This window comes from Prionailurus bengalensis, chromosome E4 (genome assembly GCF_016509475.1).
Source record: "Prionailurus bengalensis isolate Pbe53 chromosome E4, Fcat_Pben_1.1_paternal_pri, whole genome shotgun sequence".
NCBI classification, from domain to species: Eukaryota; Metazoa; Chordata; class Mammalia; order Carnivora; family Felidae; genus Prionailurus; species Prionailurus bengalensis.
In genome coordinates, this window is record NC_057360.1 from 61935149 (window position 1) to 62007237 (window position 72089).

At 44.7% G+C, this 72089-nt stretch overlaps 1 protein-coding gene and 1 pseudogene across 1 annotated transcript; one reads left to right on the top strand and one right to left on the bottom strand.

Annotated features, from left to right (window-relative positions):
* Positions 1-2419: 2419 nt before the first annotated feature.
* RGS5 (regulator of G protein signaling 5) lies at positions 2420-50763 on the top strand. The gene is made up of 5 exons (XM_043567548.1): positions 2420-2560; positions 29541-29651; positions 36794-36855; positions 46297-46463; positions 49161-50763. The coding sequence occupies exons 1-5, from the start codon at positions 2517-2519 to the stop codon at positions 49320-49322; spliced, it is 546 nt and encodes a 181-aa protein (XP_043423483.1). The 5' UTR covers positions 2420-2516; the 3' UTR covers positions 49323-50763.
* Positions 50764-68978: 18215 nt separating this feature from the next.
* LOC122475603 lies at positions 68979-69643 on the bottom strand (annotated as a pseudogene).
* Positions 69644-72089: the final 2446 nt, after the last annotated feature.

The window sequence follows — 72089 nt, forward strand, 5'->3', positions numbered from 1 at the left end:
ACAGGCTCTGCGTTGTAAGAACAGAGCCCGCCTCGGATCCTCTGGCTCCCTCTCTTCTCTGCCTCTCCCCTGCACACTCTCTGTCTCTCAAAAATAAATAAATGTTTTTTAAAAATTAAAAAAAAAAAGACTTCTCAATAAATGTGTTATCAATAATAGTTACACAGGAGCACCTGGGTGGCTCAAACCATTGAGCGTCAGACTCTTGATTTCGGCTGGAGTCAGGATCCCGGGGTCACGGAATCCTGCCCTGAAGAGGGCTCTGTGCTGAGCGTGGAGTCTGCTTAAGATGCTCTCTCTCTCTCTCTCTCTCTCTCTTTTTCTCTCTCTCTTTTTCCCTCCACCCCTCTCCTTCATTCACCCACTCTCTTTGGAAAATAAAAAAAAGATGCACCTCTAAAAAATAATAATCATAATAGTTCAATAGCCAGATGCATGATTTAGTTAAGAAAATGAATCACGGCCGTTCTGTGGGGTGGGCGGGAAAACTTTCCATTATCCCCACTACTTCCGGTTCCGTAGCCAATTCCTCCCTCTGTAGTACCTAGCGCTTTGCGGTCTGTACCTCTGTGGCATCCTGCAAAACACACGGATACCTTTTGGAGTTGTTCTCTGAATTCTATTCCCTGCTTCTTTAGTAACCACTTCTAACCGCCCCTTTTGGCCTTTTACAAAGACATCAAAACCACTCCGAATGTGACCCCCTGTTTCCCTTTCCCTGTGGTATTATATAGCTTTATATATTTACTACATTTACTACATTTACTATCATTTTGAGGGATGTTCAGGAGGGAGAGGAGAAAAACATTGTTTTATTTGTTTTACAAGGAACTCCAAACTTATTTTACATGAGTGTAATGGTTAATTTTAAGACATCACCCTCCATTGCTCTACATCGCTTGTTTTTCGTATTATGCTCTCCTCGAGGATCCTTAAATAGCAAGCGGTAACTTAAGCTCTTGCCCCAAAGAGTCTCCTCTGCTAGTCTAGATACTCCCAACCTGAGACTCAAGGTCAACAGCACTGTTCATAATCTCTACGAACACTGCGTTCCATCGCGCACATGAGTTGACCTGCAGGTGTTTGGGCAGCCAGGAAATGGCAGAATCCGGACAGTTGCATTTAGCGGAAGCAATATCTGTAAATGCCGACGTGCCTGATGTTGTGCTAAGTGCTGGGGTTACAAAGGTGAAGGTGACAGGGTTCCTCGCTAATAAAATATATGGTGTAGAGCTGTGGTCCTCAAGCCTTTTTGATTACAAAGTATAGTCAGAAACACAGCTCATCTAACGACCTTGTTCATACACCCACATTGATAATTAAAGCAAAAATTTCAGGAAACAATGTTTAAGTTTCTTCATGCAATGTACTTGCATATGGGTCTGCTATAATCTATTTATTTAATTTAGAACGTTAGATCACAATACGCTTATGTTGATTTTACAAGCCAACAACGGGCCCTGACCAACAGTGTAAAACAAATGATTTCAGACAACAGGGAACACTGTGAGAATCATCTTGAGCTCTAAATGTAGAGCTTTTCTTCCAGATGCTAATGGTGCTGTTTATTTTTAGCTTGGACGCCTGCCCACCCCTCAGGGCATTGTGTTCATTTATCAACCCCCTGGGTCCTGACAGGACGAAACACAAGTAAGGTAACTTTTGGTGGAAATAATCCTGGACTGAAAGGAGGCAGGGAAAGGTTGAAGGGCAAGGGAAGGCAGCCGCTCGGGACGGGTAGTGGGGGCTGGGTCCACGGAATTACCTGAAGACGTTATCAAAGTAAAGAACAATCAGAAGACCAACTACAGAATCAGGGGGACTTGGGGGTAACACCTGGCGGATAGAACGGCGTGGGGTGTTTTATCTCTTATGTCACTAAACTCGAGGCTCATTTCCTCCCCCACATCTTGTCTGGCTGCCCTGGAGAGCTTGCACATTTTGGTCGTTCCTCCATGGCTCGCTTACGTTGCATTGATGTGATGTTTTGGGGTCTCGAGAGCAGGGGGGGGCCTTTCTTTGAACCCCTAGCATCCCGCTAAGCGCCTGGCAGCCTGGCACACGGAGATACTCAGGACGCGTCCCCTGGGCTTTTCGAAGTCTCGCCTTCTGCACCGTGACGCGGAGTTGGGCGAACTGCTCTCCAGGGCCCTTGCAGTCCGAACAGGCTATGATTTGGGCAGATCTGGGGTGGCCCCTGGCACTCTGCTCCGAGGTGGGCTCACATTCACGTGTTAAAACCTGAATGACCAGTGCACAGGGGAGGCCCCTGCTGGAGCAGCCGGAGGCTAATGCTGCAGAGACGGGATTCCAGCCTCCTCCTCCAACGGCTGTGCCCCAGCCAGCGATTTCCTCTGAGGTCTGGATTGGTCCAGGGAGCAGCAGAGGGCTGGCAAAGAGCCTCTATATATTCCTCGGAGGGAAAGGCAGTCCCAGACAGTTAAGGAGTTCTCAAAGACTCGCTCTGCTGTGCAGAATCTCGTGTTCAAAACAGAGACGCTGAGCCGCTTGCCACAATGTGCAAAGGACTCGCGGCTTTGCCCCATTCGTGCCTGGAAAGGTGAGAACCAAGTTATCTGGGCTTAAGAGATGGAGATACGGAGAATCTTTGCGCAGGGGTGGATATCCAGAGGCGAGAGAGAGCTGTTGTTGTTTGTGCGGAAACAGGTGTGGGATTAGAGATTGGGGCTCGCCTCCTCTCTGCTAGCAGCAGAGAGGCTTGTAAGATCTGAGCAATAGGAGACAGATAGATGCACCATGGGGTATTTCGTGCACCATTTAAGATCTCGAACTTCATTTCCTCCAAGGAGATGCCTTGTCCATAGGGTGCTTGCTCAGAGTCAGAAGTGTATGGTTAAGAGCAAGAAATACAATATCGAATCGCCTGTGTTTGAATCCCGGTCCTACTGTTTTGTGGGGTCGGGCAATTTATTTACTCTCCGTATCTCAGTTTCCTTCTCTGAAACGGAGATGCCAGTAACCTACCTCGGGGGCTGCTTACGAGGACTGAATGAGTTACTGTATACTAAACCCTCAGCCCACTCCTGGCACCTAGGGGAACTGTGTAAATGTTAACCTTCATTGATTAATGTGCGTGGACAGAGAGAGAGGCAGGTTTGCCAGGAGGAAGAGGGGATTTCTCATTGTGCTGTGTATCTTGATCCCACTGGATAAAGTTAGCCGGAACCCTGGCGAGAAGAAGGCGGTTGGGACACAGAGGTTATTTATTAGCTAGCCTTCCTTTTTAGATAAATGGGAAAATACCTTTGAGGTTCTCTGGTTATCCTTAAGGTAGACAATATTCTGGAGGGAACCCTAAGCATCTGGGCCAAGTAAATAGAAGAAAACAAATATCGGACTTGTTAGAAAAGTTAACCCAACAACGCTACCTGACGCACAGAAGTAGGGATGTGTATTTTCCTCTTATTTCTTAAGCATGGATTTGATCACCTTTGGTGCGAGGCTTCATTATTTAAAGGAAATAAAGTGATCTGTGTGCAACCTAACTCCATCTCTAAAGGCTCTGGCAGTGTTTGCCTAAGAAGGTTGTGTTCCATGGGCTATTTATGATTTCTCTCGTCTCTTACAAGCTCAGGTCTGACCCCTATTACTGTTTTATATCTGATTCATGATCAACCTTAATATTGAATCCCTTTTTGTATCTTTGAGTGCACAGTGACATCCTATGCTCCAGGATATAACTAATGTGCACGTGGGATGCTTGAGGGTGGCCAAGGAGCAAGCATGTTTTCCTGGATTGCCTGCACCTTTTCATTCACTGGCATGTGGTAGAATCTTCGAATTGTGTCCTACTCATTCTTGTTTTTCGTGGTCCATTTCCATTGCAAATAGAGTCTGATTTCCAAGGACAATGCTGAGAGGAGTTTTTAGAGGAATGGGATTGTGCAACTGTTAGCACACGTTTGTGGAAAGAGTCTGAGACTATTGGGGCTCCTGGGTGGCTCAGCCGGTGAAGCGTCCGACTTCAGCTCAGGTCATGATCTTGCGGTCCATGGGTTCGAGCCCCGCGTCGGGCTCTGTGCTGACAGCTCAGAGCCTGGAGCCTGTTTCAGATTCTGTGTGTGTGTGTGTGTCTCTCTCTCTCTGACCCGCCCTGGCTCATGCTCTGTCTCTCTCTGTCTCTCTCTCAAAAATAAATAAATGTCAAAAAAAAAAAAAAAGAGCCTGAGACTATTCTAAGGGAAGCATGTTGCTTGAATGAATGCATCCAAACCCATCATCTTTGCTCTCCTCTGTCTCTCACCTCCCTCTTCACCAGATGCCCACCCCCCCCCATTTCTCTCCACATTACAAGAGGAACGTGGGTAGGTCTCAATGCTTAGATAAAGATATCTGAAGACTCATACATAAGCAATTAGGACAACATACATGCATACAAAACTAATCTGTTTATAATGCAAAGCTCTGCTGAAGAGTGAAATTGCAACTTTCAGTTGCTTTGGAAATAAAATTCAGTTTACCGAAACCAGATTAGCGTGTTGTGACTTATCCTGGCGGAAAGAGGACCCGTGAAGGAGTTAGGAGCAGATTCAGTCTTGTCATTATCTACATTTGCACCCATGAGCAAGTTCTTTCACTGCCCGGGGATTCTATCTTCTTATTGAATCAAGGAGACTTGGATTTGCCATTCTCTCACATCCTTTTCCATTCTAACATAGTTTCAATATGTTCAAAGCACAGTTGAATTCTGTGGCTAGCAAGAGATGCAATTAAAGGGAAATTTATCAAATTGATTTCTCTCTAAACATTTGGGAGCCCAAAAGACTCAATTAATGAAAAATCATCAAGAACCGAACCCTGTGCTGAAATCATGGCTGTGGCAGAAGCCACCTGCTCATAAGAAAGCAAACTTTACTTCGTGTACCGGGAGATTTAATCCCAGAACATATTTCTTTTTTCAACGTGGAGGGAAGCATTACACCAGAGTCAACTTCTACATAATGATAGAAGCTATTCTTTCTTTCTTTAGATCTTTAAGATCACTGCTTATTAAAACTCAAAGTTGACCTCACGTATTTTTATATATTTAACGAGACCAGTGGGGCGCCTGGGTGGCTCAGTAGGTTAAGCGTCTGACTTCAGCTCAGGTCATGATCTCATAGTTCGTGAGTTTGAGCCCTGCATCAGGCTCCATGCTGGCCATGCATACGTTGTTTCTGTCTCTCCCTCCCCGTCCCCTGCTCCCACTCTCTTTCTCTGTCAAAATAAATAAACTTAAAAAAATTTTTTTTTAAAAATATGGCTCTTTGGGAGAAGACAAAAATATTCTAAAATGAAAGGTGTTATGATGATTCCCAAAAAGTTGTTAGTGTAATATAAGCAGCCGGTGTGATTATTATAATTGTTCTCCCCCAGTGCTGACTAGTCCTGTCACCACGTTCACGGTTCACACCAACCCAAGAGGGGAGGAACCAAATAATGAAGACTTGGCTTCTGACAGAGAGTTTTTCCCTGGGATATTAGTGAAGTGTCATGAACTCCTTACCTCTGCCAGTGTCTGCTGTAGATCTGATTTCTTTTTTTATTTCTTTTTTTCTTTTTTAATGTTTATATTTGAGAGAGAGACAGAGAGACTGAGATACTGAGTGCAAGCAGGGGAGGGGCAGAGAGAGAGAGGGAGACACAGAATCCAAAGCAGGCACTAGGCTCCGAGCCATCAGCACAGAGGCCGATGCAGGGCTCAAACTCACGAAACGGGAGATCATGACCTGAGCTGAAGTTAGACGCTTGACCAACTGAGCCACCTGGGCGCCCCTGATTTCTGTTTAAGGTGGTGAAAATATTTTCAATCCACAGTTCACAGGGAAGCTTCTGGTCATCTCCAGTTTGTGGGAATTTCAGGAGCTGTGCAGGGTTAATAACAAAGGTGATATTTTGGTACTTTCCGTTTATATTTATTTTTACTACACATTCCATTTTTTCCTCCTCTTTGATTTATATGGGTCTAGGTGTGGATAATTTAGAATAGAAAGGCATCTAATAAGCAGGGCCATTAATCAACTAATCTTTTAAGGTTGTTAAACCACGTGGAAACACCTTGCTGAGTGGGCCAAGGCTCCTGGGTCTGCAGGATTAAGTAAACCCAGCTTTTTCAAAGGCATGAACACACCCTTGGGCCAACCGTGGAAAGAACACTGTAGCAGTGAAATTGAACAAGTCATAGAACCAGTAAGAGATCACCAAAGAAGCCTACAGAGATAGGGGTGGAGCCTCCAGTTGATGTTAGGATCATGCTTTCTGCAAATAAGTATGAATTTGAACCCTGTTGTAGCTCATCGTCTTGTGATATAATCACCAATATCAATCGCCAATTGAAACACTATAATGTTACAGAAGTAAATGAACTAAATTGTTCATAAATTTCAATAAACTAAATAGTTCAATAAAGTTGAGGGGTGGGGAATCACTAAGAATAACTTTGTTTTGATTCTTATTGATGCCACAGTATTGATCAGTTCTCTGGATTGCCTTTCAAACCTCCATACTTGCCTTAGGCGTAAGGACAGAGGACCCAGACCCTGCTCTCAAGGAAACTGCAGCCCAGTTAGGGAAAGAAACAAGAAAGCGTATGGAAATTAGCTGAGATCCACTATGAAGGAGTAACTGCACGGAGTTTCCCTGACCACCAAAAGCTCTCTGAGCACCCCCCTAGCCCTTCCCCCCCCAACCCCACAACAGCTTTCGGTGGTCAGGGAAAATTTGCAGGAAGTTGCCAGAAACGATACTTAGGCCAGGCTCATGAACTGAGTCTCAGGAAGGAGTTAGCCAGGCCTATATGGGAAGAGCCCAGAGGAAGAAGGTGTTCCAAGGCCATCTGCGGAACCTACCTGGGCAAAGTCAAGGAGGGGAGAGGGCCCAGGGAGTGTGACTGCTGTTCAGACTCCTTTGTACTCTTGGTGTTATCCCCCTGAGACAAGCACAGAGGGAACTTTGAATTTCTAATCAGTTACCCTCCTGTGCAGCATGTCCTTTTTTACTGTCTCCTGGGGACCTGTCAATTTCCCATCCCCTCCTGTCTGTGAAGATTGAAGAGATCTGCTCAGGAGGAAAGATATCCCCACCCCTTTGCCTAAAGAGTTTATTTACAAAAAAGACAATCTGCCATTGGCATATAGTAGGTACTTAATAAATATTTTTGTCTAGAGAACGCATGAATAAATTTACAAGTGGAGACAGACTTGCTCCCAGGGTGGCCTGGTGCTTCCTCTGCTTCCAAAGGGGTCGGGAAGAACAACAGTGATATTCGGGGGCTGCCAGGGGACAGAGTGTGCATGTTCCAAAACAAAGAGGGATTTCCGGGGTGACGGAGAGCTGGGGGGAGCGGGAGGGGAGGAGTAGGAGAGGGAGGAGGGTGGGGAGGAGACTCCCTCCAGCATTTCTGCAACTTCCATAGGAAAACTGTGTTAAAGAGGTGAGTGTTCTTGTTTCTAGTGAGGGTAGGTGCAGCTGTTGGTGAAGCTTCTAACACCCTATGACTTCAGCTCTTTCTCGAGCAGTTACTACGCCAGCTTTTCTGATGAAAAGCTTCCTTCCCTAAAGGAGGCACCTCTTCCTCGTCTTTCGGTCAGCCTGGCCTATGTTGAAACACCAGATATCAACTCAAAACACGCTTGGATCCCGGAACCTTCAGTGTGGAAGGATCCTTGAAAGGTCATCTAATTTTTCTGGGGCACCTGGGTGGCTCAGCTGGTTAAGCATCCAACATCAGCTCAGGTCATGATCTCACAGTTTGTGGGTTCGAGCCCCGTATTGGGGTCTCTGCTGACAGCTCGGAGCCTGGAGCCTGCTTCGGATTCTGTGTCTCCTTGTCTCTCTGCCCCTCTCCTGCTCATGCTCTGTCTCTCTTTCTTAAAAGTAAACAAACATTAAAAAATTTTTAAAAATTATCTAATTTTTCCTTCTTTCGCAAACACCACCCACTGTTATGGGATAGCTGATATCTAGGGATGGGGTTAATGTTTCTCCGGCTCTCTGTTCATGGCTTTTGTCTGTCCTGCTGGCCAGAAAGCAAAGGAACTAAACTTTAATTAGTTCCGTCAGAACCAATCCTTAGTAACAGGAACCAGACTCTGGCTGGAGGCCAGAAGATAGCAGGTTCCTATCTCTTTCTTTAAAGTTCCAATCAGTTCTCAGATAACACTGAGCCTGCACTGTATTTTAAAGGCTGAGTCACCCAGAGGATAAAGACAGTGAGAGCCTGTTTTTGACTGCCTGAGATTACACATTTTAGGAACGCTGAAAAAAACCCAGAGTCAAGTAAACCCAGAGAAGGACACAAGCTCACAGTCTGTTCCCTGCCTCCACATTAGTGGTGAGGTGGACTAAAAAGAACACCACGCTCGCAACTCTGCCTCTGTTATTTCCTAGCTGTGTGAACTCGAGAAAGTCGCTAAACCTCTCCGAGCTTCATTTCCTCATCTGTAAATGAGGCTACTTTTCTTGTTGGGGAGAGATGAGACTTCATTGCCTTCCATCCTTCTTCCCCTCTTCGTGGGTGATCGGGAGTTAAGTCTCAATTATGGGCCAACGCTTTTGACAAAACTTATTGACTTTCATCCTTCCTCATCGTAACCTCATCTCTTTTTTGTTTTAATAGTAAAGACGAATTTGTCAGTTAGTACGGTATTTTTACCATTCCATCTACAATTCCTTCAGCAGGTGTCTCCTTTAAGAACAGACCGGCTCTCCATAGAACATTAAAAGACATTAAAAACCAGGAGCATACTTAAACATGAACAACTCTTGAATATTTGTAAATATCCAGTAAGCATCCAAATATCCTCAACGGTCTTTTTGCAGTTGGGTTGTGTGAATCCGGATCAAACAAAGATCATACTTTTGTATCGCTATTACTGAATTATATTATTAGGTGGATAAGCACTAGCCATGGATCTAGTGTTCTTTCTGCAATTAACCAGGCTCAGTTATGTAAAAGCACTTCTCACAGAAGCACCTAGAGACTGAGAGGCCAGCGCTTTTATCTGGTGGAGAGACATTAGCAATTGTTGGGCGGGCTGGTGGGGATTAATGTTTTATTTTTGAGAGAGAGCGCGCGCGCACGAGCATGAGCAGGGGAGGGGCAGAGAGAGGGGAGGGACAGAGGATCCAAAATGGGATCCGCGCTAAAGGCAGTGAGCCCGATGTGGGGCTCGAACTCGCAAACCATGAGATCGTGTCCTGAGCTGAAGTCCGACGTCAACCGACTGAGCCACCGAGGCGCCCCAGAAATCCTATTTTGAAGCGATCTGACAGAGCAGGTGTGGCGAGGTGGGGTGCACGGTTCACAAACAACGTTGACGTGAGGGGTTTGTGTCCGGAGCCCTTTCGCCCACCCTTCCTGTCCCTTCACGGACTGCAGAAACCTTGTCACAGAGCCTGCCGGGCTCAGATCACGTTAACTAAGCGCCTACTGCGCGCAGCACACCATGCCAAGACCTGGAAGCTAGATCTTTTTTCTACTCTTTTACTTGTCAGTTGCGGGGGGTGGGGGGCGGGGTGAGGAGCCCTCTCCCCCATGGGCTGCTCCAGTAGCTCACGTGCAGTTGCCCCAAGACGGAACAGATACCCCTAAATCTCCCCCCAGGCACGGATGACACATAAACCCCAGGCTCACACGTTGGGATGGATTGAGAGACCCTTACCTCACTCCTTAGTCATAGGAGTCATAGGAATAGGCTTCCTGTCTTTTACTTCTCTTTTTCTTGCAATTATTTGTGGAACACAAGAATTTTTAGATGCACGTGCAAAAGGCTCTACACCTCCCGGAGAGGGTACCGGGTGGGGAATACAGGGGTCCTGAGCTGTAACCTTCACTTCCAATAAGTAGCAGAGGGTGAGTTGTGAGTCAGGTGCCTCTTGGAATGGTGATGAGGCAATTAACATGACCCTCTTCCTTTCTTCCAGCTTTATCACTTTGTTGTGCTTAATTTGGACACCATGTATTTTGAGGAAAGAGTGTACTTTTATTCTAATTTTGCATCTCCTCCCAAGTCCTGCAGGAAGGCCAGGGAAGTAACTTCGGGATGTAGCTTGAAAGCAGCAATCAATTAAAATGTGAGTTTTCTTCCACCCACTCTGGATCTCAATGGACTAAATTAAGAACCCCATATTTCTTAAAAATACTCGTGACACATCCAGAATAAACTTTCGGTTTGTGAAAAATCTGTATTTATGTGCAGTGGAATGTGATTCTTTTATTTTGGTGAATTCCATGAAAGGAAAAGATGGTTTCAGTCTCTTGTCAGATCCAGGGGTAATGTAGGTTCAAAGGTCACGGATTCTAACAGTCTGTGATTTCGGTACTTTGTTTACAGCTAACCTAAGGAGTGTAAGCTCCCGGAGGGCAGGGAGGGGAATGTGATGTGAAGTCACAGACCCACCAGGCCTTGGGGGTGTGGTTCCGTCGATTGCTTTCACACAGTGTCATGTTTTTCTCCAGTCAGTGGAGAGAGTGGCCCTACCCATGCCCTTCCAAATGCCGCCCAGAGCAAGACTCATCCTTTGCCTTAACAGTGAAATAGGTGCCATCCTTGAGGCTAGAACGAGAAGGGTTGAATCGGGATTTCTAGGCCTTTATATCTGTAACCAGTTCTCATCTACCAGCCGAGTAGATCCTGGAGTCCTCACAGTTCTTGGGGACTGCTTTGGACCCCAAGAATCCATGCCAGGCATACAGTGCATGATGGCTGCAATTTCTGCCTCCATGAGGACATACAGCTTGCCTCTACCCCAGGCATTAGAAATTGGGTCTTTCCTGGAAAATCTGAAGGTGCAGTCAACCTAATCATAGGATGCCTGTGTCATCAGCACAGCTGATGCACATGGGACTGGGTTTATTGGCTCTGACCAGAGGGCTCCTGGAAAGCTCAGACAGGCTGTTTCTTTGCAAAGCATTCTATCCAGTTCCCAGGTCAGGATAAAAGAACTTGGCCTGACATTCTTTTTTTTCTCCTTCAACAAGGAAATAGTGCAGGGTTGAAAGGATTCAGCCAAGCAGTCTCTAAATGCTTTGGGCAGTCAACATCTGATCATCCCAATGGCTCTCTGAATAGTAAGAGAGGCCAAGGCCATCGGTCTATATTCTACCCGTTCTTCTCTCTCCTATCGGACTGCTTCCCGGGACACTTCTCAAACGACACCTAGCCCGTCTGGACAGAATCTCACTCAGATCCTCAAACTCTGCCTTCCAGAAAGATGTTGGAACCACCACACTCAAGTCAGATGAGGAGCCGCAGCATGAAGTAAAATACTTGAAAAATGTAAAGTGCTCTCTCCTCTGTAAGTGCTTATTATTGGTAGCAAAGTGGAGCTGTTTTGGTCAAGCTGCTACTTTTTGACATCTTCTTGTGCAGAACATCTGTTTCGGGAGGAGGCCCTTGTCTATGGGGATTCGGGAAGGTTGGAAAGGATCAAGATGTTCCACTAACAAAGTCATTTGTTGTGTTTGGCAACGTATTTGAAGTGACAGTTAGCAAGAGATACCTGAGTCAAGACCGTGGGACCGAATGACCTATGCACTTTGGGACAAGGTCAACGGTGCAGGTCACACTGAAGACTTTCTCCAAAGAGCCCACCGTCTAAGATCTGGTGCTGGTGCTTTCTGAATGACAAGCTTCCAGAAGCTTAGACTTAGTTTCCCAATCCCCCCAATCTAAAAACACATATGTCAATTTGAACATGCACATTTATACGTGTGCACCTGTGTGCGCACACACACACACACACACACACCTCTGATATTTTCTACAACTTGGCAAAGAGACGGATTGTTTGTTCAAATCAGAGATCCACACAGATAAATCAAAAGCAAAGCTGTTCGCCAAGATGGGTGTAGATTGATGGGGACTTTTTCCTTTTCCAGCAAACATGTCTCCTACCTTCATAGTTAGAGTTTACACTTCCTCCTTTAGCTGGCAGTATTGAAGGGAAAACACCTCTGTAAGTTGGGATTTCCTCCAAATTCTCAACAGAGGGTTCGAAAGCCTTTAGATTTTTTTTTTGAATTGCCCTCTAACTTTTATTTTCCAGATTCACTGAGAATAGCTTAACCTTTGTCTCTCTTCCTGAGCCACACAGGGCCCTTCGTAATTAAGCCAGAATGAGTACCAAAGGCTGGAAGGGTAGGGAGGGAAGGAATACGTGACTTTCGTCGGCCACTCATAGAACACGTTTTAGTAAATGCATACTGGCTTAAGAGCAAGAAAAAGGCAAGAATAGCAGAGACAACAGATGGTTATGACCGTCTAGAAATGAGTGCCTTGTACAATCTTCATTGCTCAGATGCACGCAGTAAAGCCAAGTGCCCAGAATTGATGGATTCTTCTCCTTGAGGGGAGTGTGGTATGTTTTTCTCTCTCCTCTATTACCACCAACTCAGAATCAGAGGCTGAGAATAGGAGCAGAGTCACAGACAAACCCCTTCTTTTATAGATGAGAAGACAGGTCCAGACCTTGTGACGACTTGTCCAAGATCACAGAGCTGGTTGGAGTTGGAGCTAATTCAAGGTCTGAAGCTTGACTTTTCACCTTTGTTTTATCTGATGGACTTTAATGTATGAGTTTTGTATGCCTCCACTTTTAAAATACTTCTTCTTCCCTAGACACCATCCTTCAAAAGATTTTGGCTACCAAATAAACTGTCGTCTTTAAGAAAAAAAAAAAAGTGTCTCCCCATGTCAACTTGCCAGATGCCTATAGCTGCCAACGAGAATAACCGAACAGGACAAGTCAGGCTTATCACATAGTGATTAAGGGCCCAGGGGCTGTAAGGAGATTGAGTTTGACTCCTACCATTGTCATTGATCGGGTGATTTTGGACAAGCTTCTCTGTAACTCAGTTTTCTCGTCTGTAAGGTGGCGATAATATCGATACTTCCTTCGCGGGGTTGTTATAAGCGCTAGGCAAGGTTATGCATTAGATGCGTTGAGTCAACCCATTTAATTAGTGGACATGCACGTGCTTTGTCTTAGTGCGTGATTTTTCTTAGTCACCTTCACTTTGGGAAAGCTTTGCCTCCAAGTATCAGGATGGGGCTACGACAGGGAACCACGAAGCATCCAAAGTTAAACGAGACAACTCCCCGTGCCAGTTCCCCTTCTCCGTCTGTGCCTCTTTCGTTGCATTGCAGAATGTTCTGCCATCTTCAGTGAACATTTCTCAGGCCATATCTCAAGGGTTTAACTAGATACTCGACCACTTAGAAGACACTGTCCTTCCCATCTACTTTCTGTGGCATGGCCCTAGCCCCTCTCTGGCCCCGCTTCCTCGGGTCTTTTGTCCCTTGCTGTGTTTTATATCCGACGGTCTCCTATCAGCCGTGACTTGCATTTGTGATACGTGAAATGACAGGTGCATTTGTCTAAGATCCCTTGTGCCTTCTGTCTAGAGGAGGGTGCTCAGCCCAGGGGCGCCCGCTTTGCCTCTCGCTGGTGACCATCTGCTCGGTTCCCGGACCTTGTGTCTATCCTGAGCCCAGGTCTCCAACTTAGTCACTCCCATCCAGTCCCAGCAACCACACAATGTGGGGCATCCCATTCTTCGGTTCCCGGTGTGTGGGCCCCACAAGGCAGACTGCGTGGCTCCTTGAAGGAAAATGAAGGAGCGCCATAAGCACGCTGGAGAGAAGTTTCCAGCATCGCGACCCCACAACACACCCTATACGCTTCGAAAGCTTCTTTGGAATTTTTGGAAAACGTCTTAGGAAGACGAGGACGTCTGTAGTAAACTTGGGGAAGGATCCCTGGGGAGCTGGAGGAAGCACAGGGAGTGAGTATCTGTTTGGGGACGCAAAGCAATACTGTCACAGGGTCTATCACAGACCCCCTATCACACAGGGTCACAGCCAAATCATACACCTCCGCCCCCCCCCCAACCATCAACCCCTTGGGGAGACTTTCTCTGTTTCTCCCTCAGGGGGAGGGTGGCCCTCCAGCCTCTGAGCTCTCACGGAACTTTCGCATCTTCCTTGTTGCTCATGCCATTTTTTACCCCACTTTGGGGTATTTAACGTTTATTTATTTTTGGGACAGAGAGAGACAGAGCATGAACGGGGGAAGGGCAGAGAGAGAGGGAGACACAGAATCGGAAACAGGCTCCAGGCTCTGAGCCATCAGCCCAGAGCCCGACGCGGGGCTCGAACTCACAGACCGCGAGATCGTGACCTGGCTGAAGTCGGCCGCTTAACCGACTGCGCCACCCAGGCGCCCCCCCACTTTGGGGTATTTAACAGCACCTACTTTAATTCTCATCCCAACCCTGCAAGGGAGGTGTTATCAACATCACTGTTTTACCAATGAAGAGGCATGGCAATTTAGGTGTCGGGCCCAAGGGCAGACAATACACTCTGCATGCGTGAGTCCCAACGTGCTAATTTCACATCTAGAGCTTATCCCAGCTTATCACAGCCGCATCCTACAGACACATCTGCTCCATCAGATGAAAGGTGAGGAACAATCTCTTAGCAATTGCGTGGAACATTCCCCTGTGCTCTAGTACAGTGCCCGACAGACTGGGGTTAACTCTATTAGAGTCTGAGAAGTGAATGAATATAGAAACGAATGTGGGAATCCATGAGCAGACCGTTCCTGAAAACAGAAATCTTGAGAAGATTAAGGGGCTGTTAGCAGGATGTTGGCGGCAGGAGAGAAGAAATGGCGTGAAATCAAATTCCGGGCCTCAGACAAAGAAATAGTCCTGTTCCTCACAGTTATGTTATTATTTTGCTCAACGAACCCTCCTAATAATTTGCCAAAGATAAATGTTAACCAACTGGTTTTGATTATTTGAGGTAATGCATTTGGATCCAATACATAAATCCACGGGGAGAAGACACGTTACATTGTGGGAACCATAATTTTATTAAGTGATGTGACACATGTTACTGTTGAGTAAGGTCTCAATAAATAGAATTTCACTCTGTTTCCTTTCTTCCTTATTCAATATTCTTTACGACTCATCTTATGTCCTTCTTTTGTAATATATAAAACAAGTTAAATAAGGCAGGGGCCATGTGCACCTAGAAACGTTCAGTCTGTAAAGTCCCTTAAATTATAAAAGTTTAAAGCAGAATGGCACGGAGATGTTCGAAGGCTACGGCTCACACTAGTGTTCAGAGAAGCTCTCGTGGGAAGGTCGCTGGCCCTTCTACTTGGGGAATTAAAATAAACCATAAATTTCTGTCGTCCTCAACTTGAAGACAATGTTCCCACTACTTATTATCTGGCTTCCCAACTGAATTACCAAAAGTCCAGAAATCCTGCCAACAATATTTCGAATAAGACAGGGAATTGAAGGTCAAAGGGAAATAATCTGCTTCTATCTTGTCTGTCTCGTCCCCCCACGGCCTCTTTCATCACCCCCAATAACCTGCTCCGCATGATGGATGTGTCAGGCACAGGGCATGAAAGCATGGGAAATGTCTCAATTTCCACGGGAACCCTTGGTACGGAATAGCCAGTGCTTGGGAAAAACAATATATTTTTTTTGATGCTTATTTATTTTTGAGAGACAGAGAGACACAGGCTGCGAGCAGGGGAGGGGCAGAGAGACAGAGAGGGAGACACAGAATCCAAAGCAGGCTCCGGGCTCTGAGCTATCAGCACAGAGCCCGGTGCAGGGCTCGAACCCACGAACCGTGAGATCATGACCTGAGCTGAAGTCGGACGCTCAACCGACTGAGCCACCCAGGCACCCCTCTTCCATTTTTAAATAGCACAAGGGAGGTGATATTGCCACGTAGCTCTGAGCCTCACCAGGCAGCAGCAGACGTCTCTGGATTGGCTTTCCTTGTTACCCCATAGAAGTGTCCTCCAGCTGTGTGCCTTTGCTGTACCCTCAGAATTAGCTGCACTATTCCAAGGTAGAAGCCTTCTGAAAGGGGCTCATCTGGCATATTAGTCACCCAGATCTTTGTTGAACATATTTTATTCTGTTCCATTCCATTCCATTCATCCATTCAATAAACATTTAGTAACATGTGCAAGATGCTGTGATAGAGATAGGAGGGCAAATATAATTAGGCAGCAATAAGAATAGGTAACACTTACAGAATATTTGCTATGCTCCAAGTGCTATTCTAAACATTTCAATGCATTAATTTATTTAGCTTCGTATCATAGATATGAGATTGAGGCTATATTATCACCATTTTACATCGAAAAATGGAGGCTCAGAAATTAAGCAACGTGCCCAAAGTCACCCAGCTGGTGAGAAAGAGTTGGAACATAAACCCAAGCAACGTGGGCTTGTGCGCTTAGGAGGTAAAGCAACTTTAAAGTACTCAGTTAATTTCAAGGTGCTCTGGGAGACCAAGGACACAAGATTCGGTACTCACCCGCGAGAAACCGGCTATCTCGCTGGAAGTACATACATATGGAGCTAAGACGTACATTCGTGAGGGACTAGAGTGAGTGAAAATGGGCCGCCTGCAACTTTGCAGAAAACAATGTGTTCTGGGGTGCCTGGGTGGCTCAGGTCAAGATCTCATGGTTTGTGAGTTCGAGGCCTGTATCTGGCTCTGTGCTGACAGCTCGGAGCCTGGAGCTTGCTTCAGATTCTGTGTCTCCCTCTCTCTCTGCCCCTTCCTCTCTCTCTCTCTCTCTCTCTCTTTCTCTCTCTCAAAAATAAATAAAACATTTAAAAAATTTAAAAAACAAAACAAAACTACAATGTGTTCTATCCCTTGCTCCAGAACTTCTTAGAGATCTTGGGATAAGTTCTTGTGAGATCTTATAAAATACCTTTTAATTTCCATAAGCCTTGGTGTTTTGTGTTTTCTTTTAAAATAAGAGGAGGGTGATGTGCCTGGGTGGCTTAGTCAGTTAAGCAACCAACTCTTGATTTCGACTCGGGTCACGATCTCCTGGTTCATGAAGTCGAGCCCCACATCGAACTCTGCACTGACCGCTCAGAGCCTGCTTTGCTCTCTCTCTCTCTCTCTCTCTCTCTCTCTCTGTGTGTGTCTCTCTCTGCCCCTCCCACCCTCTCTTAAAATAAATAAACAAACAAAAAAGTAAGGGGGGGTAAATTAAAAGCCCTCTAAGGCCCCTTAACTATGCCTCGATTTTGTGACTTGTTACCAGAGAAGGCAGAAAGAAGTGTAGGCTGGGGTAGTTACTTTTCAGGAAAGGAGTGAGATTCGTTTGCCTCTTCAAGTAGTAGAACAGCTGTAAATTGCCATTTCGACAGTGGGAGAGCAAGACCATGTGCGTGGGAGATAATGGGGAGACCAGCAGGAATAAGATAGACATTTTTCGTCACTGGCATAGGAGTGGTAGCAAATCATCATCATGGTCACTGTCCTCATCCCTGCCATGTGCAGAGTGCGTGGTAAATATTTCAGGCATTAATCCAAGTGCTTCATATGGAGTAACTCAGTTTATCAGCATAAGAACCTTTTGAGGTAGGTGCCATTATTGTCTCCATTTTCCATCTTACAGATGAGAAAACGGAGGAGAAGTAAGGTTTAAAAACTTGCCAAAAGTCACAGAGGTGGTTGGGTAAATCTGGATGGTTTGGCTCCAACATCCATGCCCCTAACCACCATGCTATTCTGTCTCCTGCCTTTTAGTTCTGGTATTAATTTGATTCTATGGGTAAGGGCTCAACGTTCCGCTTTGCTCTGCAAACTCTTGGCAGTTATATAACCTGAGACGGGCTTTTACCACAGTTGGGAGGCGGACATTTTCTTTGCCAAGGGCAGAGAAGAGATTTAACACAATTCAACATGCTATTTGTCACTGTAATCATGGAATTGAGATCTGGAAAGTGTCTTCTGAGATCCTCTGGACAGACCCAGGTGGTTATATATGACTTAAGTTATCCAAAACAACTGGTTGCTTTTCTTTTCTTGATGATTCTTATTTTTTTTTTCCAGCAATGGAAACTTTGCCACATATAGTTCACTATTCCCATGGTTTCATCACCATATGGTTACTGAGTTCTCCCGAACATTTACTGTTTTAATTTAAGCAATCCCGTGTTTGTGTGGGGGGTACTTTTTCACACTTACAGGTGACTGGTTTTGAACAATTTTAAAATGGATACATCATTATTTATATTTCTTATTTGAAGCTTCATAATGCTTTGGAGCTCTTGCTTGGGTCTGGATACCATTTTGGATAAGCTAGGAGCTCTGGTGCTAAGGGCAAGTCTCATGGGCACCTTATTTCTTTGCCCTTCTATGGTCCTACCAACCCCCCTGGAGTCCTGCGGTGTGGGCTGGACAAGGGTGGTGGTTTGATGAGTTGGAGAACACTGGACAACCGTCCTCTGACTTGCTTCAGGAATGCCCTCTTGTCCCTCTGTTTTTCGGTCTCTTCCTTTACTATTCATTGAAAGCAATTCTCTTCTCTGAGAAGATGCCACCCTATTTCCCTGGTGAGTTTAGGGTCTTGGAAAACAAAGGCCAGAAATGGAGTGCTGCCTTCAATTAATATCTGCTTTTGGCCTTACAGCACAGCTTTGTCAGAGGTAAGAATGCACAAATGCCTGAGTACCTCAAGCATTGTCTCAGAACTATGATTGAGGGAATACAGATTCTTAAAAGTAAGAGGAAAAACTCTATGGAGAGGAAAACATGAACTAACACCTCAGTAAATTAATATTTTGTGTAAATCACTGTTATTATCTTTAAAACTTGCTATAGATCAGTTGCTTTCTGCCCGTTTGCTGTGGGGAGGAGTGAGCTCTCGACCAGGTAGAGCGCTTACACCTAGATTGCGTGATTATAAGGAAAGTCCGGTGACCTCGCGTGGTCTTCCACACCCATATGTATCAGGGATCTGGGGAGACAGAGTGTCTCTCCCCCATGTGACTGAGGAAGAAGATGCATCACCAGATAGGGCCGGACTCTATCAACCTGCCCACGTCCAGTCTGCTTTTGATCAGTAGGAAGCAAACGAGGGTGCCACAAAGATAGAGCCTTCCACACCACCTGTAGGTGAGTCAGGCCCTCCCTTCTGTTTTTGGTCACTGCTAAGACCCTCCTGTCTTCCCCAGAGTAGGGCCACCAGAAATTGCTTCTAACTTTTCCTAATTCTCTCAGTTCGGTATCTTTGTCATCTCGCCAAGAAAGTCATGTTGAAGGTACCAAGAAAAGAGGCAGAGCTAAAATAAAACGAAAGCATCTATTTGGGGTCTCAGAATTGCGGCTCAGAAGGTAAAGATTCAGGTAGCAACTCAGATCGTCATTTCCTCCTCCCCCCCCCCCCCCCCACCTTCTGCCAGGGAACAAAAGTCAGGGGTTTTTAAGGACAAAAGGGAAGGCAATGCTTGTATATGTTGTTTACAAAGAATTTCCATTGGTGTTGGTGGCAGGAAACAAATCTTGGCCAAATATAATTGGTTGCTAAGGCAATCACTAAGCAAAACCTCTTACTATCGCAAGTAGCAGGTGTTCAGGCTGAGTCCTTGGAATATTTGCAGCTAGTTCAAGGTTTATGATTTCACCCTGTGTGAACGTGCATAAGGCCCAATACTTTAATGGCGTCCACCGCTCCATTTTCAAAGCCCTGGACAGAAGTAACTCTTTTCCATTTCACCTTTCACGGCATGAAGTTCATTCGTCCGACCAAGAGAAAATGAGCTTAATGTGATCAAATACTAATATCCCCGAAGTTAAAGGAAACTGCTACAAACCATAATCCTAGGTGGTATAAGGTGAAGTTTCCTGAGTAGAGGTAATGAAGGCCGTGGTGATGATGGTGGCGACGATGATGGTAATGATCGTTACAGGAGGGTGGGAGAGGCACTGGTCCTCGTCTCACGGAGTCCAAGAAGGAAGCTCGTGGACAACAGAGGGTGAGCCAAGCGAGAGAGTTTGTCGAGGGCAAGTACAAAGCTCTCGAGCATGAGAGGGATCCCGACTGGGTTGCCGCCAAAGATTTTTGTCTCTGACTTTTTAGCCGGACCTTACCAGAAGGCCTGTGAGACTCCACTCACGGTGCTTAGCCCAGGCAGGTCTGGGATGTATCTCTCCTTTTTTTCTCCCCAAACCCCTGCCGGCAGCTTCAGCCTCCCACTTGCAGCTGCAGCCTGCTTCCCCGAGGTCCCTTATCTATCCCTGCCTAATGTTAACCCTTTCCCTACTCAGGATGGTGGTGATGATGGCGATGATGAAGGTGATGGTGATGGTGATGGTGGTGATGATGGTGGTAGTGGTGATGAGGAGAAGGATGACCACCACCACCATGTATTGGATGACATTTATGTTCCAGGCACTATGCCAACTTTCACATACATTATCTCATGCACTCTTCGCAGAAGGCTTTGCACGGGCAGCACTAACGTTGTCCTTTTTTTTTTTTTTAAATTTTTTTTTTTAACATTTATTTATTTTTGAGACAGAGAGAGACAGAGCATGAATGGGGGAGGGGCAGAGAGAGAGGGAGACACAGAATCGGAAGCAGGCTCCAGGCTCTGAGCCGTCAGCCCAGAGCCCGACGCGGGGCTCGAACTCATGGACCGTGAGATCGTGACCTGAGCCGAAGTCGGACGCTCAACCGACTGAGCCACCCAGGTGCCCCTAACGTTGTCCTTTTTTAACAGACGATGGAACCGAGGCCGGGAGATGTCACAGAACTTGTATAAGGTCACACAGAGAGTAAGCGACTGTTGAAAACTAGCCTAAATCAGTTTATTCATATCCAACTCTCAGGTTCGTTTTGGGAGCTAAACATAGCCACTAATGGTGAGCCATGGGTGACGGCCACCTGCTTCCCTACGACTTTGCTACCAGCTTATGAAATCAAGACCACCATACGTAACGTGAAACCCAAACGGGCCATACTTATTTGTGCGAATACATATTAACGAGCTGGTGCGAAAAAGTTTCTATAACTTGTTCTCCAGTCTCAGTAAAGTCCTCATTCTTTGCGCTCTGACCACAACTGTCGGGAAAGATTCAGCCAGACAATATCCTGAGGCCCTTGTGGGTGATATCAGGCAACAAGAAATCTCCAAATCAAGGCTTGAACGCAAGACTATTTTAGGGATCAAGCTATGGGTGCCGTCTCTAAGAGTGAAGAGATCATTACATTTGTATAACCTTTCTATGAAATGGGTGCGGGTTCCCACAATGAGTCACCTGTCCAAATGACTTGAACGCCATTATTGTGCCCGGGAGAGCCAATTATCTACTGAACGAACCTGCATGTAAAAACGCATTGCTAACATATTCTGCTAACTGGCAAAGCAGCTGATGTTGATCTCAGGAAACACAGCTGAAACACTTACAGAGGTCACTTCTGCAGCACGGTCTTGGTACAAAGCTTGCTGACCGCCAGGATAATGTGAGTTCCTTATTGGGGCATGCAGCTGAGGCGAAAGCCTACACACACAATGTCACATCGTAGCAATTACAACCGGCTGGGATTTTTAATTTCATTGTTTTGATTCCTTGTTTTGTGTTTGTCCTATTCAACTAACATACAGACTCCATGAGAGGACCTTGTCTTTTTGTTTCACTGGGGATTTCAAAAGCGGTAATAGTGTATGGCATAGGACAAGCATTTAATAATCTGTTGAATAAATAAGTGAGCAAAAGGCGAATTCTACGGAGGCCTGTCTTTTCTATCTCAACTATGATCCTCGGAAATAAGGTCAGCTTATTTGAATAAGCACCCGTGTCGACTCCCTAGCCTTTACTGTGCGTTGCCTGTGCGAGACCCGAAAGCAACAAGTCAGTCCGGGGTAGTTGAGGTAGGAGCTTGAACACAAGCAAGGCATGAACTGTCTGTAGTTCATATCAAAGTAGGTTAATTCAGGAAAATGGTAGATTCCAAACTGATACATTTTCTCTCTACTGGAATGACCCGGCACCGTGGATCTTGATTTTAAGAGGCCATGTTCCGAGCATCCTGGGGAGTTCAGAATTTTAGTTCCTGCACTGGCCTGATTTTCCACTGTATTTCTTTCTATTCCGCTAAGGGTTTTCAAGGTCATTTACTAACCCCTGCCTCTCATGAGCCATCGATGAGTAACAAACTCCATTCATCTCAAGCTCTACAAGAGCCGCCAACAGGAAGGCTTTTCCAGCTAGATGAGGCTTTCCAGATGGGTCTTGCCTCGTGAACACACACCCTCCGGGCTCCCTTTTCTCTGTCAGCCTCAGCTTGGGTTCTGTCTGTGTGATTCCCACCTTGACCACAGGAGCTCAGAGGACCCCACTTCTTCCCCTGCATCTCAGATTAGCTGATGGCTCTGGAGGCAGTACTCTCAGGCTGTGGAGACTGGCTGCGAACAAGTGTTTTCGAAACTGTTGCTTATCTTTTCTGGGTATTTACGACACTTTCAGGAGGCAAGAAAACGCATGTCCTTTTTACTTCTGTGCCACCAAGCTCTGTGGTGTTTCTTCAGCAAGCAGCAGCCTGGAACACTGCCTTCTGATCTTCCGATCATCTACAGGTCTGCTCTCTAGAGGATTCTCCACTGATGCGCACGCTTTCCCACAGCCAGCAGGGGGCATCTACGACACAGATTTAAACTGAATTGACTTTACATTGGATTGTCCCTGAGAGGGCACGGTTTGGGGACACCTCTTTCGGAAATGTAAAATCCCTGTTCTATGCTTCCCCATCTTGGCTTTCCTCTTGACCGTTCCCAACATACGTCTGGAGTCTGGAATGAAAGCTGTGGTTACCACATGTCTTCCAACCGCAAGACTGGTCTTTGCCTCCGGGCTACTTCTGTTTTTAAGTCCTGATAAATTCCGGCCTCACAATAGATTCTGGTCAGACCCTTAGGGGTTGTGATTGCCTCCCCCACCTCTTCTCCCAGGAGTAGGCCCTACCTGGCTTAAGAACTGACTGAGCATGCTTAGTTTGAGCCTTACTTGCCTTTCATCCTCTTTAACAGCTAGAAACGGAATTTCGTTCCTTGTAGTCATTCAGTGGCTTTTCACCTCTCCCCGTTAACCAAATTAAAAAACACCCGAGTCTTGGGCACCTGAGGTGGTTTAGTCGGTTAAGCGACCACCCCTGGATTTTGGCTCAAGTCATGATCTCACGGTTTTGTGGGCTCGAGCCCCAGGTCAGGCTCTGTGTGCTGACCACACGGAGCCCGCTTAGGATTCTCCCTGTCTCTCTGCCCCGCCCCCGCTCGTAGTCTCTCTTTTTCAAAATAAATAAATAAGCAAATAAAAAAAAAAATTCTAGTTTCAGGGATATATTCTACGCCACAGCCCGGTATTTCACTCGCCCTACCCCAAAATGCAGTTTTACTCTAAGTGAGCAATTCATGAATTCATTTACTGGGTCTTCAATTTTCAAAGCAGATTTTTTTTTTTTGAGCACCTATTTGTTTTAATTTTATTTTTAATTTTACTTTAATTTAATTTGTTTGAATTTTGTTTACTTTTGAGAGAGAGAGACAGAGAGAGAGAGAGCGCGAGAGAGAGAGGGAGACCTGGAATCTGAAGCAGGCTCCAGGCTCTGAGCTGTCAGCACAGAGCCCAGAGTGGGGGCTTGAACTTGGGAACCACGAGGTCGTGGCCAGAGCCAGAGTCTGACGCTTAACCGTCTGAGCCACCCAGGCACCTCTTTTTTGAGCACCTATTAAGTGCCAGGCCCTGAGCAATGACGTGCTGGCATTGGAATCGTGAACAAAACAGATATTGACCCTGCTCTTGGAGACCTGTCACTCCAGGGGGAGATGGAGACAAGACCCAAATAAACATACAGAAATGTATGTGCAAATTGATAAGGGCCAAGAAGGAAAAATACAGAAGGCTCTACAAATACAATAGGGGCAGCTGTTAGAGTTTCGTCTCCCTTTGCACTGTCTTCATGTTGTCACATGAGTAGCCATTTGAGCTCCTTGAAGTTAGGGCCTGTGTCCATTAATTGGTATATCCCAGGCACTGCGGTCAGTGACTAGAAAATTATCGACCATATAATTTACACGTATGTGCCCTACATTCACCTATTCCAAGTGTCTCCAAAGCAAAGAACCATCTCTGTAACCCTTGAAACACCTCGCACAGGACTTTATATATAGTTGGCTGTTCTATATCCTATGTTCTACTTGAGTATAATTGCATTTTTGTTTCATTTTATTATTTTTGATTAAAAAGATTTTTTTAATGTTTATTTTTGAGAGAGAAAGAGAGAGTGTGTGAGCGAGTAGGGGAGGGGCAGAGAGAGAGGGAGACATAGAATCCGAAGCGGGCTCCAGGCTCCGAGCTGTCAGCACAGAGCCCGACGTGGGGCTCGAACCCACGAACTGCGAGATCATGGCCTGAGTCAAAGTTGGACACTTAACCGACTAAACCACCCTGGCACCCCTGTAATTGTATTTTTAAAAATCCAGCTATAGTTCTGTTTTGATTGCTCCAACTGTTTTTCATACGTGTGCACCTTAAGGTAGTATCTCTGACTCAATTCACCCATAAGAAGGAAAGACCTAGGTGGCCCAGGGCCTTTGGAAATTTGATTTCCTGGCCAGTATACCCACAGAAGGCACAGATTTAAAACCACAAACGCTACAACTATTCCAACCCTTTTCAGTTTGAAATCGCTAACATGAGTCATCTACAAAAAGAATTATCTCCCTCTGAGCCTTTAATTAAAATCTCACCCAGGCATTTCCAATTGATTTTATTTCAAAACAAGGTTTTCTTTGTAAAACAAAAGCGTACCAAGAGGGGGATGAGATGGGAGGAGATAAAAACTGCTTCCTGTTCATCAGCATTAATGTAATGTAGCCAGGGCGGTCAAACCGAGCGGAGAATGAGTAGAAATCATAAACGTGTTAGAATGTCTTCTTCTCTAGATGGAGTTGTTTTTGACATTGAGTTAATGTCAGATACATTCAAGTTGATTTTTAAGAGGGGGAGTAAAATGATAAGGTTGAGCTTTTGTTTTGTTTGATTTTCCACTCGGTTTATGTTGATCACAGACGTGTGTGTAGCTATGGTGGGGAGGAAGAGGCAAGGGGGAATGTGTCCGGTCTGTTCCAGGAACTCCTGGGGAGAAAAACAAATGTAGTAACATTGTTTATTCTTGCAAAAAAACATAGAAGGTTTCAAATAGCTTCGACTGCAGCATCTGCCAACGGCTTCATCCTTAAACTCTTAGTGTTTTGTAAGAGATGCAATCGTATTATTCATTCTCCATATTCCTGCAAACTCCTAATTAAACCAAATGGACTTCCTGACTTAAGGACTGTCTTTAACGTCTGATATTTGAACACACATTACGCCAAGAGTTGAAGCTATGGGAAGAAGTATCTCCCAAAGCCCTGCATTTCCTTTCTCCTTTACATCCCCAGGGCAAATATGAGGAAAAGAGTAACCTGACGTTCTGGTATATGTTTATCAACTCTGAGGAAATGGAATATAATTTTCTATAGGCAATGTTATAAATGGCCATTGATTTCTAGAACATCCGGTGAAAAGCTTATTTAAGCAGTGATGCAGGTGAAATTGTACTAGGGTTCTGATTGATTCTGGTTTTTAAATTTATTTTTTATTTTATTTCATCTTTACATGTGTTTATTTTTGAGAGAGAGAGAGAGAAACAGAGTGCAAGCGGGGGAAGCACAGAGAGAGAGGGAGACACAGAATTCAAAGCAGGCTCCAGGCTCGGAGCTGTCAGCACAGAGCCTGACTTGTGCTGGAACCCACGAACCGTGAGATCATGACGTGGGCCGAAGTCGGATGCTCAACTGACTGAGCCACCCAGCCCCTCCCCCCCCATTGGTTCTGGTTTTAAAAGGCTTTTGTGGGACATCTTAAAAATTTGACCACCTTTACAAAAAACCATGTATTTTTATGGGAAAGTACATCCTGAAAGAGTTAACAAAAGAAAAACCCGAGACAGATTGAGTTTGTAAGATGGGATGCCACCTGTCTACACCCAGTCTTTGAAGGCACCTTTCAATCACATCACCTCTTTTGGTTTTCCTACCCAAACTGCGGCAGGCTGAGCGCCGACCAGAGGCTCCTCTGCTATCCCTGTCTTCATCAGGAAGGGGAGGCAGAGCGAGCCGGCTTCGTCTAACCCGCATGTCTGCTCTCCCTACTCACCCTTGACACTCAGCAGCGCAGACCCACTTGGGCCTCCCTCCGAAGGACGGGCACACCCCCCTCGTTTTGCCTGGAAGGGCCCATCTTTGCTGCTCCCGCTTCGCCTCCTCGGAGAAGCCCCCCCTCGCCCCGACTTGCCCTTGTGGGCCAGAGATCTGCTGCCCTCTGGAGCCTCTCCTTGAAAAGCTGCTTGTGATCGCTTACAAGTTTGGGGCTTCAGTGGGCTAGAAGCACCTTGAAGGCAAGGACCAAAATCTGTATGTGTGCGGCGAGCTGCTGACACAGTCAACATGACCAAGGAGGAAATTAACGGGGCGCCGGGTGGCTCAGTCGGTTAAGCGTCCGGCTCTTGACTTCGGCTCAGGTCATGATCTCCCAGTTCGTGGGCTCGAGCCCCGCGTCCGGCTCTGTGCTGACAGCCCAGAGCCTGCAGCCTGCTTCGGATTCTATGTCTCCCCCTCTGTCTACCCCTCCCCAACTCATGCTCTGTCTCTGTCTCTCTCAAAAATAAATACACGTTAAATTTTTTTTTTTTTAAAAAGGAGGAAATAAAAAAATGAAATTTAACAGAACTCCACTCCTTGTAACTTACCCCTTCGTGTCCAACCTGCTCTTTGGCCAGCAATCACATACAAATATCTCTCTTCCTTATACAAAAAGCAATGGCTCAAACGGAGCAAAAGACACAGGGAGAAAAAAAAGAAACAGAAACTGAAAGGGGAAAAAAAACAACAACCCCTAAACTTCAAGAACCTTCCAAACAAAAAAACCAAGCATATGAGAAACGTTCTAAATGTTGGTGGGTGAACTACTGAGTCAAGGTTGAGACTGAAAACAGCTGCTTCATGCACCAGTTTACTTAAGGGTGGGGAGTCAGGGGATATGGGGCCAGAAGGGAGCATATTACGGGTGAAGTTCTTCAAGAACTGGGTGGGATATTATGACCCGACCCCAAAAATGGACCTGGTGTTTCTGGCACACCAGCCAGCAGAGGGTAGCCACAAATACAGCATGCATCGCCCCTGCCCCTGCCTTCGTAATATTTTCTTTCTTTTCCAGATAAATATTAAATTGGTGATTCTTGTCTCCAGAGCTAGAATATGGCAAGTGGTGGGTGTAGTAATTCTTAGTAACGGGTGGGAATCTTTTTGGATGTTTTAATTTGGTACTTGAAGCTAGGGAACATGGATGAGCTTAGTTGGAAAAATGATTATGCAGTTAGAACTAACTTTGAAGAAGCAGTATTACATGCCAAACACTGTGCTAAGTGATTCACATGCATTAGCATATTTAATCATCACGAAAAAGAGGATGTACTATTTTATCGGTCCCATTTTCTGGGCAAAAAATCCAAAACATTGGTTAATTTAAGCAACGTGAAGAGCTTGGAATCGAAATGACACTTATTCTCATGGTTTATATAAGCTCCCCCCGTGGAACTTTCCGGTTTCAACCAAAGTGCTGTTCTGGGTGCTGGGCTGTGGGATCTGAGCTGTCTTCAGCCAGAGAAAGGGTCCTAGGGAAAGAATGGAAGCAGAAAGAAATGAAAAGGAAAGGACATTGAAGTGACTAAATCTAAACCACAGTTTCAAAATTGTATTTATGATACTAAAGGAAACTATGATATGATTCAATATTTATAGGTTTTTTTTGGTAATGGTTACAGATTTCTTTAATTTTTCCTATCTAATATCCATGATTGTTAATCTCACACATTTTTTTTTCCAAAACAAATTTAAGTTTATTTATTTATTTTGAGAGAGAGGAAGGAAGCACACACACCAGCATGAGCAGCAGAGAGAGAGGGAAAGATAGAATCCCAAGCAGGCTCTGTACCATCAGCACAGAGCCAGATGCAGGGCTCAAACTCACGAACCTCAAGATCATGACCTGACCTGAAATCAAGAGTCGGTTGCTTAATCAACTGAGCCACCCAGGTGGCTCACACATTTTCTTTACTTAAATTGTCTCATCACTGTCTCCACGTGAATGGATGAAGAAAGTTTATTTAGAGCAGCCAAAGCCCATCTGGCCACAAGATGAATCCCATCATAGCTCTTGAAGACTTCGTTAGGACCAGCATTGATGGGGAGAGAAATGTTAGCAGATTTGTCGGGAACAAAGTCAAGATCTCTTCAGTTCACTGTGGGTAATGTTTTTGAGTGTTGACTGGGTGGCCGGGCAATAAGCTCCCACAGGACTGACAGGTATTCAGGACTCAGAGCTTACCTTCACCTTCCAGCTGGGAAAAGAGACACATGAATCAATAACCATAATGCAATGTGATCAATCCTGTCTTCAGAGCCTGTGCAAAGCACCAAGACAGCAGTGAAAGAACAGTTTTTTGGGTCTATCAATATACAACAGCTTGCCTTACGGATTAATGCTTACAATTTGCTGGTGCTCTTGGAGTTCACACTTGCCATGATAATCGATAACTTAGAAGGTTAGTTTTGAAACTCGGCATGAAAACAGTTGTGTCCTATGGTCGTGGAATGCCCAGAATTCTGACTTCATCGACTCACTGAAATGTTGAGGATAGAAAGCAATGGTATGGTGCTGCTATGGTTGGCCCATTGGCAATTAATAATCATCTACTGAAGGCTTACTGCATGTAAGATACTCCAGTAGCCATTATAGAACAATGGGCAAGTGGCTGGGGAAAAACGAAATCCATCTAAATAAAGAACACTTTATAGAGAATACATCTTCAGGCAGAATCATTTAATTATATAGCTCGAGATAGCTGAAGAAAACATCTAGGTTAACTCTGTCATTTTACAGATGAGGGAACTGAGGCCTGGTGGTAAAAAATGATAAGTTTTTCAAATATTCTACATCTAATTAACGATGGATCTGGGACCAGGGTCCTTGGAGAACAGATAGGGAATGCAGTGAGTAGCTCCCCTGTGAACTCTAGAGCCAGACCGTATGGGCTCCTGTCCCATCTCCAGACTGGCTGGGTTATGTTAAGTTTTTAAACACTCTGACTTTCAGTGTCTTCATCTGTAAAAAGGAATAATACCATAGTATCTGTCTTATATAAAAATGAAAGGATACATATAAAGCAGTAATTAAGAATAAAATGAGGGGATGCCTGGGTGGCTCAGTTGGTTGAGCGTCAGGTGTTGATTTCGGCTCGGGTCATGATCTCGCTGTCACTTGGAGCCCCATGTCAAGCTCCACGTTAGGCATGGAGCTGCTTGAGATTCCCTCTCTCCCTCTTCCTCTGTCCCTCCCCTGCTTGAGCTCTCTCTCTCTCTCTGTCTCTCTCTCTCTCTCAAAATTAGATTATGCGTATTAACCAGGAACATAATAAGAGCTTGATAAATGTTAATTATTAGAACTCACGTGTCCCGGTTTCTTCACCAGTATTCTTTCTGCCACAACAGTACAATGGGCTTTCGTTCATTCTTGTTTCGCTGACACAGAAAGAAATCTATGTGCCAGATCTGTGTGCTCATATGGTGTTTCCATTGCCCCTTATATCTTTTCTAGGGCCAAGGAGATTAAGACCAAGTTGGGAATTCTCCTCCAGAAGCCAGACTCAGCGGTTGACCTTGTCATCCCATACAGTGAGAAGCCGGAGAAACCAGCCAAGACCCAGAAGTGAGTCACAAACGTGGGTTCCGCTCCTTTTCCTCCAGAGGATGGCTATTTCTCAGGTGTCCAGGACCAGCCCTCCCGTGTACAGCTCCCCACCTTCGATCACTCGCCGAAGGTCATAAGATCCCTCAGAGAAGAGGTGGTTTATAAATAAGCGTATTTGTACCCTTCCATGTCTGGAGCATCATATTGGGTATTGGCAGGTGACTTAAAAAAATAAAGATAAGGCCCTGCCTTGGGACCCTGTTGGAGAGGCGGACAATACCCAGGCAGCCAATTTCAGCCAACTAGCTCCTTCTCTAAAATACTATTCCTTCAGGGTCCAACAGAGGAACAGAAGACTCTGTTCCCTGCCAGAGGAAGGAAGGAACACTCGACCAGCCGACTCTAACGTACATTAAGGGTTTTTAACCCCGATCCGTAAATTAATATTCTTGACTGGACTTCTCTCTCCTTTCCCCCCACCTCCCCATTTCCATCGATTCAGGCATGGAGAGAAACTAGAATTCTAAAGATTCAAGCTGTCATGGCAGAGTCCAGCTGACCACTGGAGGAACTGTCCTCACAGCACACACGTCGTTTTCATCTCCATCCACCCCGTCGAACATTTTCACGGGCATGAAAATCAAGAAGGGCAAGTGGGTAGGAGAGAAAACAGACGCAGTCGAATTCCTTCACTCTGCCATCTAAAAGCTCTGAGGAGATCGCAGAAGCATGGTGGAAACACAGGCACCCCTTTATACCTGAATTTCTTCTTAAACGTAACATACATATAAATTGGCCAATCATTTCTTTGTCCAAATGCCCTTCAAGCTAAGATAGCCGGGTGGGTTGGGAGAGGAAGAGACGGGTTATTCCTCTTCAATCTTTTTCCTTCAACCTAAGTGGATATTTCCATTCTCCTCTTATTACTTCAAAGTGATTCCACACCGGAAGTGAGGCGTAATTGGGTTTTCTGCATTTAGAAAGGGGAAGCTAATTCAGGGTGGAGTGGCTCGCACCAGGCACTGGCAGGGAATGAGAAACACATTTCATAGCAGCGACAGATCAAAAAAGCCATCTATTTTGAAGAAAACAATGTAGTGGTTATGGATCTGTAGGAATTCACTTTCGGAAATAAATATAGTACTACATTTCCTGCTTTGATTCTCTGTTTTAATCTTGCACACAGACACTCGAGCTATTTGGCTTAACAGGGATTCAGAGAGAAGCAGTTTTGGAAGAAAACCCGGGGTCGATATTTATTGGATGATTTTCCTCTCTTGTCTTCTGTCGCCTTTCTTCTTCCGGGAGTTTAAATTGTTTTTGGGGGGGGGCGGGAATCCTTCATATCCCTAGAGACGATTGTGTCTCTCTTGCATTTTTCACGGTGACCATTGCAAGGCTTTCTCACCCTCTGTCAAACCCCTCAACGCCTTCCACCTCTTCATGTTTGGCCAATTTCCTTGCCTTTTAATTATCATGAAAAGACTGTGTTCTGCATGAGCTCCATCGATCTCTCTTCTCGCCACTTGAAATTTCTCTGCCTTTTTGTACCCATGTTCCTCTCTCAGAGAAGAAAATAAACCTTCTCCAGACTGAAGATATTTTTAACCCCCTCATCTTTAAAAAAAAAGCAATCCCTTTTTAAAAAAGCATGTCTACTTTTTCAATGTTTTTTCTTTTCTTTTTTTCTTTTTCATTTTTTTTTTAACATTTATTCATTTTTGAGAGAGAGAGACAGAGGACGAGGGGAGGCAGGGCAGAAAGAGAGGGAGACACTGAATCTGAAGCAGGCTCCAGGCTCTGAGCTGTCAGCACAGAGCCTGACTCGGGGCTCAAACTCAAGAGCTGTGAGATCATGACCTGAGTCTAAGCCAGACGCTTAACCGACTGAGCCACCCAGGCGCCCCACAAGGTTTTTATTTTTCTCATTAAGAAAACAGAAATCGAAAAACATAGAAATGAAAAAGAAAAACAGACAAGAGCTGCCCACATCCCTGCCACCCATAGCTGGCGTCTGTTACCATTTTCGTGTTCTTAATTGCTCTTTTCCTTCTGGGGCCGTGCGTGTTCCACTCTGAAAAAACTCTCTCAGTCCCCCACTCCCACTCCTATCCCTTTCAATGCTTTCATGGGGGTAATTCTAGAAACAGAAAGGGTTGATCATGAAGCCCATAAAACAACCAAAGCGTTTATTTGGGGTCTTAGGGATGGCAATCTGGGAGATACAGAGCCTACCCAAATTGAAAATGTGCTCCCGATCGCCAACGTGAAGTGCAAGCTTATGAAGTCAAAAACCACAAGGTTACGTAATTTGTTTTGAAAGAATTGTGATTGGCGCCGGCACGGTTTTAACTAACACACAAGTGGCTGATCAGCTAACAGGTGTTACCTTAGCTCTGTTTCGGTCCAAAGTAGAAGGATGTGTCCTGGGAGGTGGTCCAGGTGCACTGACCAAAGTCACACATTTATGGTGTCGGGAGATGTACCTGCTTCCTCAGCGTCTTCTCGACTCCATTCTGGGTCACTCCTTACAATGCTTACTTGGTTTTGAATCTTCTTTCGCAAAAGTCGCCGCTTCCGGGATCTTCTCTTCACTCTTTCTGGTCAGGTTGAAACCTTACTACCCACAGGAACCCTCTCGAAGGCCTCGCCTTTGACTCATCACCGGGGGTTGACTCTGCTCAACGGTCTTCTCTCTCTCTGAGGACTCCCACTTTTGTTCATCCTGTCCATACGCGAGCATTTCCCCAGGCTGTGCCGTAGGTCCTCATAATGAATAGTAAACAAATTAGCACAACACATAAATTTAGTTTGCAATAACTGTTATCATGGCTTGTCATATAATCAATTGTAAAATGCTTAGCAGCTGATACAGATAGTCTTCTTTTTATTTTTAAAAAAAAAATTTTTTTTTTTAACGTTTATTTATTTTTGAGACAGAGAGAGACAGAGCATGAACGGGGGAGGGGCAGAGAGAGAGGGAGACACAGAACCGGAAGCAGGCTCCAGGCTCTGAGCCATCAGCCCAGAGTCCGACGCGGGGCTCGAACTCACGGTCCGTGAGATCGTGACCTGAGCTGAAGTCGGACGCTCAACCGACTGAGCCACCCAGGCGCCCCGATAGTCTTCTTTTTAAATTTAATTTAAATCCAAGTTAGTTAACATGTAGTGTAATAATGATTTCAGAAATAGAATTTAGTGATTCATCATTGACATACGACATCCAGTGCTCATCCCAACAAATGCCCTCCTTAATATCCACCGCCCATTTAGCCCATCCCCCCATCCAACACCCCGCAAAGCAACCTTCAGTTTGTTCTCTGTATTTAAGGGTCTCTTAGGGTTTGCCTCCCTCTCTGTTCTTATCTTATTTTTGCTTCCCTTCCCTTATGCGATACAGACATTCTTATAGTTCATTTTATACTCTAGATGTTCCTTTTCTCCTTCCCTCTGCCACTAATTTTAAACTACACTTTGCTGTTGTTGTTTGACCACTTTATAACTCTAGAATGACCACACAGAAGCAGGCTCTAGCTGTGAACAGTTACCAAGTGTTCCCATATGCAGACTCTGACCTGGTGAGCTGCTGAGTGAACATCATGGCCAGGATTACGGCCGTATGTACGATGTTTGGGCCAAAGCTAGACAACGAAAGAGCATGAGCAGGGGAGGGGCAGAGAGAGAGAGGGGGGGAGACACAGAATCCGAAGCAGGCTCCAGGCTCCGAGCTGTCAGCAGAGCCTGACGTGGGGCTGGAACTCGTGAACCGTGAGATCATGACCTGAGCTGAAGTCAGAGGCTCAACCGACTGTGCCACCCAGGCGCCCCCCAGATGTTTTCATCTACATCCCCATCATAGGCGCCCAGGTCACTGTTGGCCGTGGGGTAAGGGCTCAACAAATGTCCATGAAAGGACCTGAGCTGAGTTGTGAGCACAATGCCCTGCGGCGAAGGAAGGGAGAACAGAGCAGGCACATCAGGGCCGATAAATAACTGGGATTTCATGTCCCTTGTCAAGAAGAAGAGGATGTGAGAACATTGCCAGGAGTGTTCCAATACAGGCCAGGGACCGTGTGGATTAAAAAATGAGGAAAGAGGAACCCACAGTGTTTAGAGAGGTCAAAATACTTTCCCATGGTTACAGCCAGGACGTGTCAGAGTTGCCAACAGTCGTAGCAATGGTTCACGGGGATAACATTTTTGAAATCGAAGGTTCGGTGTTATTTACTGCTTTCATCAACCAGACTGACTATGGGCACGCTGAATCATTGCTAATGTTTGCATTCATTTGATGCACACTTATTGCAGGGTAGATTAATGCTGTAGGGGATGCACCATCGGACAGGTGGAATGGGAAAAGTTCTCCATGACTCACCGACTCTACGTTTAGGCAGTGAGTTGCCACATAAGCGACTCAACGAGTAAGTGGCTAAGAGGACAGTAAAAGAGAGAGAACGCTTCCGGTCGAGATGGTCACTTCCTGGACCAGGTGGCATTTACACTGGGCGTTAGAAAACACACAGTTCATCATCTCTGTAAATGTTTGTTTTGCCTTTCATGTGAACTGGCTCCCTCCCTTTCCCCCACACCCACACTCCGAGACCATGCCCACTCTCTGTGGTCAGCTATGACCTTGCAAACCGGGGCACTTATTGGCCATTTAGATCTGCATCTATCTTGTTTCCAAAGAAGTCAGACTTAATGAGGGCTGGCAAATTCTGAGAATCGGGACAGGATGAACCTCCGTTACCTCCTAGGCTGGTAATCAGAACACTGGGCTGTATGCTGTGGGGTATGTGTCCTGCTCAACTGTGTCCTTGAATCATTTTGGACTAATTTAACCCCCAGGCGGACTCTGCACATGTCCTTTTCAGGAATTTAATCTTGGCTGTGATGTACCGCTCATACTGGTCATTAGTCTGGTTCTAACAAGACCATTTGGGACAAATTGGATCGGGTAGCACGCTTAAGTCAGGTGCATCTGCTTATGTGATTTCTTCTGCCTGTGTTCCTCTATGCTAACCAGAGGAAAAGTGGGGAGAGGAAGGTGATTTCATTTTAGGAGAATGTTTATGAAATGAGAAAGAGGTTCAGTGAGGGAACCAGGCCTTTCCCTTGCTCTCTTTCTTTTGTCCAATTATTTAATGTCCTGCTCTTTCTGTCAACAATCAGTAGAGACTTGAAGGGGAGTCTTTTATTTTCAGAACATCACACCCACTGTAGTGAATTAAGATGCAGAAAGCCTTATGGTAAAAATGTAGGTATGAAATAACATATACATAGGAAACGTTCTCAGTAGGGGGTAATAGAGAAGGGCCAAAAGGAGTTACGACCTCTAGAAAGCAGGTCCTTTTCTGGTTAGAAATAAAACGAGGCAGCAAAACATAGGGACATACTTGCAATCCCTTTTTCATGATTTCTCTTTCCTGAGCTCCTTTACACTAACCAGAAGAAAATGGGAGGAAGGAAGGCTGTTCACATCTTAAAAATAAATTTCCGAGGGATTAGTGTGGCGTTCTTGATCTGTGACACCTGTGTTCTTAGCCAGGAAAAAAAGAAACCACCTAAGATCGTTTCACCAGGTTTGTTATTCTTATTTTTGGCATGTTTAATCTTCAAATAGTAAAAACAGAAAACATTATGGAGAATTGAATAATTAAGACCCCCAAATCTGCCCATATTCCATGATGAAAAGTAAAGAAGTGAAGGAGGGGCACCTGTGGGGCTCCGTCGGTTCAGCGTCGGACTCTTGGTTTCGACTTAGGTCGTGGTCTTGCGGTTCGTGAGTTCAAGCCCCACGTCGGGCTCTGTGCCGACAGTGCAGAGCCTGCTTGGGATTCTCTCCCTCTCCCTCTCTCTCTGCCCTTCCCCCATTCGCTCTCTATGTCTCTCTCCAAATGAATAAATAAACTTAAAAAAAAAAATGAAGTGAAGGAAATACAGCACGTTAGCCAAAAAAATCTACTGCCATATTGGACTCCCTACGTAAATAAAGTGTATCTATATAGCAAAGCCTGGACAGCAAAATGAAGAGTGGAATTAGCAAGTGTCTTATCAAGCTCAGCTGCTAATCTTAATACTTGAAACCCCAAGATAATATTAAAAAAAAAAACAAAAAAACAGAAGCAGGAACAGTCCTGGACTGTCTGAACAGTAGATAAAAATAGTGAAGAGCTAAGGAAGTTCCAATTTAGGAAAAATACCTTCACTGGCCTTGCTATTCTAACAAATGCCTTGTTACTCTCTTTTGATTTGATGGGGAAGGACTCCCATCACGGTGCAGGAGCGAGAGCGGGGGAGCCCCGGGGAGAGCACAGTCAGCCATTTTTCCCAGACTGCACCAGCCTGACTCGACACAATCCTGCGGGGCGAGGGGAATTAGTGGTTATAATGAAATAGCTGCAGGGTTGCTGCATATATAAATGTTAAAATAAAAACAGCCCGAGGGGAAATTATATGTTAGCTATCACCTTCTCCTTTTGAGTCAGCATCTGGAGCGTTTATGGACAACATTCCTAGTCACGATGTAGACCACTTTTCTTCTCAGGAAGAAATCTTGCAAAAATCACTACCTGTCCTAACAGGGCAGGAAAAATGCACCCAGGTTTTTAAAAACATAGACTTACTCTGATCCCATTTCCCATGTGAGGCAGCATTACACCTTTCATCTTTCAGCCTTAATGATGGCAATGGGATGTGGATGTGGAATCAAATGGCCTTTGCTGATTAAATTATGTGGTTAAAGTGAAGCATGGGGGAGGCAGAGAACATGAGTTCAATCCCTATAACAGGGCCACTGGATTTCGTTCTGTTGCATTCAGGCCACAAAGTGCACAATTGGAGGTACTGTCATCGGATATACGAGAATATCAAGACACAGCTTCATGATGAATGGACTTTACTTCCAAAAAGAGACAGACCTAAACAAATTGCTCAAAAAGAGATGAAAATACACGATACAGATGAGGGACAGCAAACCCAGCCCACCAAACCCAATTGCTAGAAAGAAAATAACTCACACTCCCTTGTCCTGAGGATGGGTCACTGGTTGTAGCTTTTCTGCGAAAAGCAGATCCAGGACATGGTCAGTGGGTGTTGTTAGTACTCTTCTCATGGTGGTCACCTTTTTTTTTTTTTCTCCCCCTTAATTCTTGATGAAGACCCCCACTGGATGAGGCTCTGCAATGGCGTGACTCCCTGGACAAGATCCTGCAGAACAACTGTAAGTTGGAATCGTCTTTTATCAAAGGTCAGGGGAGGAAACAGAGGCAAAAATCGCCTTTGTGTTGCCGGTGTCCTTCTCCAATTTTGACACTTCTTCAATTTTTCTTTTTTTCTTTTATTTATTTATTTTGTTTATTCTTGAGAGAGAGATAAAAAGAGAGAGAGAGAGAGACAGAGCACAAGCTGGGGAGGGGCAGAGACAGAGGGAGAGACAGAATCCGAAGCAGGCTCCGGGCTCTGAACTGTCAGCCCGGAGCCCGACGTGGGGCTCGAACCCACGTACTGAGAGATCATGACCTGAGCCAATGTCAGATGCCTAACCAACAGAGCCACCCAGGTGCCCGCTTCAATTTTTCCATGTGGACTCAACAAGGGAAGGATGCCCAGGGAGTGTGGTTACCCAGATCACAAGAAGACAAAGTTCTACTGTACTGTGAGAGAATGTGAAAAGAAAGTGGCTTAAGGACTCATGATTGCAGATTATTTTCCCATCTATCCTCCTTATTTGTATGAGCCAGAGCAAGTGGCTTGACCTGTGTGTTTCTCAATATATTTTTAAAGTTTTTTTAACATTTATTTATTTTTGAGAGACACAGACAGAGCATGAGTGGGGGGAGGGGCAGAGAGAGAGGGAGACACAGAATCGGAAGCAGGCTCCAGGCTCCGAGCTGTCAGCACAGCGCGACGCGGGGCTCAAACCCACGAACCATGAGATCATGACCTGAGCCAAAGTTGGACCCTTAACCGACGGAGCCACCCAGGCGCCCCTCAATATTTTCATCAGTAAAAGAGAGACACTGCCCTTTCCAGCTTAGCCTCATCATGGCTTGGTAAGGACTGGTTACAACAGCATGAAGAACAGTGGATTAGGAACCAAGATCGGGTAGGTACGTCCTAGTCCAAGCTGCTAATGACGGCTCTGGTGGCCTGACATGCGTTGTTATGTCCCCCAGCCTTGGTTTCCTCTTCTGGTGCTTGCCTTCTTTCAAGACACAACAGAAGTGCCAGCAAGAACCCGTTCCCACGCTAATACCAACAGAGCACTGCTTGCCTCTCCCCTAATCCAAATCCTTACTGGTCCTCAAGGCCTGCGGTATCGAGGTTAAGGTTCCCCATGATAACAGGATGGCTGGTCTGCAGTCAAACTGAGGTCTTCTTCCCCCCCTTATGGGATTTCCACATGTAATCCCTGTGGCCGGAATACTTTGTATTCCCATCTCTGTCTGTCGAAATACTTCCTCTGCTATGAAAGCAGATCTGAATGCTGACTGCCTAGTCTTCCTTGGCCATCCAGAATGATTTATCCTCCCTCTGAGCTTCCAGAGAACCTGTCTGCACATCTTTTCTGCTGCTTGATACTACCAACCGAGTACTTCTTCACCGCTGTCTCCCTCCGATAACAGATTATAAACTCAGGGACAGCCAAGGCTTAGCCTTTTGATCTGAACAACTTCCCAATAAGAAGTGCACGATATGGGGAGAATAAGTATTTATGGAATAGTTCATTTTGAGAATATGATTCAATTTAACGTATCCAACCTGTATTTCTTCATCTTTGCCCCAAGAATGGCATATGAAACTGTTGGATGCTTTGCAAAAATAAGGATTTAAAAAATGCTTCTTGCAGGTGCATCATTATTAATAAGCACAGCATAGATAACAAAGAACATGCGTCGAATCAGGTATGAAAAATTTTTTATGGCTCAGTTGGCTAAGCTTCTGACTCTTCGTTTTGGCTCAGGTCACACTCTCACGTTTCATGGATTGGAGCCCCATGTGGGGCTCTGCACTGACAGTGGGGTCCTGCTGGGGATTCTCTCTCTCCTTCTCCCTCTGCCCCTTCCCCACTCGCACATGCGCGCGGCCTCTCTCTCTCTCTCTCTCTCAAAGTAAATAAATAAACCTAAAAAAATGATGTCTTGTTTTGAGTAGGGCAAGCTTCTGCTTACCTGAGGTAGAATCATTACCTCTTTGTAACTTTCTTAATCTTATCCACTTTGATTCTCTTTTTATCCCTTCGGCTAAACAGAATACCATGCCCTGACACATATAAAGTGTTCAGTACATGTTTGTTAACCTAATGGGTGAATGAGTTCATTCATTTTGCTTCTTGGATCCAGAAATTCCACGAGGTTGATTAAGAGAAAAATATTTATGCTTCTCAATTGACTGATTTATTGTCTTACACAATGGTTTTGGGGCCAATTGCAACCAGACAGATGATATATTGCTACATTAAGAATACTAAGTACCCTGGGTCCAGGTATTTATTGCTAGTGTCAAGAAACCTGAGAATTAGCAGACCTTTTTTCATGTTTACAAAACCATGAAGGAGAAGGATATATATTTGTGTGCCCATATCCAATCTTTTTCAGTCCCGCTAATCCTTAGGGGCACGTGTTCATATATTTCAGGCTTTTAGGGACGGGGAGCTATTTGGTATAAGAAAGATAGGGGCAGAAGTTAAATCAGAGGCAATTAGTGTTAACACCTTAGCATTTGTTGAGGGTCTGAAGCCTTTCAGCTTGAGGCCTGAGACTCACACAGTAATATTTGCTACTTCTCAGTGGAGAAAATATACATTCACGTCAGTGTTGTGTAAATATGTATATATAATATTCACATTTCATTTAATTATATACGTTTCAAAATTACATATGCATATAGATGTGTTACACAGTATGTATCTGTGTATACGTGTGTGTACGTATAATCTTAAGTTCTACGTAATTATCCTCCTAAGTAATTAACGTTTTTCTTTAAATGTGTTTTGTCACTTCTGTTTTTTCGTTCTTTTAATGTGTGTGTGTGTGAGAGAGAGAGAGAGAGAGCAGGGGAGGGGGGCAGAGGGAGAGAGAGAAAGAAGCTTGAGCAGGCTCCATGCTTAGTGCAGAGCCCATCTCGGGGCTCGATCCCACAACCCTGAGATCATGACCAGAGCCAAAACCAAGAGTCGGAGGCTCAACCAACTGAGCCACCCAGGCACCCCAGGAATTAGCATTTGAAGACTGGGGAAATTAACTTCCCCTAGTGATAAATGGAAAAGCACTTGATAACCATTCAGGTCAAAATTCTTCCTCTGAAAGGGTCTTTCTTTATATTCAAAGAAGCTCAGGTGAAAAAGAGAGGTTCTGGTATGAATATAGAGATCTCCCACGAAGAGTGGAGACCCATGCCCTAAAGGGAGGGGGGTGCCATTAGTAAATAAGACTGCCTCTCTCTCGAAGTTTATTCCTCTGCCCTTACTCTCCGTGTCTCTCTCTTCCTCTTTATTTTTCCATTCCACCCTCTCCCCCGGCTTCTCTCTATGGCTCCCTTTTTGCTCTGTGTGTCCCTCTTGCCATGTTGTCTCTGCTCTCCACTTCTCACTGTCTCCTTCTCCCCAGAGAAGGACTAACAGAACACCAGGCACCAGAAACCTGAAGAGACATTTGACCTATTCTCCCGAACACCCGCTGTTGTGCCTCGTGAATAACTTTAAGCCAAACTTTAGCAACTCAACTCTCAGGAAATGTTATTTGAATCTGCTAAAACTCATGGTCTGGGATCAAAAATAGCTAACATTAGCTGTGAATGATGCAAAATAGGTAACCAAGAAAGATACGTTTGAGAAATCTATGCGTTTGAAATGCCACAATCTCTGCTTGGATGTTTGATTGGATAAACTAAACCATTTCACCTCGAGGAGTGGCATCTTCGTTGATTTACAGAGAACATTTGGCATTCTGTTCTGCTCATGCAGGAGGTTGCCTCACAATTGATATAGTTCCCCAGTATTCCTTAAATCCACATTTTTCTTGAGCGGAAATGAAGTCAATTGGTACCTAACCTCTTAAAAATTAGACAATTAAGGTGCTATTCAATCTTTCCCAACTAACAAGCTTTCTCTTGCTTTTCCTCATTTAAGAAATCATTTTTAAGCCTCCAGTGTATTTAACTCTGTTTTGACAGTACGTCAATTTCTTACCTGTTTTGTGTTCAACTCTGCAGGTGATGACACCTGTATTCATTAGGTCTGTGGGACAAATGACCAGTGTGCTGCTCATTAAACACAAACACGGATTGCACGCGAAAGTCTAAATAAAACAGTGACATTAGGGGCGCCTGGGTGGCTCAGTCCATTAAGCATCTGATTCTTGGTTTCGGCTCAGGTCGTGATCTCACGGTTCATGCGTTAGAGCTCTGCATCGGGCTCCATGCTGACAGTGCAGAGCCTGCTTGGGATTCTCTCTCTCTCTCTCTCTCTCTCTGTCCCTCCTCTGCTCACTCTTTTATCTCTCGCTCTCTCTCTCTCTGAAAATAAATAAACTTAAAATAAAATTAAAAAAAAAAAGACTGTGACATTAAATTCCTCCACCTGACTGTCTTTAAGAGCCAAGGAAGGGGGCTCCTGGGTGGCTCAGTTGGTTAAGCCTTGACTTCGGCTCAGGTCATGATCTCGCAGCTTGTGAATTCGAGCCCTGTGTCTGTGCTGTCAGCTCAGAGCCTGGACCCTGCTTTGGATTCTGCATCTCCCTCTCTCTCTCTGCCCCTCTCATACTCTGTCTCTCTCTCTCTCAAAAATAAAAAACACACATTAAAAAAAAAAATTCTTTTAAAAAAGAGCCAAGGAAGAATGAAACACAATCCAGTAGCAGCGGGAAAGTTTATATGCGATTTCTTTTTTTCCCAGGAGCTCCAAAAGGTCAGAGCATTTCCTGAGACACCCTTGAGATTTGGACTCATCCGTGGGGAACGGAACAGCCCAGATCTAGCCTTCTCTCTCTCTCTGTGTCTCTTTTCCCTATCTTTGCCTTCTTCTCCTGCTTCTCTCTCTTTGGTTTCCAATATTCTCCCTCCTTTTTTGTCTGGCTCATCTATGCCCTCCTCTGACTCACTGGCAGCCACAAATCCCTTCAAAGCAATAATAACAATAGTATCAGCCATAGGTTACTTGTACTGTTTGTTCACGTGTCGGGCGTTGCCCAACGCGCTTTGCGTGTAGTGCTTTATTTAAGGAGCGTAATAATTTTAGGGCTTCGATACGATAACAATCTCTACTTTTCAGAAAAGGAAAGTGAGGTTAGGTAACGTGCTCATGAAATAAAACACTACCGTGGTAGATTTATTTTTCTTTTAGCTCTCCGTCCTTCGGCTCTGCGATGTGGGAGGAATGGCGTCCCTTAGTGGGTCTTATTTGGCTCAGCGTCTGTCTATTCGATGTGAGGCACAGATGTGAGGTGGGTGGGAAGGAGAGGCGAAGGTACGTGAAACTCAGACCTTGAACGCGAAGCCTGAACGGCCTCCTGGAGAAGACAGGCATGTCAGGGAACAGCAGCAACAAAAGGATAAAGAAAGCTCTTCTCCCATCACCATCCAAAAATCTTCAAGAGCAAGGAGAAGGCAGTGTACCTCCCATCTGAGGCAACCTGGGAGCTGGCTTTTGAATGATGGCAAACACTGATTTTAAATTAGGCATGAATCAAAATGATGAAAGACAGTACTTCCTGAGCTCTCATTATGTTCGACACCAGGTAAGAGCTTGACGTGAATTGCTGAGTCCTCACAACAACCTTATCACGTGGGTTCACGTGGGTTCCATGATTATATCCGTGTAACAGAGGAGGCAGTTGAGGCTCAGAGAGGGTGGGTCACTTGCCCCAGTTACCGAATAGTGACATTTCTGAGTGGTGATGTGGTGAAACAGGACCCACCCGAGGGTACCTTGACTCCAGAGCCCGTGCTTGGAACGGGCAAGCTATGTAATGATACCTGTCACCTATCCACTCATGACATTCCACCATTTTTCCTCTAGGAGGGGAGATTTATTCTAATCTCCCCCCTTTAATATTTTTTTAATGTTTATTTATTTTTGAGAGACAGAGAGACGGAGCATGAGTGGGGGGAAGGGCAGAGAGAGAGGGAGCCACAGAATCCAAAGCAGGCTCCAGGCTCTGAGCTGTCAGCACAGAGCCCAACATGGGGCTCAAACCCCTAAACCGTAAGACCCTGACCTGAGCTGAAGTCGGACGCTTAACCGACTGAGCCACCCAGGCGCCCCTCGCCCTTAATAGTTTTCCTTTATATACCCAACTGACTTGGATTTGTCTCACACTCCTTTTATTTTCCAAGTGGTTTTAGAGCTGGCTTCATTTCGTCCTTTGGTAGGGCTGCTACGTTCTTTTGCTTAGATGTCAAAAGCGACACCATTCCTTAGGGCCAGCTCTGGGGCCGTAATGTCGGTCAAAACCCAGACTGTTCCCACAAGACCGGCGATCAGGAGGTTTCATCTGCTTCCTAGTAGGGGATGCCCGAAGAGGTGTGTTGAGAAGTATCCTGGGGTTCTGTGCAGGCTCAGCAGGGGAGGACGCAGGGATTTCTCAGGGATGTGTGCTGAGGGCCCCGTGGGGTGGGTGTGGAGTCTGAGGGCAGTGGTGTGGGCCAGAGATGATGTGTGTGTTACTTGAAGACTAGACAAGTTTCTCCTGGAGTCTCTTTGGCTCTGACCCAAGAGGACTTCCTCAGGGCTGATGGGAATTGAACAGAGAGTCAAGGAATGGCCCACTGGAAAACCAGAGGCGAAGGAGGAGAAGGTATCTGGGGAATGATTTGAAGGTCCTACTAAGGGGCCATCCAGAGAATTCTCAAAAGCCAGGTGAGAGAAAGAATAGCTTTAAGCATCTCCCCGGACAATAGAGTGAGTTTAAAGCCGGTTATGAGTCTCTGATCAAAGTGTGTGCATTGATAAAAAGCCCTGAAATAGTGTTGTAGAATTCAGTGAGAGTGATAAAACCAGTGCCCAGGAAATGGACTGACTTCACTGGAAAGTTATTTTCCGAGCTCAGCCCCCGGATGCCTGGTAAATGTTAATATTGTTCTGGAGTCCTGGCGTGCGTCCTCAGGTCATAAATACCAATGCTTGGGAGGACTGGGATTTTATCTGTATCTTTTATAAAGACTTGGAATGGGTGATTCAGAGAGACGGATAGGTTGTGGGGACAGGGGCCTGATGAGAATACAATGGCCACAGACTTAATTCTGTGAAGTTATAGTTTCCTCCAAAGTCTTGCATGGGTGTTCATAAGACTTCACTCCTGCTATCATTTCCCGGCCTCTAGAAAGTCCTGGGCATTTTTCCATTTCAACAGAGGCTACCTGACACATTTTGTTTAAGAAACAGTGAAAACTTTAGCTATGACAGAGAGAGAGCTCTAGGCTTTATTTCTTCTTTCAGCATATATGGTGACTCCTGTGTCACTAAATTATAACAAATGGTGCTAGAAATAGAGTGCAAAATATGGAAAGGGAGAGAAGGAAAACACACCCGATTTTATCTAGATATGTGTTACCAAATGGCTTTACAGTAACTCTCCTAGCGAGGTCTCCAGAGCAAATTGTTCATCATGCCTACCATTGCTCCCAGCTTATTTTTAGATGTCGATCAATAAAAAAGGAAAAAGTCTGGGGCACCTGGGTGGCTCAGTCGCTTAAGCATCCAACTCTTGGTTTTGGCTCGTGTCATGATCTCCCGGTTCGGGAGTTCGAGCCTCGTGTCGGGCTCCGCGCTGACAGTGTGGAGCCTGCTTGGGCTTCTCTTTCCCCCTCTCTCTTTTCCCCTCCCTTGCTCATGTTCTCTTTTTCTCTCTCTGTGTCTCAGAATAAGTAAATAAATTACAAAAAAAAATCTTAGGTGAAATATAAAAAGAGGGGACTAAAATGCAAAGTGTTTTTGTTTGCACCCAGAAATTGCTGAGGACTCTAATCCAAGTTACTTATCACCTAACCATTCTGTTTCTTTAGAATTGAATGTGGCTGCAGGGGATGGTAAGGGGCGTGCAGACAATAAAAATGTATTGAAGGTAAATTGAAAAAAAAAAAAGACAACTATGTATCCTGGTTTAATCGGCACCCGTGCTGGGTGCGTGTTCTATGAAATCAGTGAATTCCCACATATCACCCCCTATGGAGGGTAGGGAGGAAAAAGAAACACAGCATCAGGCCTAAGAGCTTCCCATATACACATTTGTAACAGATGAATGTATACATATATATTACATGGATGGATACCTATTTTGAAACAAGCTGGAGTCCACATGAGCAACAGCACACCGAAAACACAGTAGTTGTAATTATATTAAAGCTAACGTGTTTTAAAAAACTGACGTATTGGGGCACCTCGGTGGCTCAGGAGGTTGAGCGTTGACTCTTGATTTCGGCTCAGATCACGATCCTCAGGGTCATGGGATTGAGCCCTGCATCGGGCTCTGCACTGAGTGTGGAATCTGCTTAGGATTCTCTCTCTCTTTTTCCCTCTGCCCCCACCCCTCTCAAAAATAAATACAATGAAAAAAAAAACCACTGACATATGTATGATTGACAGGTATAGTAACTCCTCGGCGCGTGGTAACTTCATTCAGTCCCTTCCTGTCTTCAGGTCTCAAACAGAGCGTCCCTTTCTCATGGGGCTTTCCGCCACCTTAAAATAAAGTTAAGTCCCTCCTGTTACTCCGTTACTATCTTTCATATGGTTTTTCCTTTTTTGTGTGTCAATGTTTCTTGTGTTTCTTCACTTTCTTCCTACTTCCCCCAGAATCTGGAAGCTCCATTAGGGCAGGAACCTTGACAGCTTTACTTACCGTTGTGACTTATCGTACTGCCTGGAGTCTAATAACGGCCCCCAAATCATCGGTAGAATAAAAAAAAAAAAATTGTCACGCACACGATAATCAACGTCAGTATTACAGTGCCAAATCAGGTTCCAAATATATCTTTTTCTTTTCGGTGATTGAAGAGTATCCAGAGTGGCGTTAGTGTTCCTAATATTCCTAGATGGTCTTACAGGTAAACCTTTGTCACCAAATGCAGGTTCCTGGATTTGAATCCTGCCTCTGCCACCGACCAGCTGGTTACCTAAGAGCAAGTTACTTGATCTCTCTTTTATTTTTTTTCATTTTTTAAATGTTTATTTATTCTTGTGTGGGTGGGTGGGAGACGGGCAGAGAGAGAGGCAGACACAGACTCCGAAGCGGGCTCCAGGCTCTGAGCCGTCAGCACGGAGCCCGACCAGGGGCTCGAACTCACGAGCGTGAGACCACGACCCGAGCCGAAGTCGGACGCTCAACCGACTGAGCCACCCAGGCGCCCCTTGATCTCTCTCATGTCATTTTGTAAAAATAGGACACGAATAGCACCTGCCTCATGGTTCATAAGGGGAGTAAATGAGAGTTAATACGTGTAAGGTTCTTACATGAGTGACAGAAATATGTAGTAAATAAATCCAGGCGATACAACAGGATACAGTGTTGGTAAGCAAGCGGGCAGATTTATAATTTATAGTTTCCAATTTTATAGTTTACAAATTTATAATTTACAATCTATTTTGGATAAACTTCTAAAAAATGTATGGATAATATGAAGGACGCATGTATTTATCCATCCAACCAAACTTTCCCCTGGCTAGATGGGCTTGCCAGCTTCAAAAGTTTCCTGAAGTCTGAATTCAGTGAGGAAAACCTCGAGTTCTGGCTGGCCTGTGAGGACTACAAGAAGATCAAGTCCCCTGCCAAGATGGCCGAGAAGGCGAAGAAAATTTATGAAGAATTCATCCAAACGGAGGCTCCTAAAGAGGTAGGTCTTGATGGGTGAGTGAGGGTGGTCACCGTGGGCTGAGCTGCACGTCAGGGAGGATGGGAACCCTGCCCCGGGCTCATGGGCGGTGGTCAGCAAACATTTGCGAGGCGAATGGATGTGGACATTCCAATCCCAGGCTTTCTTCCACGTGTGACTTCGGACGGGTTCTCCCATCCTCGGTACCCTTCGCCGTAAACATCTCACGTACGTGTATGTGTGTGTGTACCTAGAGCATGCTTCAATGTTTATTTATTTGGCGGGGGGGGGGGCGGGGGAGGGGCAGAGAGAAAGGGAGAGAGAGAGAATCCCAAGCAGGCTCCGTGCTGTCAGCGCAGAGCCCGACTCGGGGCTCCATCCCACGAACTGTGAGATCAGGACGTGAGCCAAAACCAAGAGTCGGACGCTTTGCCGACTGAGCCACCCAGGCGCCCCTGGCACTAAGATTTTAAAAAGAGAAATGGCCACGCACAGTTGAATGCGTGGATGATGTGGACATTGCCGATCGTCAGGCGATCATACCTGGTTACTGTGATAGTATTTTCCTGGCTCAGCAAACACGTGAACGTGTATGGGAACGATTCATTAGAGGGGGCATGCGCACATAAAAGTAATAAAACCAGTAGAGGCTGCACGTCGCTGGATACAATGTGTTAGAAGTAAAGGCATCCCTTCTTTTAAACATTAAGACTAGGAGAGCGTTTTATACTTTTTTGAAATTCAACCATTCTGTGTAGGGTTGCCTACCTAGCTCAGTATATATTCACGGTGAGAGAGGAAGAAGCATTGCTTTAGTGTGGCAAGAAGAATAAAACGAGGGGCATCTGGGTGTCCCAGTCAGTTAAGCCTCTGACTTCGGCTCAGGTCATGATCTCGCAGTTTGGGAGTTCGAGCCCTGGTGTTAGGCTCTGTGCTGACAGCTCAGAGCCTGGAGCCTGCTGCGGGTTCTGTGTCTCCCTCTCTCTTTGCCACTCCCCTGCTCATTCTCTCTCTCTCTCTCTGAATACAAATAAACACTAAAAAAAGAAAACATCGGACTCTCAATTTTGACTCCGGTCATGATCTCACAGTTCGTGGGTTCAAGCTCCTCATCGGGCTCTATGCTCACAGTGTAGAGCCTGCTTGGGATTCTCTCTCTCTCTCTCTCTCTCTCCCTCTCTCTCTCTCCCTCTCTCTGCCCCTCTCCTTTTCACACTCCCTCTCTAAAAATAAGTAAACATTTTTTTAATTAAAAAAAAGAAGAAGAAAAGACTGGGAACAGAGAGGTATACGTTACAGCGTCGCCTCCATCCTGTCCCTCCTGAGCGTTAGCGGGCATGTAACTTGACCTCACCGGGCTGGGGTCCCCACATGCAGAGTCAGGCCCTGGACCTCAGCTCTGAGGCTGTGCTGCATCGTTTCCTCCTGCAGAAAGCACTCCGGCCCCTCTCACCATGGAAAATCTTACCACAGTCTCAACTCCTTTTATCTTGGAGCTTGGAGCCCAGCTCACGCCCGCTGTCCGGCCCATCCTGGCCTGGCACTCTCCGCCAGGCTTTTGTCCCTGACTCTGCCTGCAGCCACACCCACATCCTCTGAGCGCAGAGAGCTTTTCCAGTGTCGAGGACCTCTAGCAGCCCAGGAGCGATCTAGGACATTTTGCGACCTTCCAATTCAGAACCACTGGCCAATTTGGGTTTTGTTTCTTTCTCTTTTACAGCCAGATAGCTTAAGGGTCCTTAAAGCCCACGAGATGATGAGCAGCGAATCCTCCCAAGTCACACTCAGGCAGGCCCGTGCAGGGCTGTGCCCTGCACAATCCGGGGGACCATCCATCTGGCCCCTAATACGAACGGTGTCCCCCCGGGGACTTGGGCGATGTGTCGCTAACTGCACGCAGGACATCAAGCCGCAACGCCTTCCAAGGCTGCAGTCTATTAGTGAAGGGCGACACTGCCTGGCTTTTTAATCTTCTCTCTCCCACTCGTGACCTGGAGCGAATCCCTCGCATTCTGCCCCTCGGTTGTAAGATGGACATGTGGGCGTCCCGCTCAGAGTGGTGAGGTTCAACGGGAGCCTCAACCCAGAGCCCGTAAAACTAACGTTCCCAGCAAAGAGGCTGTGTAGACGAAGCGCCCGATGAACACTAGCCGCTATTCTTATCATTTGTCTGTCAAAAACACTGTTGCCTGGTTTGTTCCGGGAAAGACCCCATTTCCTCGCTCTTCCAGATCCGTAAAAAAAGCTTCTGGATCGGGTCAGAATTCCCTTCTCCTCTTCTCTGTCTCCATCAGGCGTGAAAGCACACGCGGCCGAAGGAAGGTTGAGGGATGAGGCGTCAGGACACGCGGATTCAAACTCTGAGTCTCTGACTCATATGCACGCCTTAGCTCGGTGCCCTGGAGAAAACCACTTAAGCTTTGCCTACACATGTTCTTGGGGTTCTTGTGAGGATTAAAAGCCGTAAGCACGGTAGCTGCCGGTGGAATTCCGACACGTGCGTTATTTGGATCTTAAGCCGACTCGTGCGTTTTTTAGAGTATCTCTTGCTTCACCCCACTGCCTATACAACAGAAATGACATTTCTTCTCACTTCTTAGGAGCCTCTTCCCCTCGTGACTTTATTGGTGACCAGTTCCTGTCCCTCCCCACCCCCCCCAACCCCCCATCAAATCCTGCCACCTGGGCTGACTTGTGACCCTGTTTCCCGGCCCGCAGGTGAATATCGATCACTTCACAAAGGACATCACAACGAAGAACCTGGTGGAACCGTCCCCGAGCAGCTTCGATGTGGCCCAGAAAAGAATCTATGCCCTGATGGAAAAGGATTCACTGCCTCGCTTTGTGCGCTCGGAGTTTTATCAGGAATTAATCAAGTAGTAATTTAGTCGGGCTGTGTGGATCATCCAGTGAGTTATTTCCTCTGTAATAACCCTGCATTTTCCAGCAATCTAATCTACATTAGCTTCCCATAGCTGCTTCATTCGAAGATACCCAAACAGGGGAAAATCCCGGGTGGCGTTGTTGACTCTTTTTGTGCACATTATTTTGGATGTTTATCTAGTGTCTGAATGCCTTCCTCTCCCATTTTCTTCTTCCTGCCCCATTCTTAAGGATGTTGTTGTCAACGCTAATCACAGTCACAGGAAAATTCTGCTTATGGCAAGGAAACATAAGAAAAGAATATGATACCGTAGAATGTGGGTCCATTTGGTTTAGGTAATGGATCTCTATCCACCCAGATTGGTACGAAAAAGAATGTGGATGTGGAAAGACCGATTTCAAATGAGATCCATTGATCTCATTTGTTGTTTTCATTCTGACCCAGGGGGAATTATCCCTCCATTTCTGACCTTGGTTACTAAAAGGTGGTAAGAATTTTATGAGGCAGCCATTATTTGATTTCTAAGCAAATACATTATTTAAAATATCAATCTTCCCTTTAGAGCCTCTTTGCATTGGCTGGAGATCACTAGCCAGAGATATAACCATAAATATGTTATGTTTATACAAAGTCAAGCTGAACACAATCCATATGGGTTCTTTCCTTATACCTCTCTCATACCCCCCATCAAGTTACCAAATCTTGTATTAAATCAACAACCTGACAATGGAGTATTTAATAAATGTATATATATATGCATCTAAGTACGTAGGCCCAAAGTTTCCATTTTCAAATTATTTTAAGTCCCCGTGAGTATGAAATTCCAAACTTTGCAACTCCACTCACGTAAAATACAACAGATGCCGTCCAGCGCGATTTCTCTTACCGCCACATCAGGAGAGCTATCCACTAAAATGGGAAAACTTTGTCAGGCCTACAAATGGCTAATTACCCTATGATGCCATCTGTTTATTTAGGGAATGGCGATTATCTTCAAAAGAACAAATTATCTTTAGAAAAATTAATTCGACTGCGGAGGCTTTCTGAGATAGCATTCCGAAGGACCCCACGTTTTGCGAAACAATGTGATTTTTTACCAACTCCATCTCTCCCTGCCCTGTTTTGCTGCCCATGTTAGTGGGTTGTACTCGTCTTCAAAGTGCACATGTATATCCTAACGTGACTTGCACACAGCTGATCGATAGGCCGTGGTATTTTTTAGTAGTTTTAAACTTTTAATTCCGTCTTTCGTTATTATAAGTCTCGCTAGATTTTTTTCTTATCTCTAGTAGATTTAAGTAATGATTTACATAATTTAGTAATAAGGAGAATCAAGCTAAACTATATTTGAAGCTAACCAGGAAGAAGATATTGAGTTAATTTGAAAAGAACTTGTTAAGGATTAATAAAATTCTGAAGTGTTTAAGGAGAAGATTACATTTAGTCTTGTATTTACTCCTTTTATTTCCCTTTCTCTTCCACACACTCCTAGTTTTCCATGTTTGTAGCCTGTTTATTCAATTACTTCCTGAGAATATTGTTACCATATCCTTCAGGCGAACACTGGCTGTTTTTGTTGGCTTTTCTCTAATTTTGCTATTTCAAAGGATACCATGCACTTCTGAATACTTGCTATTTATCTCACATTCTGAAAGTGGGCTGGACTAAGTGGGTCCACTGTCAACAGTTGCCAGTGTAGTAAGAGTCCACTTATAGGTGTAGACATTGCTCACTGCAGAGAAGCTTGTCATAAGCAGTCGACAGCTCTCACCGTGAGCATGGAGACATCCTCGCCATGTGCGTTTGTGTAGAAGTGACAGGCGACTCAGATCAAAAATTCCTGGTACTGCCTTCCTCCGCATCCGGCTACACTGTCCAGATTAGCATCAAATCTCCAGCCCTTGAGTTTCTCATGCAGCTAGAAAGGGTAAGAACACAAGGATCTAGGGGAGTTACTGTCCTTGAATGCCAAAACATTTTTCAGAAAAATGTTCGTTGAATTAAAAATTCAAAATTTTTGATTCGCATTATTTGAAAGAGCCAAATGGTTGCAAACGCTCAGAGAATCTACTAGATGTTCCAGAGCTCACCCAGATGGTTGCTGTTGCACAGACCCAGATCAACTGGATTCACAAACTGCACGCCCTCTGGCGGTGGGGAGGACTTGTCTGTGGACGGTAAAAGGGAGGCCTTCACCCTTCCATAGGCTGAACTCAGGAGGCAGAGGGCAGGAAAAGCACCATGAGGGCAGGGCTGTGAAGGGAAATAAAAATGAATGCTTCCCAGCCAAACAACGACCTGTAATAGAGACATCTGTATATACTATTTTAAATTTAAAGTAGTATACACACACAATAGAAACTATTCTAACTTATGAAATGAAAAAATTGAAAGGAAAGCAAGTATCACAGCCCCAAATGAGAAAAGCAAACATATCAAAATTGCCCTAAAAAAGTTCTTTGAAATCTTTGAAAAGGGTTTTTAAACTTAGACAAAAGAAAATTTTAAAAAAACCCACAGTGTTACTGGAAGTTTCCATGGTAACACAAAGAAAATAACATTCATTTAATTCTGGGAACTTAGAAAAGCTGGGATGATCCTTCCAGGAAAATAAAAACCTGTGTAATGTGTGTCTCACTGCCTCCCCCTCCTCCCCCCTCCTCCCCCCTCCTCCCCACTTTTTCTTGAGTAAATTGCTGGGAAAGCGTGAAACTTAATGCAGGAGTCCTGTGGTGCTTCGGTTCTCCCTCCCTTGTGAAAATGTAGCTACAGTTGTAAGTGATCTGGGATGTACAGAGGTAGCAGAATCAAATTGTGGTCAATGCGAAGAGGGAGCTACGCCTCTCCTTCTTGAAGGAAACCTAAGACGAGGCCAGGGAATAGCCCGCAACCTAACTTTCTCTGCCTGGGTTTGATACAGTTTGGGCTTGGTGTCAGATTATGGTCCCAACTGGACCAGAAAAAAGACATAGACTGTTGATTCTAGAGGAAATTAGGAGGCTGTGTTTATCTACCAAAGCAGTACTTGTTCACGCAAGCGACCCCCTACACACACACACACACACACACACACCCTTGCCTTCTCCTGGCTAGACCTTCTGAAATGCAGAACTGAGACATTTCAATCACTGTGCTTTCACATCAATAGCATCAATTGTATGGAAATGTTCTGTGCCTCACCCCCCACACCCAGGGAGGGTGGGGGAGGGAGGGACTCCAGTTCTGTAGCGAATGAGCTCTCTGCTCTCCTCTCCGTAGATTTCAGTGTTTTGTGCCTAATGAGAAAAAATTGGTGAAAGGAACTGTTTTTATTTTTATCCTCTACAAATATGTAGCTTTGCTTGGTTGCCGTGTGCTCTCTCTCTACTCCCTTTGGGTAGGATGGCGTTACCAACTGCCTCCCAAAGAATAACAAGTGTTTGGAATGTTTGGAAGTTTCCATAAAACCTTGAGCATCAGCAGATCAACCGATCCACCAACAATAATTCTCTGCCAGGGCTTTGTCATCTGTCCCATCACAGATTAGATAATAAAAAGTGTTTAAAGGGAAATTCTCTATTTCGGGGAAAAGGTTTTTTTTTAATCCCTGAAATCATTCCCTCCAGCAATCCAAACATTTCCTGTTTCCTGGGAATTTAGCAAGTCTGGGAGATAAAGGCCCAGGAGAAGAAAAGGGAGAGAGGACAGAGGGTTAGTGATAAGTGCCCAGGCCTATAAAGTTAATCCATTTCCTAGGAAACATTTAAGAATAGCTCCTCTTGACCAAAACCAAACCATTTCTTTCTGTCATCAACACGATTGCGGAAAGGCATTTCTTGACTCACAGTGCAGCTCAATGAGAAACTTCCTCTTAAAATCCTAGGGAGTCTCACGGGGCGCCTGGGTGGCTCAGTCGGTTGAGTTTCCGTCTCGGACTCAGGTCATGATCTCATGGTTTGTGGGTTTGAGCCCCGCATCGGATTCTGCGTCTCCCTCTCTCTCTCTGCCCCTCCCCAGCTCATACTCGCGTGCTCTCTCTCTCTTTCTCAAAAATAAATAAATATTAAAAGAAATTTTAAAACAATAAAATCAAATCCGAGGCAGTCTTGATTAGAGGGAAGATTCAATATGGTGGATCTGCTGTCCCCACTTGGCTCACCCGCGCCAGGGAGCAGAGAGTGGAGAACTGGGTTTCTAACATCCAAACGTCTAAACCCAAGAGCCAGGCAACTCTATGTAGGTTCCAGACGTGAGGTCTTCACTACAGCCCGACTGGATCGTCATTACACTTCTCTGGTTGTCTGGTCTCCTCATTCTATGAGACAAGTATGTACCTAACGGTTTTCTTGGAGGAGGCCAAACTGCTGCTTGTGTCAAACATACTTTCATGCAAATGGGGCGTCTGGTAGACCAGAGTAATCGATACCCAAACAAAGGCTTTCCCCAGCCTCAATGAGCCATCCTGGAACTGAAAAGATTCTTCCAACTGAGGGGACATTTGCAGCTTTCAATGGAGACTCAGAGCAGAGAGTGAAGGGGGGAAAAATCTTTGGAATATTATCCTCACCTCACAGCTGAATAACAATAATAATCTTCTTATCTGATTTTTCTAGTAGAGAAGATACGCATCAAACTTTTTCATATCCGGTTTAAGAAGCCTCTTGCAAGGTACTAGTTGTCTCCTGAGGTATTTTCCCTCCCCACCTCACACCTATACCTTCCCTTCTTCTCTTCCTCCGTAAGAGGAAACATTTAAAATAGGTGAGTGTAACCACAATCGTGTAATAACCGATACGTTAAAAGCATTTAATTTCCTGTCTAAGGAAATGTGTGAGCAAAGGGATATGCTGAGAAATTTTCCAATGGAGGGAAATTATCTGGATCATTTTTTGCCAAAAGTTTTATATATATATATATATATATATATATATATATATATATATAATATAGTATCAGGGCATGGGAGAACTGAATTTTTAAAAACTGCTGGAGCTTACAACTCGTCTCCAGGAGAGACCGAGAGAAGGAGAAATGAAAGGCTGGAAATGCATCTGTCAGCATTTATCCCATAGGTTTTTCATGTAGAAACGGTTGTGTTTATCTTCTGATTTTGTATGCAATATGTTGTGTACTATGCGACTCACACTTCTTGATAAATAAAGCACCCAATATGTGTCTGTAACCATGATCACCTACATTTTATTAAACACATATCTGTATCGCAACCTCCTGTGAGTCCTTCTTGACTCCTGCGTACGTTTGCTGTGAGCCTGCCCCTTAAGATAGGCTTCTTTGTTCACTATCCTCCTGACACCAGGTGAGTACAGCTTCCATTGGGATGATCCTTATCCAAACAAGCATCGATTCTAATATAGCCTGCCAGCAAAACTCAGAAAGGGAGATACAAAGTGACCCAGCCTCATGCACTCCGTTGACCACTTTCCCTTGCATTCGAATGACAACTTCTTGACCTTGCTGTTCACTGTTAGAACAAAGCCCATGATACCGTTTGGATCCTGCAGTTTGGGGTGAGTAGCATCATTCTTTTCTCCCCTTGCACTCGTGAAAGAGCTGAGATCCCAGTGCCTTTGCAAGCAGCTCAATTCTATGACCTTAGACTTGGTGTTCGGATGGTGTAGGTAATGGGCTGAAATTAATCAACTAGAGGGGTGGGGACTGGGGAATGGGGAAAGTTTGCGTACAGAAAGAAGCATAAACGGGAGAAGATTTGCAGGGAGAGACAATGATGAGAATCCGTGTGTGTGGGAATGAGAGCGATTGGGAGAGAAACTGAAGAGAATGTCTGCCCTGGTCTCTGACAGTTTCCTCGGTCTCCTTCCAAGTCCCCACGAAGCCTAACTCCATTTACTGTAGATGCAATGGCCCCGAGTCATTTCATTACCACCTAATCTCCTCTTTAATTATCTGGGATGCGTTTCTGGGAGTTTCCATCAAGAAGTATTACTAGAGGAAAGACCGTTGATACGTTTTTTTCCCCCGTGGAGAAGAAGTGATGTTCTCAAGATCACTACGAATTAGTGGCAGAACAGGCTGACTGCCTCTCAGGCTCCTGTTTGTTCTACTAGACCAAAGGAACCACGTGCGATCCCTCACAGCATTAGGTTACTAGTTCTTACTTGAGTAGAACAGACTATACCAATACTGCCCAAGTGCGAGTCCATGCTCTTATCTGTCAGTGAGATAAGCCAAGTTCTCCAAGCTATATGAGCTCTCAAGCACATTTTGCTACTTTTGCATTTTTAAATCAGTAATATCTTGAAAACCATTTTGCTCATAAACCACTTTCCAAATCTTACCTTACACCTTCTCAGATAGCTTCCCAATGCCTCTGTGCACTTTTCATTTGAATGAGTCTCATCGAGTGAATTCCTGGTCCAATTTCCAGGCTTTTCCATTTTGTGGTCAAGTCCCACCCTCTCAATGTTATAACTTGTTAAAAACTGTGGATGAAAATGTTATTAGAAAGCAAAGCTTATGAGGAGGCCGCCATTGCTTAATCTTTGGTAGCCAGGGCCCATTGATGTTCCCTTATTTCTTATAAGTGAATATTTATTTTGACCGCTTTTCATTTAGCAGCTAAAGCCATCACTTTTATATCTACTTGCGTTTCTCCAACAATTCTGCTGAGAATGAGCAGAGAGTGATGAAGGAAGAATCCAGATTCAGGAAATGTCAGCCTTGGAATAGACATTACAAATGTCGTCTTATGTTCAGGATGAGAGCGTAGTCTTGCCCACTCTGCAAAGTTCTTCTTCAGCTAAGATGCCAGCAGCTGGGAGACAACCCTTGAGAGCAAAGGGGGCGTTCACTTGCCTAAGGAAGTCGGATTGCCCTGGGTGATGAGTCCAGTCCAGCTGTCACACACGAAAAACTGCCCTGCCATCCTAAGGAATTGTGCTTCCCAATCTTCATTTTAAAGATGAGGAAATTGAGGCCCATGGAGGTGAAATGATTTGCCCGAAGTTACACATCTGGATAAATAGCATGCATCTTACGGATGCGCTGATTCCCAGTCTGGGGTATTTTTCCTATGGAGTGAAATTCATGGTATGCCTCCTTCACGTATCTATAAGAGTGAGTGTTCTTAAAGTTGAAATCAAAGAACTGTAAGAAACTAGAGAAATGCGAAGGTAAGGCTGGCCCAGAAAAGCTGTGCTTTTCAAAAGTATCCAGCTTTCCTCTATCTCTATAATAATTTTCTCAATCAAATGTCCTTTTGGGTTAACAAAGTGCTCATCAAAAGGCAAAATGCCCTCTTAGAAAGTTACCAGCTATTCAATGCTAATGTGAATGAATCCAATGGGGTGAGACACATTACTAATTTCTCAAAACCTTCCTGAACACAGCCAGAGGGAAAGAATGTTTTGATTGAGGGAGGAGATCTATCTTTTATAATCTTATTTTTTGAAATCTGCCCAACCCTACATGTTCTACATGGCCCCATTCCCTGACAGCTCGAGGTAATAGGCCAAGATTTACGAACGCAAAACAGTCTTTTATCCAAATATTCTAGCAGCTATTATGTATTGTTTTACTCTTTACCTGGATTTGAAGAACTGGCAAGGTCATCATGCTATAGATCTCAACTACCATTTAGCGTTTATTCCATTTTGTTGAGCTTTGTCCATCCTGTGAGTGATCTCCCTTAAATGCGAATTCTCCCACGAGGAATAACACACCAAATCTTTAACAGCTTTAACGGCAAGGGAGAACACAGCTTATCTGATCACGTCACTCCTCTTAGGATTTATCTGGTCGTGTTATTTCTCTGTTTAAAACCTTTCAATGGCCTTTCATGCTCTTCGGCCTCCCAGAATGCCTGGCCCAAGAGTAGAGCTTGTACAGACTTATGTGCACCCTTCACCATCCATTGATTTACATCTCATATTTCTATGTATTATTTCAATACTTGAGTCTTGAAAGGCAAAGTACAAATTTCACTTAAAGCATCCCTCGATGTCTATCAGCTTGTCATTTCCAATATCCTACATTAAAAAATTTAAGTCAGTTAAGCGTCCGACTCTTGATTTCAGCTCAGGTCCTAATCTCACGGTTTTGTGGGATTGAGCCCCGCGTTGGGTTCCGCGCTGACAACGTAGAGCCAGCTTGGGATTCTCTCTCTCCCTCTCTTTCTGCCCCTCCCCAGCTCATGCGTGCTCCCCACCCCTCTCAAATTAAATAAATACACTTAAAAAAAATAACTAATTAATTAAATGACAGATAATAACATAACCACTACTCTTATATGGGATGCCCTCAAAAATTACTCTTTATCTTAGAAGTTTCTTTGAACTCTAAGATTTTGACTGCCGCTGCCCTAGAGGCTGGCATCCTAGATCCTCAGCCTAATACATAAAGGTCTCTGAACCAGCCTTTCACACCATCTTGCAGAACTCCAAGAGCACCGTGCCGTCTCATGCTCTAGACCTCAGCGAGGCAATCCCTCTTACAATATCCGCTCTATCTCACCTAGCTAACACCTTCACATTTAAGAATTAGAGCACAGACATCATCTTCCCCAGGGAGGCTTTCTTCATACCCATCAGATCCCACTTAACTAAAGGGGGTGACATTCCTCTGATCTGGCATGCTTCCACTAAAGACGCGTCCCTACCAACTGGATAAGATGATTGTGTGGAAGACTTAGGGACTTCTCTTCTTTGAAGAGTGTTGCAAAAGCAAAAAGTTCTGTTACTGTAACTTCTGAAAAAGTCTGGACGTGAAAACTTCCAGACACCCCTCTTCTCCCAAGTTCCTAGGGTAGGCCCAGGGTTAGGGTGAGTTAACTGGAGATTTAAATTCTTGTGGCAGGAAACAATCTCCCTCCCACATCCCAAAACTTTTGCTGTCCAATGTGATACATGCCAAGTCGGAAAGGGGGGCAGACTGGCACCACGGCAGACAGGAGGCTGGTGGGACCTCACCTACCTCAGACCCCTCCAGGCAGGTGGCCACCTACCCTACCTTCGTCAAGGTAGCCATCCACTGAACTTCTTTGCTCTGTGGCTTTCTTCCTTTTCTGTACAAGGAGGTCACGCACCTCTCACGTTCTCTATCCCGGCACATCCCCATCTTGCTAACCATTAAAAAAATGGTGAGAAAAAAGAGTTATTCTTGATTATTTTATGGCAGATAGCTCTTGTGACTTTCCATCCTAATACCATTTACTATAATTTCTGCCTCACCTTCGGAGATAGGAAGGTACTGGGGTCTAATCTTACCCCTTTGAAACTGCACTTTATTCCTGTAAAAAGGTTTAACGGCACTTGGGGATTGTATGTCTCTTATCTTGACAAATCTTCCCAGCTCTGTCCTTCTAGAATTACTAAGAATAGATAAAAGAAGAAAAAGAGGGTATATTTTTAGCTTGTGCGAGGGGCCTTCTATTTTATTTATCAGCTATCTATAAAGTGTCTGCATCATGACGATAAAGGCATTTGAAATCCAAATGAAAGCATTTATTCAGATCTTAGCTCCTCAACAGGAAACAGGGTTATAAGAGATTCCAAAGATACAGATGGCATATTTTGGTAAAAACTAAATCAATGTCCCTTTGAACTGTAAGTGCAGACTTCAGAAAATCATGTGTAGATAATATTAGGCTTTAGAGCTGGGGGGAGAAAATGGCTTTTCTAGTTACAATCATCATTTCTCTCCAGTCGGTTCAGTACGTGTGGCTTAGAGTCACAAAATTTGAGCTGTAGGCTTTTGGTTCTTCCTCTAGTCCATCTTGAGCAGCGTGAATAATTCCCGGAGCCTCTGTGCGCTCACCTACAAAACTGGGGCTACCTAGATTTTCCAACGGAGACTCAATGAGGAGTGAATGAAGTCATATGTATGAAATGACTTTGTAACCTGTAAAATAAAATCTCAGGTCCTCATTCAGGTCAATTTGTTTCCCGTTATATCTTGCTGATGTGAATCATCAGGAGCATGATCAGAGAAAGTAGGCATTTCCTTCCGTATCACCAAGAGAGACAGCGAGATGACAGGATGTCCTCATTTCTACCCCCTGCCCTTTCCCCAGCCAGTTTCGGACTGTGATACGGAGAAAGGCTTGGGCCCCTTTTCATTCCTTGGTGTCCTTATGTCCTGAGAGTCTAGACTATAGCCAAGTGACACAGAATCAGGTTCAGTTAACTGGTCTACCAAATATCTACTTGAGCTCTTCTGGTTTCTTTAGTACCACAGTCTTCTCGATGACCTAATACTAACTCATGTTTGTAGAGCTTTTTCTTACCTTATTTCACCTGATTGTTCTCATAACTCCATGAGGTGGTCCAAGTAGGTAGGATTAAAACATTCACTTCACATATGGTAAGTCTGAGCCTCATGAGATATAAAGGACGTGTCAAGGTCACACAGTTAACATCAGCAGAGCTGAGCCTAGGATATGGGTCTTCTGGCTTTGGTCCCTGGAGGTCCTTTTTTAAATTCCAGACCGCAGTATGCTGTTAACAAACTCGGCACTGAAGCATCTTGTCAGGCTTGGTCAAAGAGCAAATGACCTTGAATAATGCCTGTGGGCTCTTTATTGAAGATTCATGGAGGAATGTGTATCTATGTGCAGGGAAATGTGATCTTTCTTTTAAAATTCGTTACTTCATTAACACTCATAAAGTCACAGCTTATCCGAGAAGATGAGAAGGATGCAGGGTTTTCCTTCAGTCTGTGGTCTGGCCTATTTACAAAGCCTCTGCCTGGTTTCTTTGTTGAAAAAGGTGTTTGGCCACGGCCAGCTGGGTCCTCTGTGGCCTTTCCCCCAACCTGGGATTCTTGACTGGTATCTGAGGTTGTATACTTTCGTGTCCACAGGGAAAGGCTGATGCTGGCTCGTCCTGCGTGTGGTTCGGTTGCTTTGGTGACTTCTCCCATCTGTAAGTTTCCTTTAAACTTTCGATTCGTTTCCACGTGTGTGATTACATTAGCTTCTCACTTCTGATCTCTTTCCCCTCAGAATCTTTGTACCTATTCTGTCTCTGGTGTCTCACTATCCTATTTTGGGATTAAATTATACCATTTATGCCTGGATTTATTCCTTAAATATTTTTTTTAATTCTTCTTTGCTATCTTGTAACTCTTCTGCTACTTCTTTCTAATTTTTATAATATAGCTTCCTTCTTACTCCAAATATAATCTGTTTCTATTTTTGGCAGATACACACGTAATTTTCGTAATTTTATGATGCAAGAATTTCTTCCCCATTGGTTCTTTTTTAAGTTTATTTATTTTGAGAGAAAGAGAGAGCATATGAGTGAATGGGAGGGGCAGAGAGAGAGAGAGAGGGGGAGAGAGAGAGGGAGAGAGAGAGAATCCCAAGCGGACTCTGCACGGAGCCTGATGCAGGACTCGAACCCATGAAACTGTGAGATCATGACCTGAGCAGAAATCGGGAATCGGAGGCTTAACCGACTGAGCCAGGAGGTGCCCTGCTCCATTTGGTCTTATGAGGAACTAACACCCAGAGACATTCAGCGATGAGCTCAAGGCCACGCAGCCAGAAAGGGGCCAAGAGAGGATGCAAGGTGGCTACGGATTTGTGTCTTCCTTTTCCTTCCCTCCCTTGATTTTCTTTCTTCTCCCTTCAACTTTAGTTCAGATCGTCTTACCCCAAAGGAGGCCCGGATTTTCTCCTTCACGTCTTCAGAGGCATGGGGCACCACGAGCAGGGCACAGCGTCCGTGTCCCTTCCCCTGGCACATCCGGTTTGTGCTGTTAAGCCACACTGCTGTGGAATCCCAGCGAACCCTGCCCGCCCCCAGTCCTCTCTTATCAACCACAGACCATCACCCCTGGGGCCCTGAAGAATTCATATATATATATATATATATATTACATTTATTTATTTTTGAGACAGAGACAGGGCACGAATGGGGGAGGGTCAGAGAGAGAGGGAGACACAGAATCCGAAGCAGGCCCCTGGCTCTGAGCTGTCAGCACAGAGCCCGATGCGGGGCTCGAAATCATAGACCGCGAGATCATGACCTGGGCTGAAGTCGGCCGCTTAACCGACTGAGCCACCCAGGGGCCCCAAGAATTCATATTTTTTTTTAAGCACAAGGAAGGAAGAATCTAGCAACCCGAGGTCACAGAGATCTTCTAAGACAGCTGCCATTCAAAATACCCTACTTGGTCTTTCCCCAAAGGTATACTCGTCAGACCACGTGTTCTGGTTTGGCGCTCAGAAAATAGATGTACTCCAACTAAGCTGTAATTCAGCCGACAGACCAGGTTTGTATAACCCTAGTAATGCGATAGCCGCTGTAGCAACATTGATTCCTAAGCATCAAAGTCCAAACAGCTGAATTTTCTAGATCCTGAAGGATCACCCGAACAAGTCACATAGTGTCTAAGAAATTTTCTCTTAGTAAGTGATGGTCTCGGGGCGCCTGGGTAGCTCAGGCGGTTAAGTGTCCGACTTAGGCTCAGGTCACGATCCTACGGTTTGTGAGTTTGAGCCCCGCATCGGGCTCACTGCTATCAGCGCAGAGCCCGCTTCAGACCCCCTGTCCCCTCCCCCCTGCCCTTCCCCCACTCACGCTCTCTCTCAAAAATAACTAAAACATTTAAGAATAAAAGAACATGATAGCCTAATAGGATAAATACAAAGATCCCGACCTGATCCTTCCGAACATCATTGCTTATGAAGCCTTCGGTTGCACTTCAGGGAAAGTCAGGGGCTTCCTGGTTCTCTGCACGTTAACACTTTGTTCTGAACTTGATTGCAGCAGTCGTGACAGCTGTTCAAGATACATGTATTTACTGAGTCCTATGTGCCAGTCCTCTGCTGTTAGGAATATAAACATGAATTAAACCTAGTCCCTGGTCCCCAAAGGGTTTGGGATCTAGTTGGGGGATGCACTGCATAAACAGAATTCCAAAAGAAGGTGATGAGTGGCATGCTAGGCATCACAAATGTGGGCTCTAGAAGGAACCCGAGGGGCGCCTGGGTGGCTCAGTCGGTTGAGCGTCCGACTTCGGCTCAGGTCACCATCTGGCGGTTGACAAGTTCGAGCCCCACATCTGGCTCTGTGCCGACATCCCCGAGCCTGGAGCCTGTTTCAGATTCTGTGTCTCCCTCTCTCTCTGCACCTTCCCCACTCACGCTCTGTCTCCCTCTCTCTCTCTCTTAAAAATAAATGTAAACATTAAAAAAAATTAACAGAAGGAATCCCAGCTCTGTGTGGTACAGCACAGTGGGAGAGAGTGGTCGTGTTCTGCTGCCACACTACCCTTTCATCTTCTCCCTGAAGGAGTTCATCGACCACGTGCCGCACCGTAGACAGCCACACCAGTCCTCCTCACTACCAAGCGCCACCCCTCCTCCGTGCCTGCAGAACCTTGCCTCATTCTGACCCGCGTGAGCCTCCGAGACTTAGCTGGAGGGTCATTCACGAACGGAGACGTTCTGACCACACTCCCTCCAAAATAAGATGCATTTCTTTTACTTCGTCCTTTCTCCCTAAAATAATAATAACGTCATAATAAACATAAGTTAATAACGTGAAAATAATAATTCTTTGTACCAAAAGATACACGTTTTGGCACATACTCTCTGTCCATTACCACAATGACCCCAAGAAATAAACACGAGGTACTTGTTGAGGAAAGAGGGAGTTAGTGACTTGCCCAAGGTGGCGGTGTTTCTTGCGTCCATCTAGACTATGAACTCGTGTCTTGTTCAATTACGTAACCCAAGGATGTAGGGCAGGACAGTGCTGCTGCTAAATTGTATTCTCGAAAGATATTTGTGGAACGAACGAATGAACGAATGAATGACAAAAGTGAAGCCCACTTGATCTCCACCGCAACTCAGTGAGGCAGGAAAAAGAGTCACAATTATCCCCATGTTACAGTTGAGGAAGCAGCCCAGGGACATTAAGTGATCTGCCCAGGTCCCACCAGCGGAAAGGAAGATACATGTCACACACATGTCACGATTCCAGGTCCAAGATGCATACACTTCCACGCCCCCTGCTCAAAGCGGCACCTCCTGGGATGCCCTTTCCCGAGCCTCCCCCACGTCCAGTGCAGAGTGGAGTTCTGCTGGGTCATGTCAACGCTAAAAACCAAGCTGAGTTCTAGGACTTCGTGATTTGTGACCTCCTGCCCCCTGGAACACGGAGTTTTATGTTCATTAATCACAAACCTTCAGCGGTCACACACTGCTCGCAATTCTGGGTCTTCAGGAAACAGTCCTGGCTGAGAAGGATTCCCTTGGTACAGAGTAAATGGCATCAGATCAAAACACTTTTGCCCCACACCACCCCTCACCCCGTTCTGGCCACGAAGTCACAACTAAAGGAAGGTTTAGAAACTCTTGTACTACTTTCTGTGGGCTTTGAGAAGGTGATAATTGGCAACCCGCTCCTCCCAGACAACTGGCTCAAGGATTTGTATCATTGTCTACCAATTTTATGGCAAAATTTTCCCCAAGTTGCACTAGAAGTTCAAAGCCATGTCATTGGATAAGGCGAATCCTGTTAGACAAAAACTCCTATAGAGAATTAAAATGTTCCTGTAATTCGGGAACAAGGTTACATCAGTCATTCCCGGAAATTGGCACCTCAGATGGCAGATTGTGTTAGTTTTTGGTTTTTCACTATAACGAGATAAGATATATGGCACAGAACAGAGTTGGGGATTTTGTTGTTGTATTAGGGATTAGACATGGACGTAAAATGGAGGAGAACGAAATCAAGCTGATCCCACACACTTAAGCAGAAGTCCACAGGGAAAGACGGGAACCTGTGCCTCTGGTCCAGGTGGTGAGGGTGTCCCGTGGGAGCCAGGCCCTTTCGTCACAGGGTAAATACCAGCACCTGACTCAGCAAGTGGAGCGAGGCAGAGGGAGGATCCGGGGAGAAAACCGGGAAGACTGAAATAAAACAAAAGCATTTACAGTAAAACCTTGGCATGAATGTATAATTCATTCCAGAAACATGCTCATAATCTAAAGCACTTGTGCATCAAAGCGAATTTCCCCATAAGAAATAATGGAAACTCAGAGGATTTGTTCCACGACCCAAAAAATAGTCACAAAAATGATTATAATAGTGTAATATAATACAAAATAATAACAAAAATACAAAATATAAAGAAAAACAAACTAGTAAACCTGCACTTACCTTTGAAAATCTTCATGGCTGGTGTGAGGGAGACGAGAGAGGAGGATTATTGTGTAGGACGACTTTCACTACCGCTAATGGAGTCACTGCTATCTATTGGCTCAGAGGAATCCTTTTCTGTGTGGGGGCCATTGTATACGCTCGCACGGGTGTTGACTACAGCACAGTATTAATAAACTCTTGTCATATTCTCTATCTAATGTAACTGGCAATCGGGCAGCAAAGGAAAGGGTGTATATCTGCAGGCAGCCCGACCTAGCAGGAAGCAAAGCATTCCTAAGCTTACTCTTGGATGGAAAAGCAAAGAACTGTCCATAGGTGCTCTGAAGTGACAAAAAATACACAAGTGCCAGTTGTGGGCACCTTCCAACGTTCTGAAAAGTCACTGATTTCTGCCAAACATCGCAGCCTGAGACGGAGCATCTGAGCATGGAGACGACCACCCACAACCCCGCAGCGAGAGAAAGAGAGAGAGAGAGAGACAGAGAGAGAGAGAACCATTGGCTCAGTTGTGATCATGTCACGTTCGGCATCATGTGCTACTTGCGTTGCAAGACATCGTTAGTTTATCAAGTTATAATGTATCAGAGATGTTTGCTCCTCTTGTGGAACACTAGCAGAACAAGTTACTCACAAGCCAAGGTTTTACTCTATTTGGGATCTCAGAATTTGGGGAGCACAGATTTGGGGAGCAACCCAACTTGTGTCCTCCTCGGGAGCAAAAGCCAGGGGTTCTTAAAGACAAAGGGGGAACGCTTGCATATGTTGTTTGCAAAGAGTTTTGATTGGTGTTGGTGGCAGAAAACCAATCTTGGCTAAACGTAATTGATCCCCAGGGCTCGCACTAAGCAAAAGTCTGCCAGTCTAGCGAGTTGCAGATGCCCGTGTAGAGTCCTTGCAATATTTGCCATTTGATACAGTTCAAAAGTTCACGGTTCCATCAGGTGAGGACATGCACCTCCTTAATGGCCTCTCGGCTCCGTTTTAAAACCTCTTGACATAAGCGACTCCATTTTATTCCACCTGTTACAGGGGTTGTGGCATAGCAATTTCAGGCCCACCTGCTGCCTCAGCCAAAGAGGGCGGCCGGCAGATAAGCGTCCATGTGTGTGAGCCACTGTGGCTGCTTCTCTGCTTCCACCCTTCCACACAGGATCTCTCTCGGAGCCCCCTCTACCCAGAAACACACAGGGAAGGGAGTTCTGAGAAACGTAGCTCACCCTGACCAAGGTGAGACATGGCAAAACCACCAGATTTCACCCCTGGTCAGCTTGGCTCCCATGCACATCTCCTTGAGTCGTATTTATTCTCCAGCGCCCGTGCTCATGTTGGGGTGGGGGGGTTACTTTTACATTATGCAGAACCATCTGTAAGTCGGGCTCAAGTTTTTTCTTCGTCAACTGGCCATTGGTAGAGCTCCAAGAGAAAAGCGATGTGGGCTAAGAGGGCAAGAAGATAATGCATTAGGAGAAGGGCCTTGAGCATTTGGGCTGCTTCCTCATGTTCCTTTTTTGTGCCTTCAGGGTCTGCTCGAGCGCTAGCTCATGTATCACTTCCATTTGGCGATGAAGTGCTGCTATCCACATCTAACTTTATGGGTTGGGGGGGGAGGGTCAGATAATTCCCAAGTCATGACGGGAAGCTTAGTTCACATGGTAATGTTGTGGCCAGGGCCAAGCATTCATTGTCTACTAAGGCCTTGCAGCAAACTAAAATGTTATGGGCAGATGATGGCATGACTGCATCCAAACCCAGACATCTCTGCCATTCACTCCTAAGGGCCTGACAAATGGTCCGAACGGCATCTCTATCTACCGCTGACATTTCAAGTACCATCAAAGCTGCTGGGTCATATGGCCCAAGAGGAACCCAAGATAGCTAAGATAGTCACATGGTTGTAGTTGGCCTTTGTAACTACATTCGTCCACTCTCCGCTCCACATTTCCATTGCCCTCAACAAGCACTCCAGTTGGTTATGGGTCTCAGCCAGATGGGACGACTCTGAACCTTCATTCCTGGAATTCATAGCAACCTAGACTTATTACAGAACTGCCTTTTATTTTAGGCTCCATTCAAAACTGGTAGGTTTGGGGGTTACTCAGTGAACAGATTTATGTAACATGCCCAAATAAAGTATACGTGGCTTCAAAAATCCAAAGAATCTCACTAGCGAAACACTTTTTTCATAATAGCAGAAATGTTATAATTCTAGATTAGAATTAATCTAATTCAGGTGTGGTTTGAGTGGTGTGATTAATTAATTCTAATTAATCTAATTCAGGTGTGGTTTGAGGTAGGGAGTCAGGTTCATTATTTTCCCCATGAGAACTTCCAATCTTTCAAGCAACACTTGTTGAAAATTCTTTCCTTTTCCCACTGAATTCCTTTGATGACTTAGTAAAAAATCATTAACCACAGGACCATGCGTTTATTTCCGGATTCTAATTTGATCAATTTGCATATGTCACTAGGCTAATAATCCATTCTACTTTGATTAATGTAGTTTAAGAATAACTCCTGAAAGGGGTACCTGGGTGGCTCAGTCAGTTAAGTGTCCGACTTCGGCTCAGGTCATGATCTCACAGTTTGTGAGTTCGAGCCCGTATCGGGCTCTGTGCTCACAGTTCAGAGCCTGGAGCCTGCTTCGGATTCTGGGGCTCCCTCTCTCTCTGCCCCTCCCAGGCTCATGCTCTCTCTCTGTCTCAAAAATAAACATTAAAAAAATAATAATAATTTCTGAAAGCAGATAAAATAAGTCCTCTTACTTGTACTTATTGTTTGAATTTTGTTTGATTACTCTAGGGTTTTTGAATATCCATATAAATTTTAGGATAAATATGTAAATTTATATCTTATAAAAACTGTTGAGAATTTAATTGAGATTGTTTTGGATCCACAGATCCAACTGGAGAAAAATGACATCTTAAGAATAGTGATGCTTCCAATTGGGGAAAAAGGTACATTTCACTGATATTGATTTGCTTTACTTTTTCTCAGAAATATTTTGTAATTTTTAGTGTCAAGAATTAGTAGGCTTTTAGTTAAGTATTCCTAATATTTTTTATAATTTTAATTTCTGTAGTTTGATTTCTAGTACTTAGAAAGACAATTTTTATATTCATCTTGTATCCTGTGACTTGCATAGTTTTGTTTTTTTTTAATAGATTCCTTATGTGCACACAATGACATTGTCACAAATAAAGATAGTTTACCTTTTTCCTTTTTGAGGCTTACAAATTTCTTCTCTTTCCTTGATTTATTCCGCTGGGTAGAACCCACAGAAAAGTCCTGAATAGAAATAGACCAGTCTTCCTTCCCTTGTTCTCACTTTTTTTTAAATTTTTTTTAATGTTTATTTATTTTTGAGAGAGAGATAGAGCATGAACAGAGGAGGGTTAGAGTGAGATGGAGACAGAATCCGAAGCAGTGTTCATGCTCTGAGCCATTAGCACAGAGCCCAACGCGGGGCTTGCACTCACAAACCTTGAGATCATGACCTGAGCCGAAGTCGGAGACTTAACTGAGCCACCCAGGCGCCCCACCCCCGCCTTGTTCCCACTCTTAATGTGGATATTAACTGTAGGATTTTCAAAGATGCACTTTACCAGATGAAAAATTTCCCTTCTATTCCTCATTTATAGTTTTTGCTATGAAGTTTTTCCCTTCTGTCAATTTTTTTTTATATTAATTGTGATGGTCAGATTTTTTTTTTTTTTTTTTTTTTTTTTTTTTTGCTTTATTCTGTTAACATGAATTACATTAAGTCAGACATCCTCAACCAATCTTGTATTTCTGGTAAAAGTTCACCTAGTTCAGATGTATTATCTATTTAATATACTACTATTTTTGAATTGCTAATATTTTAAGGATTTTGTAGCTATTTTCATCCGAATGTTCTGTAATTTTCTTTCTCCACAATACTCTTGTCTGGTTTTGGTATTAGGGTTATTTTAGTCTCATAAATAAGTTGGAAGGTTTATTGTCCTCTATTTTCTAAAAAAAAAAAAAAATTTTGTGACATTAGTGTTATTTTTTCCCCAAATGATTGGTAGAACTCAATAGTGAACCCATCTGTGGCTGAAGTCTTTTTTGACAGATATAAGGTTATTTTTTCTTCCTTTTGCCTTTCCTTTTTTTTTCCTTTCCTTCCTTGTTTATTTTTACTGTTGTTGTCTTGTTGTTTTGATGGCTGATCTCTTTTGTTACTCTTAGAACATATACTTTTTTAAAAATTTATTTATTTCTTTTGAGGGGGACAGGGACAGAGAGAGAGAGAGACAGAGAGAGGAGCCCAAGCAGTCTCCATGCTGTCAGCATAGAGCCCGACGTGGAGCTCGATCTCACCACCTGTGAGATCATGACCTGAGCTGAAACCAAGAGTGAGGCCCTTAATTGACCGAGCCACCCAGGTGCCCCAAGAACATCTCCCTTTGGGCTGGACTCAGACTCAGAGGACAGCCTCCGCCTCTTGGCAATCTGTTCCTAGCAGGGCTAGGCAGGGCCCCTTCATTCTCTTGGTCAAAGTTAAGCATATTCTGCAGCCTCTTCCTGATTTTTCTTAGCACGCTCTTTCTTCAGAGCAATACATCCACGTTTGTGTTGCAGGACACGGGGAGTAGTAAGACACTGAATCCAGGACGCTTCAGCCCTAGATTTCTTACCCTCCTTGTCAAGGGGCTGTCTCACAACACACTGGTGGCAGCATCTTCTTAGAGAGACTGAAAGGTTTGTGGATTCCGCCAGCTCTTTAGGGTCCCAGATGACGAGATAAGTAATACCATTGACTCCAGGAATATCCTTCCCCCACTTTTTTCACAATGACCAAGTTGAGAACCCTCCGATTGGCATCCACGGTGCCACTTGACCCAGATGTGTGTTTCCTTTCTCCGGTCCTCCTTGCCCGGGAACAGGAAGGCCCCTTACTCAGTAGCGGGTGGACACGGCCGTGGGTGGAGACACCCTGCTTCGTGGGGAAACCTTGCTTGTCGTTCCCGCCAGTAATTCGGACCACGGAACCCTTCCATTCTTCGCCCAGAGCATTAGCAGCAACTTCTGTGGCCACACGCTTCTCAGAAAAGGTAAGGAGTTTGCAAACATCATCCACATCAATGAGTTTCTGGCAGCCAGTGGCTGGGAAACAGAGGTTCAGCTTCATCCCAAAGAGCCCACCGCCTTCGAGGACCTGCAAAAAAGAGCGCTTTTTACCTTTGCTATTTTTTTCTTAGATCAGTTTTATTGAGGTCTGATGTCAAAGGACTTTGCCCACCTCATCGCAACTCTTGATTTTATTGACATAAAGTTGTTTTCCGTATCTATTTGGTGTTATGGATATATAATGTTTTCTCTTTTGTTTCCGATATTGATCGTGTGTGTTTTCCTCCTCTTCTTCTCGATTTGCAGAGTGAGATGTGTATCATCTTTAAAAAATCTTTCCAAAGACCTAGCTTTGGGTTTACTTGATTTCCTCTAGCGTTAGTCTGTTTTCTATTCACTGCTTTACTGACATCAAACTTTTATATGTTTAAAGCAAAGTATTTTTTAATTCCCCCTACAGCTTCTTCTTTGACCCAAGTCTCCTTTGGAGGTTTATTGATTAATGTCCAAAAGTTTAGAGATTTCCTAAATATCTTTTTTGTTCCTGATTTCTGAATTAATTCCTTTGTGGTTAGAGAACACACCTTATGCTTATCAATTATTTGAAATTTAATAAAAATTTTGTTCTAGCCCAGCAGATGACCTATCTAGTGAACATCCTCTGTGCACTCAAAAAGAACGGCTTTAGGGTTCTCTATCCCACCGGTGTTAAGTAGGTTCGTTCGGTCGCTTGATAATGTTGTTCATGCTTTCTATACTTTTGCAGATTTGTCTACTTATTCTAATTACGGAGCGATAAATGGTAAAACCTCGAACGATATTTGTCTACTTTTTGTTCTGTTATCTTTTGCTTCGCATATTTTAACCTTCGTTAGTAGGTGTCCATACGTTTAGGATTATTACGTCTTCTAGAAAAGCTGATGAAATGCCCCTCTTGATTTCCACAGTAAAACTTTTTGTCTTGAAATGTACTTTATATTATATCTACTCCAGCTTCCTTATAATTAGGGTGGATATTTCTTTTCCCTCTTTTCACTGCCCTCACATTGATCACGTCTGGTGCTCTCCATTCCTCGATTTAGATGAGTTGTCTGAAGAATTTAGGTCTGCATTTCTCTTAGTGGATATTTGCTAGTAATAAGTCTGTCAGCTCCTGTTTCAAAATGCCTTTATTTTGCCCTTACTTTTGATGGATATTTTCTCTGGAAAAAGTACGTGAAACTGAAATGTTTTATGCCTTGTCTTTTGGTTTGAATTACCTCTTATAAGATGCCAGTAGTCAATCTTATCTTTGTTCTGCTGTATATAAACTGCCTGTTTTTTCTTTAGATCATTAATATATAGCTATTTTCCGATGATGTTTACTTATCATTGTGAATGCTACATTTTTGGCAGTCTGAATTATGCTGTCTTCTTTTTAAGCGTGTTGAGATTTTACTGGCAGGCAGCTAATTTGCTGTCAGATTTTCTTTTGCTGAGGCTTGTTTATTTGTTTATTTTTGTTAAATGTTTGTTTTTCAGAGAGAGGGACAGAGGCAGAGAGAGAGGGAGACACAGGATCTGAAGCAGGCTCTGCGCTTACAGCAGAGAGCCCTTGTGGGGCTCGAACTCACGAACCGTGAGATCATGACCTGAGCCGAAGTTGGGTGCTTAACATTCCTAAGTCATGGCCCTTCTGGGGTCTCAGCTGTATATGTCACCTGTTCTGCTAGGAGTTTTTAGGTGTTCAGAACTCCGGTAAGCCTAGCACTGTGTGAGCTTTACAATAACTGTACGGATCACAGCTCCCCGCTGGCTCTTCTCAGTCAGTCCTATGCAGTGTCTTCTTGAATTCGCTCAACCGCAAGTCTGATGAGCCATTTAGACTCCTTTGCAGATTCCTGGAGCTCCTTCTTTGTGCAAGTACCTCTCGAGTCCCTGACCTGCAAACTCCAGCCTCTGTAGACGGCTGAAGCTCTATTTTCTCTCTCTCCCACCTAGCAAAATCACGATTCTGTTTTGATTCTGTTTTTCTCAACTGCCGTTCAGAAAATGCCCTGAAGCAGAAAGCTAGGGTAAATGTGGAGCTCGGTTAGTGTATTTCCGTTCTCTCCAGGATCACAGAGTCACTGTCTGTATCCAGTGTCTGAAAATAGTTGCTTCCTACATTCTGTCCGGTTTTATATTTGCTTATGACAGAAAAGTAGGTCTGACACCTGCCATTCCAGAATAGTGTAAACCGGAAGGCCCCTGTTATGTTTTGTTTGTATTTTCAAATCCTGGTTGATTTTTTTCTTAAGTGTGCATATAATAAAGCTCAAGCTGTGTCGTATTATTTTGTGGGCTTTGGCAAAGGTCCCCCACCATACAGAGCAGTTACACTACCCAGAAAATTCTCTGACGAAGGCCCTTCGTCGTCAGATCTTTCCCCCCTCCCCCAGACCATGGGAACCACTGGTCTGTTTTCCATTGCTATCATTTTTCCTTTTCCTGAACATCAAATTCATGAAATCATCAAAACGGTAGCCTTCTGGATCTTGCTTCTTTCACTTGGCAAAATGA

Coding starts and splice junctions, on each gene's coding strand:
- RGS5 (XM_043567548.1), top strand. CDS start 2,517: ATGTGCAAAGGACTCGCGGCTTTGCCCCATTCGTGCCTGGAAAG. Junction 2,561..29,540: donor CCCCATTCGTGCCTGGAAAG/GTGAGAACCAAG, acceptor TATCTTTTCTAG/GGCCAAGGAGATTAAGACCA. Junction 29,652..36,793: donor AAACCAGCCAAGACCCAGAA/GTGAGTCACAAA, acceptor TTCTTGATGAAG/ACCCCCACTGGATGAGGCTC.